Source organism: Arvicola amphibius, chromosome 3 (genome assembly GCF_903992535.2).
Source record: "Arvicola amphibius chromosome 3, mArvAmp1.2, whole genome shotgun sequence".
NCBI lineage: Eukaryota > Metazoa > Chordata > Mammalia > Rodentia > Cricetidae > Arvicola > Arvicola amphibius.
The window spans coordinates 146933424-146994371 of NC_052049.1; the positions used below are offsets into that span (position 1 = coordinate 146933424).

The following is a 60948-nucleotide window of genomic DNA, read 5'->3' on the forward strand; positions in this document are numbered from 1 at the left end:
CCAGCTGTCCACCACAGCAACTCTGCAGACAGGGAGGATGAGTGGCTGGTTGTAGACGTGGTGGTGGGGGGGCAGTGACTGCTGGGGGAGGAAAGACTTCTGCTTGCCGCAGTGACATGTGCTGGGATTAGAAATCTGACAGCTGTGCAGCCTGGGACCATAATAAAAGCCATTGGATTCTGCACCGTGTGCAAAGTTGGGCTTGTACCAGAGCCTTCTACATGTTCGGCAAACATTCCACCATAAGTTACACCCCCAACTATAACTGTACACTCTCGAAAGGTGTCTTGTGTGGTATGTGAATGAGATCTCAGTGGTTGCTCCAAAAAGTAATGATACTTAAATATTATGAATAGTCCTCCAATATTCCCAATAACGATTCTCTCATGCTTATATTTTAATTACCAAAGTAACTCAAATGACCAGTAAAATATTAATGCAGAGGAAAGAAAATTAGAAAGCATCTTCCCCTGTCAACTTTAATACACTGAAAATCCACTTAGTGTATTTTTATAGCTGTGTTTATTTTGGTACTAGGGATCAGACCTATGAGTATGTTAGATGAACATGTGTCTTTGTTATTTTTGCTGTGAAGAGACACCATGACCCTGACAACTTATAGAAGGAAGGGTTTATTGGGACTGGCTTCTAGTTTCAGAGGGTAAGTAATCGACCATCACAGTAGAGAGCATGGTGGTAGCAGGAAAGGCAGGCAGATTGCCTGCACAGTAGCCGAGGGCTTATATCAGTTGGAAGGAGAGAGAGAGAGAGATAGAGAGAGAGAGAGAAAGAGAGAGAGAGAGAGAGAGAGAGAGAGAGAGAGAGAGAGAGAGAGAGAGAGAGAGAGAGAGAGAGAGAGAGACTAGGCATTCTGGACTTTTGAAAGCCCATCCTAGTGACACACTTTCAACAAGGCCATACTTCCTAATCTTTCCTAAACAGAAACAGTTTACGAACTGAGAGCCAAACATTCAAATATTGAGTCTATGGACACCATTCTCATTCAAATCACTACGGTACACAACCACTTAATTATACCCAGTCTCATTATTTATTTTTTTCTCCTGATGCACGGTCTCGCCATGTAGCCCTGGCTAGCCTGGAATCTGCTATGTAGACCAGGCTGACTAGACAATCACAACAATCTCTTGTTTCCCTCCTTCCTTGACAGGGCCCCTTGTAGTGCGGTTTCAGTGGTGTCCTGGCCCCTGGAGGCTCACCCTTAACTTCTGCTCCTCCTCCGGTCTCCCTGTCCTCAGCACTGGAGTTACGGCATGCACTAGCACATCAGGTCTTTTTCCTTGTTCCTTCTTTCTTTTTATATTATGTACAGGTATTTTGTTTGAATATGTCTGTGTACTACGTGCGTGAGTGCGTGCGTGTGTGGTGTGTGTGCGTGTGTGTGTGTGTGTGTGTGTGTGTGTGTATGTGTGGTGCCTCAGGGGCCAGTATAGGGCATTGAATCCTCTGGAACTGAAGTTACAACTGGCTGTGAGCTGCCATGTGGCTTCTCGGAACCAAACCTGGGTCCTTTGGAAGAGCATCAGTGATCTTAGCCACTAAGCCTTCTCTCCAGTGCCATCTGACCCCCATGAGACAGGATCTCTCTATGTAGCCCTGGATGTCCTGGAACTCACTGTATAGACCACACTGGACTCAAACTCACAGAGATCTGTTTGTGCTGCTTCCAAGTGCTGCTGGGGTTAAAAGTGTGGGCCACCATTTCTGGCTGGTCCTTTTTAAAAAATCTTTACTTAGTTATTTATTTTTTTTTTCGAGACAGGGTTCTCTGCAGTTTTAGAGCCTGTCCTGGAGCTAGCTCTTGTAGACCAGGCTGGTCTCGAACTCACAGAGATCCGCCTGCCTCTGCCTCCCGAGTGCTGGGATTAAAGGCGTGCGCCACCACAGCCCAGCTACTTAGTTATTTTTTAGACAGTGCTGAGAATAAAACCAAGGTCTTGCATATTTTGAGCAAGCAACCTGCCACTGCACAAGGGCTTCATGTGTAACTTGGACTGGCCTTAAGTTTGCTATAGTAGTCCAGGTTAGTCTTGAACTCACAATCGTCCTGCCTCTGTCTCCTAGTGCTGGGATCACTGACATGCACTGCTATACTTATTTGTTCAATGCAAGCCTACAGTTGCTTTTATTTCTAATTACTTCCCTCCCTCATCTTACTCCCCTTCCCCTCCTCTAAAATATTTATTACTTACTCTCAGTTACGTGGGTGCCCTTGGAAAATGATCACGTTTTTGTAGCTTTAGAGATGCTCACGTGGGCCTATACACACCTGTGATCCCACCACTTGACAAAGTGGAGGCAGTGGAGTCAGGAACTCAATGTCATTCTTTGTTGCATAGTGAGTTCAAGGCAAACCTGGGCTACATAAAACCCCGTCTCAAACAAAACAAAATAAAACAACAACAACAAAACCCAAAATACAGAGTTAGTGAGATGCCTCTTGTAAGTAAGGTGCTTGCTGCCGACTCTTCTAACTTGAGATTTGCATAGTGGAAGGAAGCCCACCACGGTATGCTCAATCTTGCATAAAAAATGTGACTGAAAAAAAATTTTAAAAACCTGAGAAAATGTTTGGCTGTTATGGCTAGGCTCACAACTAAAGCATAAAAGCAAACAAACAAGCAAATCTAAACAAAAAATTTAACGCCCAGACAAAGAACAAACAAACAAACAAACAAAAAAAACCCACAAAAAACAAAAAACAAAAAAAAAAAGGAAAAAGAAAAAGAAAAAAGAAAAAATACCCCCTAAAAAAGCAACTTTCCCAGCACTGGGAAGCCAGCAACGGGAGGATTACTATAAATTCAAAGCCAGCCTGGTCTATATAGTGATTTTCAGACCAACCAGAGCTATACAGGGAGAGATTATCATAAATTAAAAAATTGCTGGATGTGATGACTCTCGCTGATAACCCGCAGAAGTACGAGATGAATGCTAGGAGTCAGTCAGCGAGAGTGGGTCTAGCCAGGGCTAGCAAGTGCTTGGCCAGCCTCGGCTACATAACGACACCATCTCGAATTTTTTAATTTTTCTGAGACAGAGTTTCTCTGTGTAGTCCTGGCTGTTCTGGAACTTTGTAGTCCAGGCTGGCCTTGAAGTCACAGAGATCCACCTGCTTCTGCCTCCTGAGTGCTGGGATTAAAGGTGTTCACCACCACCACCCAGCTAAAGTTTTTTGAAAGGGATACTGTGTTATAAATTTTTTTACTCAATATTTTTGAGGTTTCTGCGTGTTCTTTTTTTTTAATTATTTAACTTTATTTTTATGGGCATTGGTGTGAAGGTGTCAGATCCCCTGGAACTGGATTTTTCAGACAGTTGTGAGCTGCCATGTGGGTGCTGGGAATTGAACCCGGGTCCTTGGGAAGAGCAGTCAATGATCTTAACCGCTGGGTCATCTCTCCAGCCCCTCTCTGCGTGTTCTTAAATTACATTATTTCTCAGTAAATATGACATTCAACTTACATTGCCATGCTGCTGGACACCTGGGGCGCCTTTATTTCTGTTACAATAAGCAGGAACGTAAGTGAGAATCACACAGGATGTGTAGGTTTGGGACTCACATCTGGGCACAAAGACTTTTTTCTATTTAATTGGAATATAGGCCATATTATAATGCTAGCACCTGGAAGGCAGAGGAAGAAGAGTTAAGATCCAAGGTCAGCCTGGGCTACAGGAGACCACTTACACACTCCAAACTTCCCTTTCTTCCCCACAACTACCCTATCTGTCTGTCTGTCTGTCTGTCTGTCTGTCTGTCTGTCTATCATCTATCTGTCTATCTGTCTGTCTGTCTGTCTGTCTGTCTGTCTGTCTGTCTATCATCTATCTATCTATCTATCTATCTATCTATCTATCTATCTATCTATCTATCTATCTATCATCTATCTATATCTAGGCTTTTGGAGACAGGGTTTCTCTGTGTGGCTTTGGATCCTGTCCTAGAACTTGCTCTGTAGACCAGGCTGGCCTCCATCTCTCAGAGATCCGCCTGCCACTGCCTCCCAAGCGCTGAGATGAAAGGGCTGTGCTACAGCTGTCCCAGCTTCTTTTTTTTTTTTTTTTTTTTTTGGTTTTTCGAGACAGGGTTTCTCTGTCCCAGCTTCTTTATTCCCTTTTTCTGCAGCGCTGGGGGTTGTGCCGGGGTCTCACTCATGTGAGGCAGGACGGTACTGCTGAGTCGGCAGCGCCAAACTTTTCAGTCTTTGCTCCTGAGGACTCTAAGGTGCTGTCTCACTGTGAAGATAGCACTCTTCCCCGACTCTCGTTTCCTCTGGTCCCTAGGGACATCGCCCATCCCCCTCCCATGCTTGTTTGGCACATGCTCTGCTACCTCATTTTCCTTCTGTGGGTTTCCGAGACTGGGTCTCAGGTATTATACCAGGCTGGCCGTGAGCTCGCTGTGTGGCCACAGTGACTCGGAACTTCCGGTTCTCCCATCTCATTTCTCCATTTCGAGACCTGTGGGTGACACTGCCACCCTCAGCTTAGTTTTATTTCTTTTTTCTTGTCGAGCTACCTACCAAACTCTGTAAATGTGTTCAATGTTGACCTCCCTCCCACACGGAGAAGCTGCCAGCTCTCTTCTAGTCTGTTACCCATTAACTCAGTGCCGTCTCCGGGCGACGGGACCTCTCGCTTGGCCTCTCCTTTACCTCCCTGGCCCTTGGGGTCTGTGTTGAGAGAAGTCAGATGTGACACACGGAGCCGAGTGTAGAAAACAGGCAGTGCTGATTCCACACAGGCTAAGAAGCACCGAGAAAGGTGACAGTGGAAAATGGTCGAAAGGATTGGGAACACTGCATTGCGATGTAAGTGACTAGCTGCCAGAGACCAGTACGCTTGGGCAGGGTTCATATTATTGATCAAATTCTCTACAACAGCCAGCTTTCCTATAAAGTAGTTCCCTAAGGAAATCCCCGACCCCCCATTCCTTGAACTCACCAAGTAGCTGAGGATGTTTTGAACTCCTGACCTTTCTGACTTTGTCTGTGGGAGACAGATGCACACCAGCACTCCCTGTTCTCCTGGACTTTTAGAGAAACAAACGATGGTATGTCTTTACCCTTCCCCACAGTCTCTGGCTAGTCACGTTATGAGTTTTGGGGAAGTTTAGAATGTCATGTCTCCATCACAGTTGCCACAAAAAAAAAAAAAAAACCTAAAAAAACCTATCCTGTCTGGATTGCTATTGATCTCAACGAAACTAAAAGTCGCCTTTCAGATTGCTGACTGAAATTATAAAATGCTTTAGACTAAGATTCTTTGCAGTGAGCGGAGTGCAAACGACCAATACACATGTGTGATCCTGACAGGAGCCCACACTTGAAAACGCTAGGATGTTTCAGCATTCAGCCTAAATACGTAATTCTGTGTCTGTATGTGGGTGCTAAGGTCCCCCCATCTCTAGAGCCCAGAGGGCAGTCTCTGGCGGCTCTGGGCTGCTAATGCTGTTGGTTGCGCAACCACAGCTTCTGTTGCACTGGGGCTGGCTGTGTGGTGGAACTTGTTCCTTCCTCAGCCTCCTGATTAACTCAGAGCAAACAGTCACCTGGAAAATCACCAGTGTTCTTCCTTAAGGCGGGAAAGTTGCGGCCTTTCACAACTTTTCAAACCTTGCTCTCTGCTGATGAGAGTCTGGAAATATTGTCTGTGTTTTCCTTTAGAGGAAAACTTAACAGCTAGCGGCAGAGGGGTCTAGATTTACATGTCTGTAAGAGTTTAATTCTTCGGCGGAAGTGACGTATTTGTGCTGCGTATGCAAGGCTGGGATGTGTTTCTGCTGAGAGGGTGCAGGCCACTTCCCAGTGATCTTCCTGCACTGAGATCTACTCTGTTTTTATTTTCCGAAGTGGCCTCACGTAGCCCAGGCTGGCCTTGAACAGGATGGGTAGCCAAGGGTGATCTTGAACGCATCATCTTGCCTTCACCTCCCACCTGCTGGGATTACACGCAGCCACCCTCACACCTGGCTCAAATTTAAACTTGACATCAGATTTTTTTCTCTTTGGGGGAGCTGCATTTCTAATAGCTCTAAGACAACTCAGGGGATCCTCTTTGCAACAGGTGCTAAATTCAACAGCAGATGTCAGCATTTGTCAAAATTTCTTCCGTAAGCCTGGTTTTCGGGGTCAGCTGGAAACTCATCTCCATAGGATTTATTTTTTATTTTTATTTTTTCTGGACAGGGTTTCCTCTGTGTAGGGCACAGAGAAAACTCTGTATTCAGCAAGTGCTACATCGCCAGCGAGAGTAGCAATTTCTGGTGTTGCCTCGCTTCCCACTTAGTGGTAGCAGAGATGCATTTACAGCTGGAAGGATGGTTTCAGGAGGATGTAGAGAGATGTAAAACGAGGTACTGGAGAGATGGCTCAGTGGTTAAGAGCACTGGCTGCTCTGCCAGAGGTCCTGAATTCAATTCCCCTCAACCACATGATGGCCCACAACTTTCATGCCCTCTTCTGGTATAAAGGCACACATGCAGACAGGGCACTCATACATAAACACAGAACACCCGTACCATACACACACGATAAACTCATTTAGAAACACAGAAAGGTAATGCAAAAGGATTTATTTTGATCATTTATAAAAAAAATCACATGGCAACTCAACCTATATTTACAAATTTAAAAATAAATTTATATAAATGTATTTACACCGTGTTACATTAATCAAGTGTTAACTGAAATGTAACAGGTAAGTGTTGAACAGACACAAGAGAACATAAGGCTTTCGATGCTTAGGTACTTCTTACAGTACGTCCAACAACCAGCAGACCCTGGGCAGCAGAAGCTTCCAGGAGCTGGCTTCAGCAAGCGTGGGGAAGGGGATTCACCAGCTTCACGTGCTGTGCCCTTTAGCTCTATTTTGTGGTTGGATGGAACACAGTCCTAGGTACACGCTCTATCACTGAATCAAACCCTTGGTCCTGAAAGTCACTTTAAGTTGTAACCAGGAGCATAAATCAAGACAGACTGAAGAAAGATTTAAGACATTAAAAATCTAATGTAGCCAGAAAAACTGAATGTAAAAATTCACACTCTGATTTGTGTGCAAGTCATTTTAATCAAGGATGCTGTTATCTGCCACTAGTTGAGTGCTACACGTTTGCTTTGTGGGTCAACTGCCAGTAATGAGGCCTGGGTGCTGCCAAGGGCAGGCTGGCAGTGTCAAGACAGTAGCTGTGAATCCTCCTGCTCTGGTCCACTTAAGGCTTTATCTGCACATTAACAGCCACAGGGAAAGGGTGTCAGCTAAACACTTGGCATTGGCCCTGCACTTGGAAGCCACCTCTGATAACTGCTGGGCACTCCAGCCCTGAAGCCAGGGAGGAAATGCTTGGCAGCTGCCTGGGCATGGATCCCTCAGTCCAGCTGCCAGGCCAAGTCTGACAGTGGCTGGTGGCTTTATGGAGATGTTACCGAGACCTATGTATTAGGAAGAGTTGACAACAATTTTTATGAGGGAAGTAGACAAAAGCAGTTATTTAACACGATCTGAGATGATTTATCTAATTTAAGTAAACAAGTGTACTAGTTGGGGAGGGTCCATTTCAGCTTTGCTTCTTTTTTTTTTTTTTTTTTTTTTTTTTTTTTTTTTTGGTTTTTCGAGACAGGGTTTCTCTGCAGCTTTAGAGCCTGTCCTGGAGCTAGCTCTTATAGACCAGGCTGGTCTCGAACTCACAGAGATCCGCCTGCCTCTGCCTCCCGAGTGCTGGGATTAAAGGCGTGCGCCACCACCGCCCGGCTCAGCTTTGCTTCTTAAACCAGTGGTTCTCATCCTTCCTAAAGAGGCTGTGGCTGTGGCTCTTTAATATAGTTCCTTGCCCGGTGATGGTGGCACACACCTTTAATCCCAGCACTCAAGAGGCCGAGGCAGTCAGATCTTTGTGAGTTTGAGGCCAGCCTGGGCTACAGAACGAGTTCCAGGACAGCCTCCAAAGCTACACAGAGAACCCTGTCTTGAAAAAAACAAAGCAAAAACAGACAAAAATTACAGTTCCTCATAATGTGGTGACCCCAACCATAAAACTGATATACTGTGACTTCGTAACTAATTTTGCTACTGTTATGAATCATAATTAAATATTAGTGTTTTTTGATAGCCTTAGGTGACCCCAAAAGGGGTCATGAGCCACAGGTTGAGAACCACTGTCATTTATTTATTCATTTATTCATTCATTCATTCATTCATTCATTTATTTATTTATCTATTGAGACAGGGTTTCTTTGTGGGACAGTCCTGGCTGTCCTGGAACTCACTTATAGACCAAGCTGGTCTCGAACTCACTGAGATCTGCCTGCCTTTGCCTCCTGAGTGCTGGGACTAGAGAGAGGCGTGTGCCACCACCGCCCAGCCGAGAACCACTGTGTTAAGCCCTCCCTTATATCATGCTGCCTAACTTGCAGCTGGGTATGCAAACCCAGTATAAGGTCTGGCAGATATATTATTAATAATTAAAAACAGCTCATTTTAAATAATCTCGCAACTAGTAACATTTCATGATTACCTTAAAAATATGGTACTATTTTTCTCACATAGAATGCTTACACATTAAAATACCAAAGGCACTTTCAGTTTACATGATAAATTAAAATACATTAATTATTATTTGTTATTGTCTTCAGCTTCTGTGTCCGTGGTGGTCACTGAGAGCCCAGTTCTGCACCTCTCCTTTGGCAAACAGTATGAAGAAAATGGCACCAAACACATTAATAGCAGCAGCAATACAGAAAACAATCTGCCATTCCCTAATGGTGTTCTGGACAAGAAAGGAAAATGCAATGGAAGAGTTGGTTATACAAAAAAGGATGATATTGCAAGGCTGAGAACAGAAATATCATTCATAAAAGTCCGAGCTTAGAATAAACCGAATACCCAGCAGCAGCAGGACGGTGGAACGCTTCTTGAGTACAGTACCAAATGAGAATGAACCAGCCATACCGATGAAGACACGAGCAACAAGACAGAGTGCAGACTGATGACGGCTTCTACGAAAAGCTCAGAAAAGCTCACGGCTGTCGCTCTTGGTAGTGAGGGAGAAATGACAGCTAGGAGTCCTGCCTTGCTGAGGGGCGGTTCTGCTAAGTGGGCCACAGCTGCCTGGATACAGCAATGTCGGAATATGTGTTCGGCTCTATCATTAGGGCTTGTGAATTTTCCTAGTGCCTTGCGTAACTTGTGTTTACAGAACTAAGTTCTCTCCCATCTCCTCCCCTCACCCCTTCCTTTCCTCCCTCCCTCCAAGCTTTCGTTACGTAGTCCTGGCTGGTCTCAAACTAGCGGCAATCCTCCTGCCCTTGCTTCCTGAGTGCTGGTTACAGGCAAGTGAAACTGTGCCTGGTATCCATTTATTTATTTGCTACTGGAATGATCATATGTGGTCTAGGCTGGCCCTGCCCTTGCTGTGGAGCTCAATTCCTGATCTTCTTAACAGCATTGTTTCCTTAGCCAGCCAGGCCAACGTACTGAGTTCCAGGCTAATGATCTTCATTCAGTTCTCTTATTCTGCCTAGCCCCCAAAGACTACTCTATGGAAACAGTGTATGTATGTATGTGTGTATGTGTGTATGTATATTTTCTTGTGCTGTGTTCCATTATGCCCAGTTTTATGATGGAGAAGAAACTTAGGGCTTCATGCCTTCCAGGAAAGCATTCAACTGGCTGAGGCACACTCCAGCCTGAACACAGCAGGCAAAAGCACCTGGCCTAAATACAGCCATTTTGACTTCAGACTCCATTTTACCTGTAGGGTGAAACACAGTTCAAGTTCCCAGGCCCTAGGGGAGCTGGGAACCTTCCCATGGCTGGTCAACCTCCTCTTTAGACAATAGAAACAGTCTGTTATGCTCCTTAGTTCTCTAAGATATTATGGCTGTTCCTAACAACAGAAAGAACAAATGGATCTGATTGGCTGGACTAAAAGGCTTATATTTCTGTTGGTTGACAATGACGGACCACACAAGGAAAGTCCCTAATCTTTGACTCCTGGTTGGTGAAAACTGTAATTGTAACTTAGCAACAAACGCTTGTGGTTTATGTGCTGATCAGCCCCGTTCTGCCCCCTGCTCGGGACTGCCAGGAGAAGCAAGGCTCCTGAGTCCCCGTCCTGCAGCCCTGATCCATTAGTGACCTACTTAGGTGTAGCTTATTACAGACCAGTAAGTGTTGTCTACTTCCTTCCTCACGATGCTCAGCGGACAGGTGGAATGCTAGGGCACGTGATCTTTCCAGTCACGGACCCATATCCCTACACATTAAAGTAGCGGCTTTCAACATAAACTTTACTTTATATTGTATTTTTGGTCACAAAGAATTTCATAAGAGGTTAGAGAGTTGGCTCAGTGGTTAAGAATAACACTTGCTGTTCTCGTAGAGGACCTGAGTGGTTTCCAGCACCCACGCGATGGCTAAGGACAGCAATCACTACAGGGCCAGGGCCAGAGAAGCCGATGCCCTCCCTCTTCTGGCTTCCCTGGGGCACTGCACGCACATGCTGCTGAGATACAACATTGAGGCAAAACTCTGACATTCCCAAATCTTTTCAGTTTACAAGCAAAATTTCTACTTACATCAGGGGTCAGGCTTTTAGCAATGATGGGCCCAATCATTCCGGGGATAGTGGCAAATGTGTTTGTGATGCCCAGCAGGATACCGGCATACCTGGGGAGACAGTTTCACAGAGGCCTGGGTTATAGGTCAGCTCCTTTCACGGACAGCTCCTCTCCTGACCCAGGCTGAGACACCCTGTCTCCATGAAATGACTTACTGAACCAGGATTTTATATTTCACCAAAGCCTTACACATAGTCATGCAAAGGTCCAGGGAGTTTCTACTCCTGAGCAAAGAAATCTACCTTAGAGACAGGTGGGTCAGTTCGGCATAGAGCAGATAGGCAGAGCCTTTTGTAAGATTGCCTATATTGGGTTAGCAATGAAAATAAATGACCACAAAGGCCCATAAAACACCACAGAGAGTAACAAGACTGAAGATATGATTCCCTTTTCCAGGGAACTTTTCTACATCTTGTCTCTGGATCTACTGGGAGCTTACAAGCGGAAACATTGTATTGGGGTATGGAGGGGGGGGGGCACACCTTTAACCACAGCATTAGGGAGGTGGAGAAAGGAAGATTGGGGGATCAAGAGTTTAAGACAAAAGCTGGGTGATGTGCACACCTTTAATCCTAGCACTTGGGAGGAAGGGGCAGGTTCGAGGCCAGCCTGGTCTACAGTGTGAGTTCCAGGACAGCCAGGGCTACGCAGAGAAACCCTGTCTCGAAAAAGAAAACAAAACAGAAAAGAGTTTAAGGCAAGGCTTGGCTACATATCAAGTTTGAGGTTAGCCTGGGCTACCTAAGATCCTGTTTTAAAACAAAGAAAAACAAATTACAGGCTGGGGATGTAGCTCAGTATTAGAGCCCTTATCCAGTATGCTTGTGGTCCTGGGTTTCAATGTCTAGCATCTAAAAGTAGCTATTTCCTGGTTATGAAGCTGAATCCATTTTTTATTTATATATTTTTTTTGTGTGTGTGTTTGTGTTGTGTGTGTGCCACAGTATGCTAGCCGAGGTCAGAGGGCACCTATTGGGATTTGGTTCTCTCTTTCCACCACGTGTACTTCAGGGACCAAATGCAGGCTATTGTGCTTAGTGGCAAGTTTATTTACCCACAGAATTATTTCATCAGCTCCCTGAACTAAAAACTTCGAAAATTATATAGACGAGAAAAAAAATTAAGAACATAAAAGTATCTAATTCTTTCATATAGACATAATCATCTAATTAGCACCTTGGTAAATATGCTCATTACTACTTGTGTATGCTTATATTTCCAAGTATGTAATTAGACGTGAGATCATATTAAACATAGTTTCACAATTCACTTGTTTCACGAATTTGCTGACACTTAAGTTAGGTCTGCTCTGTGCGTGTGACGGAAAGATTTTTTTTTTTTTTTTTTTTTTTTTTGGTTTTTCGAGACAGGGTTTCCCTGTAGTTTCTAGAGCCTGTCCTGGAACTAGCTCTTGTAGACCAGGCTGGCCTCGAACTCAGAGATCCGCCTGCCTCTGCCTCCCGAGTGCTGGGATTAAAGGCGTGCGCCACCACCGCCCGGCGACGGAAAGATTTTTTAAAATAAGTTTGGGGAAAGTTTCCCAAACAAAATCTTAGGGAATCAGATATTCTCATCAATGTTTAGATCACCTGATGTGGATACTGTGAATTGAATTTGGGTCACCTACAAGAGTAATACATGTTCTTAGCTGCGGAGCCCTTTCTTTAGCCCTCGCCTTGAAAACTCTGTTTCTTTCTTCCAAGACAGGGTTTCTTTGTGTAGCCTCTGGATGTCCTGGAACTAGCTCTTGTAGACCAGGCTGGCCTCGAACTCACAGAGATCCGCCTGCCTCTGCCTCCGAGTGCTGGGATTAAAGGTCTGGGCTACCTACCACTGCCGGCTGCTTTCTCATTTTTTTTTAATTCTTTTTTTGAGACAGGGTTTCTCTGTCCTGGGACTCGCTCTGTGAACCAGGCTGGATGCTTTCTCATTTTAGATGGAATCCAAAATAAAAATAAAATAATAATAATGATAATAAAAAATAATAATTCTGCAGTGCCTAATCCAGCTATGTACAAACATCCATATATTTATGCTTTAAGCCCATATACAAAGCATATAATAATTTGGCCAAGATCTTTTTTGGCTCATTCCCCTCAGAGAGTACATCTTAAATTAACCCAGCTTGGCAGCACCTCTCCTTCCTCCCCCTGTCTTTAGACCATTAGCACCTTGGCAGGAGGAGGAACCAGCTGCGATGTTGCCAGGCCTCTTCCCTGACAGAGCGTAAGCGCAGATGAATGCTGTGGATATTAAATGTCAGCACCAAGAAGCCCATTCAAGTGTTTATATTACCCTTGCCCAGGAAATGTCAGAGAAGACTGACGCCTGCAGGCGGCGGGAACGCTCGCTCGCTGCGCAGACTCAGTCAGTTTTCTCTGGTCCTGAACCACGAGATGCCTGTTGACAAAACAACCGAACATCTATCCGAAAGTCTAGGGTTAGTTTTCTTGTTCCAGGCAACAAAACTAACCATAGACAAATCATGGCTTCACCCAGAGTATCCCTGTGATTCCAGCAAGCAGGACGTTGAGGGAGGGAACTGGTACAAGTTTGAGGCTAGTCTGTTTCAAAATTAAACAAACAAACAAACAAAAAATCTTAATTTCAATTTATGGAAGGGCTTGGGAAAACACCACGAATACACTCCATGTTAATTGGAATATTGGCTCTCCGTTGGGAAAGCTATGAGAAATGATTTATAAGCACGTCATAGTAAGATCAACCCTGTGAAGGCGACGGAGAGATGGCTCAGGGGAGAAGGGCATTTGCTCTGCATGGTGAGGACGAGAATGTGAGCGTCAGCACCCATGAGACAAGCAAGGCATCTCGAAAATGCCTGTAGGGCAAGCGGAGAAGGCAAGATTGCTGGGGTTGCTAGCCTAGTCAAGGTGTGAGCTAAAGGCTCAGCAGGTCAGGGAAGAGGGGCAGAGGCCCTCACAATTACAGCTGTCCTTATCACCTCTATCTGAGAGGAATGCTGAAGAGCTTGAGAACTGTTTTCTTCTTCCTCCCCTTATGGATAAGGGATACAGTATGTGCAAAGTTCTAGGTTCAATCCCTCGTGTGTGTGTGTGTGTGTGTGTGTGTGTGTATAAAGTTTCCCCGCCTTGCTTTTGTGAACTTATTAACACGCTTGAGGTAGATTTCTTTTATCTTGAAAACAAACCAAAACTTTTTCTTTACCAATGTGTCCCAGAACTAGATGGAATATGAAGTTGAACTGTTGAAGCCTCTTCTGTTAGGACAGACCAAGACACACCCATTTCTTCGCCTCTCCTGTAAGTTCCTCTGTCTCTAGCTCCTTTCCCTGCTGTGATGCTGGGAACCAACCGGAGGGGGGGGACGGACCTCAATCACAGTGAGGAAAGTGTCCCCACCACTGGGCTGTATCAAGTATATAAACAGCACAGATACACCCTTCCTCCCTCCCTTCCTTTCTTCCTTCCATCCTTCCTCTCACTGTTCCCGCCGCCCCCCTTTTGAGACAGGGTCTCTCTGTGTCGCCCTGGCTGGCTGCTTTGGAGCTCTGTAGATCAGGCTGGCCTCAAACTTGGAGGTCCGGCTGCCTCTGCTGGGAATACAGGGATTAAAGGTGTGCACCACCAAGCCTGGCTGATACACTGTTTTTTTTTTTTTTTTTTTGGTTTTTTCGAGACAGAGTTTCTCTGTGGCTTTGGAGCCTGTCCTGGAATTAGCTTTTGTCTTGTAGACCAGGCTGGCCTTGAACTCACAGAGATCCGTCTGCCTCCCGAGTGCTGGGATTAAAGGCGTGCGCCACCGCCGCCCGGCTGATACACTGTTTTTTTTTTTCTTGTCTAACCTCTTTGCACTTTTTCTCCTGGCTTCAGTGTTATTTAAAGTCCCAGCCATAACGTTTTGCTTTTATGAAGCAGGATCTCACTATGTAGGCCATGCTGGCTTCAATTTGTCAGGCTTTTGCATATTAGGATTATGGACATGCTCCATTAAGGACCGGAACAGGAAAAAAGGTTGCTTTATTTGTGGCTCTTTCTTATCTCCTACTACTGACGAGGTCGTGTCTGTTAGGATTTGCACAAATAGGTACTCTGTGTTTGTTAAAAATATAAATTATACTATACTACGACTTAATTTAAATTGTTTCATTCCCGACTTTGCCTAAGCTCATACGCAGGCGCTGAATCTATTCCTAGTGTCACGTGGGGTAAATGTGAGTACATAACTCCATGACCATTTGCTGAGGGGTTGGGAAGACAGAACTCGACGAGTGCCTCAGTTTCCAATGTGCGGGAGGCTCCCCCAAGGATCTCAGCGTGTAGATCCATGTTAGGTCTGTGGTGGAGCCCGGGATTCTACAGGTCATTAGCTCTCAGCTGACGCCCAGGTCTGCAGAGCTCGCCGCCGACAGGATTACTTAAACTTCCAACTTCTTCCTAACTCCCTGCTCCTGGAAGTTACATAACTGAACACGTGCTTCAACTGCAATGTCTTCCAGATTCCCTTTTTGTTTAACGAGCAGCATTAATCACTGTTTTTCCTGTCTTTCCTGTTTGCTGTGCTAGAGGCTGGACCCACGGCTTTGCACAGACTAGGGAAGCTCTCTCCCACTGAGCCAAGAGCCCAGACCCTTGTTAATGAGACTTGGTTCTTACTCTGTAAACACTGAAGTTTCCTCAGCCTTGAAATGGGTCAAGAACACCTGGTACCTGCCTCCTTAGACTGAGTTCAGGACAAACAGGATGATGTTTGTACAAGTGACTAGTAAGCTTTCAAGCACTAGACAACTGTGTTTACACACAGCTCGTGTGATAACCGACAACTGGAAAAATCAACAGTGCTACTCTTTGTCATTTTATTATTGTTATATTGAGACAGGGTCTTATACGACCTATTCTATCCTTGAACTCATTACATATGTAGCTAGGGATGCCCAGTCACTAGGAAGCTCTTTGTTAATAAAATGGACATCTCTCTGTCTCCTTCCCAAAGGGACAGCTTCTAGTGCCTTGACTCTTTGAACGTGAAGTTTTCTTATTTTTACAGTTATGCTTATATCTTTCAAACTGTCATGAAATTCAACCAAGTTTCCTTGCAATTAGGTTTTTTTTTTTTTTTTTTGTTTGGTTTTTTTGAGTCAGGGTTTCTCTGTGTAATAGCTCTGGCTGTTCTAGAACTAGCTTTGTAGACCAGGCTGGCCTTGAACTCACAGAGATCCACCTGCCTCTGCCTCCTGAGCGTTGGAATTAAATGTGTGGGCCACCACCACTGGGTCATATGCATCACTTTTAATAAATGAAGTACCCCAAATCTTCTGGGGGTAGAGTACTCAATCTAGTCATTTCCTTTATCTTTTCAGCTGGGACTAAGAACTCTGTGGTCCTAAGAATGCTTCCAGAGATGTAGATGTAGAAACAATTTTGGGCTTAAAATTAGAATTTTAGGTTTAGATTAGGCGTTTAGCATTTGTTAGCTTGTTAATATAAGCCACTTAATTTCTCTGAATCTGAGTTTCCATAGCATAAGCCAAGAGCATTCACCTACCTCACTGGACAGCTTTTAGGACAAACAAAATCATGTTTGTGTAAGTGATTAGTAAGCAACCAAGTGTTAGACACTTGTGTTTACATGAATATAACACTCTAAACGTCTATGGGCAAGTCAATGGCTCTACTCCTTGTAATTTTTTTGTTTTGTTTCCTGAGACAGGGTCTTGTATTGGGCTTGAACTGCAGCCAAGGCTAAACCTGAAGTCTTCTTCCCTTCACTTCCTCATTCATAACACATACACACACACACACACACACACACACACACACACACACACACACACAATACATGTAGAAGTCAGAGGGCAATTTTGCGAAATTGGTTGTCTTCTACCTGTACATGGCTTCCAGAATTTAGACTCAAGGTTATCAATCTTGTTGGCAAACGTTTTACTCTTTAAGCCTCTAAGCCATCCTGCTGGTCCCATTTATTTATTGAGACATGGCCTCTTGTCTCCTAGACTGGCCCTGAACTTCTGATTTCCTTGTTCATCTTCCAAGCTCTGGGCCTACAGGTCTGTGCCACAGTTTATGTGTTATGGGGACTGAATCCATAGCTCCATGATGCTAGGCAAGCATTCTACCAACTGGGCTAAATTCTCGGCTTTGTCATTCATCTGTCCCATCAAAGCCTCCTACGTGTCAAGCCCCACGGTAGCTCCTGAGGACGGACCCTCACAGAGCGCTTGTTCTAGCTGGCCTGGACCCGAGTTACTCCGGCACTGCAGTGAGCGGGAGAACACCACGCAGGAGGTGGAGGTAGCTCAAGCCAACATTGATTTAGTTTACATCGGTTGTGTAAACTAAAATCTAGCAAAAAACAAAACAAAACAACAACAACAACAAAAAAAAACCTTAAAGTCATTCCTCTAGTAGTCAAATCCACGGAAAGTAGAAATAAGAACAGTGGCTGCTAGGACATGGGAAGAGGGGGAAATGTGGCGCCAGCATTCATTTCCAGACACAGAATTCCGAACGGAGAAGATGTAAAAGCCGAGAGACTGTAGTGGTGATGGCCGCACCGCAGTGGCTAAAATGGCAAGTTTTATGTTGTCTCTGTTTCACTGTGATTGTAAGGAAGGAAAGCAAAGACAACCCAGCCAACCTTTGTATTTGTACTCACGAAGGAGCTATATCCAGATGGTTGATGCTAAATCCTGAAGAGGCAAAGCCTCCTAGTGTCGTGGATATGGTGAGGAACGCAACAGCCAAAGAATAGTCACAGCCTATGAATCCAGCGGCGACCAGGAAAACTGCAGGGCCAACCATTCCTGGAGTTCCAAAGTCAAAGGAGAAAAAGATGCGCCATTATTGTATTCTGTGTTTAAAGCTGCAGAAGCCTGAATTGGATTGTGCTGCCACCTACCGTAGAAACACGGAACTGCCCGGAAGACCAAAGGGCTTTACTCCTTTCCTCAATGGAAAGCCTTCCAGGAAACGTGGACTCATAACTCACACAACAAGAAAAGGAAATCCCCCCCAAGCACCCACTCCGCAGAGCTATTCAATCTGCAACTGATAAAAGCTCAGTTAACCTCTACAGAGCTGAGGGTCAAGGAGAAAAAGACTGAACAATAGATAGACAGCGGGCTCAGCCTTTAATCCCAGCACTCAGGATCTCTGTGAGTTCGAGGCCAGCCTGGTCTACAAGAGCTAGTTCCAGGACAGGCTCCAAAGCTACAGAGAAACCCTGTCTCAAAAAACAAAAACAAAAACAACAACAAAAACAAAAAAATCCAACCAAACAAACCAACAAAAATTGAACAATAGGGCTGAAAGGAGAAGTAAGAGCTGATAAAAAAATGTGATAAAATTCACATTATCACAGTAGATAAATTACACAGTGAACTCTAGAGAGATGGTTCAGTCACTAAGAGTGCTTTCTGCTTACAGAGGATCCGAGTTTGGTTCCTAGCACTCATGTTGGGTGGCTTACAACCATCTGTAACTTCAGCTCCAGGGCGATCCAGTGGCTTCTGCAGTGGCATATACTCATGTGTGCATGTACACACACACACACACACACACACACACACACACACAGAGAGAGAGAGAGAGAGAGAGAGAGCGAGAGAGAGAGAGAGAGAGAGAGAGAGAGAGATAGACACACAACAAGCCTTAGAAAAATAATAAACTTTGTTGGATGAAGTTAGAAACGTGATCTGTCTTGGTTCTAAGAACTGATAACAAAAGCATATGCACTACACAGGGCAGTCTTGGTTGGGGGAGACAGACTGAGTGCAAAGGGAATTGTTTCATTTACAGATGTGCAGTCTAAGTCAGAGCAGTATTGAATGGGAGAGCATCTCCTAGAGTGGGTGCCCAGCAGGTGTTTGCAGAATTTACCTAAAATAAGTCCTTTCACAGTATAATTTTTTGTTTGTTGTTTGTTTGAGACAGAGTTTCTCTGGAGCTTTGGCTGTCCTGGAACTCACTCTGTAGACCAGGCTGGGCTTGAACTCACAAAGATCCACTTGCCTCTGCCTCCTGAGTGCTGGGATTAAAGGCATGTTCCACCATTGCCTGGCTTCACAGTATGTATCATTTTTAAAAAAGATTTATTTTATGTGTATGGGTGTTTTACTTGCATGTATGTCTGTACACTACATGTATGTCTAGTATGAATTGCATGTACATGTGTATGTTTAGTACAGCTTGCATGTATGTCTGTGCACCATGTGTGTCTAGTATGGCTTGCATGTATGCCTGTGCACCATGTGTGTGTGTCTAGTACGGCTTGCATGTATGTCTGTGCACCATGTATGTCTAGTATGGCTTGTATGTATGTCTGTGCACCATGTGTGTGTCTAGTACGGTTTGCTTGTATGTCTGTGCACCATGTGTGTGTCTAGTATGGCTTGCACGTATGTCTGTGCACCATGTGTACGTCTAGTATGGGTGGGGCTAGAAGAAGACACCAGATCCTCTGGAACTGAAGTTACATTTGAGCCACATGTGGGTGCTGAGAACCAAATCAGTGTCCTCTGGAGGAGCAGCTCTCCAGCCCCTAAATTTACATTTATTTATTTAGAAAGGATCTTGCTATGTAGTTCTGGCCTGCAATTTACTATGTACACCAGGCTGGCCTTCAACTCACAGAGAGCTAGCTATCCGCCTGCCTCTGCCTCCCGAGTGTTGGGATTAAAAGTGTGTACTGCCATTCCCAGAGCAAATTTACTTAAAGCATGTTACTTTTATGTATGTTGTGTGTACTCTCTGGTCCCTGCAGAGGCCAGGAGAGGGTGGTAGATGCCTTGCAGCTGGACTTACAGGCAGTTGCGGCTGTGGGAACCAGGTTTCACATGTGAACAAGACAGAGGATTATTCTTTTCTGCTGCCTTGGCTTACTGTGACACGAAGAGACACGCATTCTTGCTCTACATTCCTGCCCTGGGCACAAGCCCTCACACCTCTGGAACTTCAGGAGTGATTGACACTGTCTTTTGTTTGCTAGTAAAATGACTGGTGACGTTGGGACCAGCGGCCCTAGACAGTATGTTTTTCCCAGTATTTGAGACAGGGCCTCAGGTAGCCCAGGCTGGCCTCAGACCAGTCACGTATTAGAGGACGACCTCGAACCTCTGATTCTGCTGGCTCTACTTCCCAAGTCTCGGGATTGTAGAGATGTACCACCAGGCCTGGTTCTCAAGGTCTTTTCCTTTTTGAGATGGAATCTTATTATGTTACCCAGTCTGGCTTTAAACACTTGGCCTCAAATGCTCCTCTGGCCTCAGCCTCCCCAGTAGCTGGGACTTTAGTACGTACTATGTTGACTGGTTACTGAAAAGACCAAGGTACCAGTGTCTCTGCAGAGATGAGGGAGGATCTGAAGGGGCACGATGGCCACTGATTTACTCAATCACACTGGCATAATGAAGCCTCTGCACAAACTCAAAAAAGACGAGGTTTGGGCTGGACGTGGTGGTCCAGGTCTGTAATCCCAGCTCTTGACTGTTGGAATAGGAAGTTGTGAATTTTGAAGCCAGACCCAGGTACTACAGTATTGAGAATTTGCCTTAGAAACAGGCTACTGACCAAGTAAGCACATCTGCAATCCCAGCACTCAGGATGGCGAAGCAGGGGGACTGCTTTGAGTTCCAGGTGGCCTGGAATTAGCCTGATCACATGGTTAGATTCTGTGTCAACAACAGACCAATAACCAACTAACAACAAAACCAAAGGACAAGGATGAGCTTCAGAGGAGCTTCTAGGCAGCAGAAAGCCAGTGGAGGTCCTGGGTGGTGGTGACGGTGGTGGTGGCGGTGGTGGTGGTGGTGACGGTGGTGGTGGTGGTGGCGGCGGTGTAGTGCACCTAGGCAGCCCTTCCCATACACCTTGCCTTGAGGATTTTCCTATCTTGCTATATATCCCTTATAGTACCTTTGATAATGAGTAAGCAAACATCTGTCTGACTCACAAGTTTTGTGAATCAGTCTAGCAAATTAATCAAACCCCGATCTAGTCAGTTGAAAAGTGTAGGTCACAGTCCAGTTCTTGTGACTAACCTCTAAAGTGGAGAAGGACAGTCTTGTGAGACTCAGCCCTTACACCCAGCTTGTGTGTTGAAAAACAGGATGTGTGTGGGTAAACCTCACATCTTAGTGATCGGAGGCAAAGGGTTTTTTGGTGTGTTATGGGTATAACTAGGAGGCAAAATAAAACTTGATTCATCTTACTTACCCACGAGGGTAAAAATTCTCCGAACACTTATTGTTGAAAAATCCCACTTGACCCTTAAATAATCAGCAGCGTGGCCACAGGGAATCATGCAGAGCCAACAGCCAAAATAAGGCAACGCGGATAAGATTCCATTCTGGAAGGGGGAAAGAGATACGGGATTAAATACAGTAGGGCACACGAGTCACAGATAACCCTGGCTATCTGCAAACAGCAGACATCAGTGGTGGAGCAACGTGTTGATAGTGTTCAGATATCGCAGAAAGTACGTCTGGCATTTGCAGGGATCTTGGGACTCAATTTACCCATCACTGCACCAGCCGGTCTCATGGGGAAACAGTACTGTCTGCTCCCGGTCATCGAGGATGCTACTTGGAATTCGGAAAGTCTTCTGACCGGCCTGCATCGCTTCCCACGGAACAAGTTGTTTTTATTTCGTGCATCCACCTCCTGAGTGTGTGCCCACCCCCAACCCCAGCACAGTTTCGGTCTCCAAAAATTTATTTAAAATCTTTTTTATTACAAAATCAAATGCATAGTTTAATAAAGTGGAGATGTGAGTAATTTATGCCAAGTAGAGCATTGCCAGCTACCCAGAAGCCCTGTCTTAACTCTACCTCTTCCTATAAGCCAGCACCACCCAGCCACAGTTACACTCACCTACAGTTACCATCCCAAATATGTGTGCGTCCCTAGACACTTTCATTTGGTACTGGCTAAACTAGAATGCAGCCTTCAGTTATTTAAGAAATGTTCATGTCTTTTTTTAAAATCTATGTTTCTTTTCAGTGACTTTGCATCATCCTAGGCTGCAAATGGAGTTCAAAGCAATCCTGGGCTCAAAAGAAAAAGTTAGAAAGCACTAATACAGGAAAAAACAATAAAAAAAGGGAAAATGAAAACTCAGGATAATCAATGAAACTAAACACATGTAAAAAAAAAAGCTTAAAACAAAGGGGAGAGGCACTTTAGAGTTCTTTTTTTTTCTTTATTCTGTTTTTAAAGACTGTGTAGCCTTGGCTGTCCTAGAACTAGCTCTGTAGACCAGGCTGGCCCCCAACTCATAGAGATCCTCCTGCCTCTGCCTCTCCGGTGCCACGACTGCCACCACTAGGTGCTTTAAAATACAATTTGACATCCAAGTGTCCCAAAACAAGCTTCACTGTAAGCAAAGGGCATCTCACGAGTCTCATGAATGTTTGAACTGGGTTTCTATGTAACTACAGAGTTACTAGGAACCCCATTCCCATCCAATGAGATAGGGTCTCACTTCCTACAGCTAGCCTAGAACTCACTGTCGTCCAGGCCAGGATTGATTTATGGCAATCTTCCTGCCTCAGCCTCCCGAGTGCTGCTAGTCTCATTTCTCATAAAACATGTTTTAAAGATTTAATTTTTCGGAGGGCAATACTGAGGACTGACCCAAGGCCTCATTCGCGCTGCACAGGCAAGCATGCTACTGCTGAATTATACGTCCAGGCAGAGTCTACATCTCTAATGCCTGCAGGGACAAACTGTTGGGCAGTGATAACACCGTTCACTTTTCCATGGCGACTGCCTTATATTCCCCCTGGCAGTGCATGAAGATTCCAATTTTTCCAGATCCTCACCAAGACGTTTGTGGTTCCCATGCAGCTCCATGTGGCTCAAGCTGGCCTGGATCCTTAGGTCCCCTCCTGCTTTAGTTTCCCCAGTGCTCCGGTTACAGGAATGTGCTACCATGCTGGCTATTAATGCTACTTGAGTCTTAGAAAGAAACTTTGAAGAATGATGGGACCTCTGCTCTTTATACTATTCTTTTTTGTTTGTTTGTTTGTTTTGTTTTTGTTTTTCAAGGCAGGGTTTCTCTGTAGCTTTTTGGGCCTGTCCTGGAACTAGCTCTTGTAGACCAGGCTGGCCTCGAACTCACAGAGATCTGAGTGCCTCTGAATCCCGAGTGCTGGGATTAAAGGCGTGCGCCACTACTGCCAGGCCTTTCTTATACTATTCTTTATAAGATTAATTACGTCTCCTTTAGAGTTTCTTCTGCTGAGACTCTCTGTGCTCCTTTGATATCTGCCCTCTTTTTCTCACATTAAAAACTTTAAACCATGTGTGTGTGTGCTCACACGTGAAATGCACATGTGCCACGGTGAGGGAGCAATTAGTGGATGATTTGCAGGGATTGGTTCTCTCCTTCCAGGGAGCAGACTCAGGTTGCCAATAAAGCTATCTTTCTGGCCTTTTAAAAAGTAATATTTTCATAGTCGGGTGGTGGTGGCGCACGCCTTTAATCCCAGCACTTGGGAGGCAGAGGTGGGAGGGTCTCTGTGAAAAGCGAGTTCCAGGACAGCCAAGGCTATTAAAACCACACACCACAAAACAAAACACAACTAACAGTTTGTTTATTTTGTGTGCACATGCATGTGGTATGTGTCACAGTGCACAGGGCAGAGGAAACGTTTTGTGGTCGGTTCTTTTCTACTGCGTGGGTCTGGGGACTGAAGTCGGGTGCTCAGGCCTCCTTCAGAGGTGCCTCTGTCTACTGAGCACGTTCCCTCACTTAAACTCTGTTTGTTGGGACCTTTGTGCTTATACATTAAGGATTCTAGGTTTTCCACCCTCTGAAGGAAAACACCACAAAGCTTCTTTAAAGTTATGCTTCTTACGTTTCTCGGTCTCTCCAAAGACAAGGTTTTCTGTTTCTCCCTAACTGTAGCTCCCACAGAAATGGGCATCTTCAGGAAGGCACATATTTACTCCTGGGGCTGAGAAATGGCTTAGCAGTTTGAGGATGTTGTAGTTTGGTCCCCAACACCCATGTCAGGGTGGATCACAACCTCCTTAACTCTAGCTCCAGGGGGATTAGGTATCTTTGGCCTTCAGGGCATCTGCATGAAAGCACATATGACCCAACCCCCAGACACATAATTGGAAATAAAATAAATATTAAAAATCAAATGAAGGGCTGGCAAGATGGCTCAAAGGTTAAGAGCACTGGCTGCTCTTCCAGAGGTCCTGAGTTCAATTCCCAGCAACTACATGGTGGCTCCCAACCATCTGTAGTGAGATCTGGTGCCCTCCTCTGGCCTAAAGGCACCAGAACACTGTATACATAATAAATAAATAAATCTAAAAAAAAATCAAATGAAGAGCCAGGTGGTGGTGGCGCTTGCCTTTAATCCCAGCACTCGGTAGGCAGAGACAGGCAGGTCTCTATGAGTTTGAGGCCAGCCTGGGCTACAGAGCAAGTTCTAGGACAGGCATCAAAGCTACACAGAGAAACCCTGTCTCACCCCCTCCTCCCCCCCAAAAAAGAGAGCTAATGTCAGGACAGGCTCAAAGCTACAGCAAAATCTTGTCTTGAAAAACCAAAAAGAAAAAAAATACTTCAGACTATACAGACTGTAGCACCTTTGCCCAAGACCCTTGCTCCTCCCCATCTGACCTCACCACTTCCACCACTAGGACGCTGTCAGGTGTCTGGGTTTGCCATCTGCTCTCCTGGCATGTTACTAGGCACTAAAAGGACTTTCATAGGGCAAGGAATACAAGGCAAAAGGTGCCATGAACTATGACCTGGAGGATACCCAGGGGCAGACTGCATGCTTGCCATGCGTTAGGTACTGGTTTAATGTCTAGATGAAAATATTAAAATAAAAAATAAAAGATTTTGGGGCTGGAGAGTTCGCTCAGTGGTTAAGAGCACTGATTGCTCTTCCAGAAGACCTGAGTTCAATTCCTAACAACTGCATGGTGGCTCACAACCACCTATAACGAGATCTGGGACCCTCTTCTAGCATGTAGGCATATATGCCGGCAGCACATTGTATACATAATAAATAAATCTTTAAGAAAAATAAATAAAAGATTTAAACACACTGGAAAAAAAAAGGAGGAAAAACAGCAGAATCAAACAAAACAAAACAAAACCACAAAACCCCAAAGCCAAAAAAATAAATAAAACCAGTGTCAGTGTGATGGCACATTCCTGTAAACTCCATGCTCAGGATGGAGCCAGAACAGGCAGTCTAATGCTACTTTAATGGTTTGAGGCTAGCCTGGGCTATACAGCAAGACCTTGTCTCAAAAATCCAAACAAAACAGTAACTCTCTTTCCAGAAAAGGGCCATTTTACATAGCTGTATAATTACAACTCCTCTAAAATAAAGAATGAAAGTAAGTGAGTAGGCGTGCCTGTGTACTCTCTCTCACACACATACACACACAGAGATAGATAGACAGACAGACAGATAGACGGATGGATAGATATATAGCCGGATAGATGAATGGATAGTAGATAGATAGATGGCTAGATATATGATAGACAGAAGGACGGACAAACAGATAGATGAATGGATGGATGGATGGACAGGTAGATAAATGGATGGGTGGATAGATAGATAGGTAGGTAGATAGATGAAAGGATAGAAAGATGATAGACAGACGGACAGACAGACACATAGATAGACAGATGAATGGATAGACAGGTAGATAGATGGATGGATGGATAGGTAGGTGGATGGATGGATGGTTGGATGGATAGAAAGATGAATGGATGGATATATGGAAGTTTAGTGCAGCAGAATACAAAAGATAGGTGTCTTAGTTAGGGTCACCACTGCTGTGATGAAACACCATGACCAAAAGCAACCTGGGGAGGAGTGGGCTTCCTTGGTTACCTATCACAGTCCCCTGAGAGAGGCCAAGGCAGGAAGTCAAACCGGTGGGAACCTGCAGGCAGGAGCTGATGCAGAGGCCATGGAGGGGTGCTGCTTACTGATTTGCTCCCCATGGCTTGCTCAGCTGGCTTTCTTACAGAACCCAGGACCACCAGCCCAGGGGTAGCACCACCCACAACGACTGGACATACAAACTAGGCAGCAGAGAAAGAGACGACTGAATTTGATTTGGGTGAAAAGGAACTGTGCGTGCGGTTCTGAAAACACGTTCTCTACACAGGAAGTAGGTAATTATTTCCTCTTACCTCTTGAACGTTGAACCTTAGGATTTCTTTCATATACGTAGGCAACAATGTCAGTAAAGTATAGAAGGTCCAGTTGTAAGAAAAATGCGCTACGACAATCGCCCAAAGTGGCAGTGACTTCAAGATGGACGCCCAGGGCACCACCTTCTGGGAAGAAAGCTGAAGGAGACAGGCTGAATTAGGAGACGCTGCAGCTGTGTGGACTCTTAACCACCCACCATGTGAGCTAAAACTCAGCCCAGAACACGGACCACCAACTTCAGGAGTATTCTAGGTTATTAAATCAATTCCTCTGAAATGCTAATAGCAAAATGATTGACGAATTTTAGTTGTTTCATTCAAAACATCAACTAGAGAACCGATGGCTGTGGTTGGAGGAAAACAAGCACGGTGGAGTTGGAACTGTCATGAAAGCTGCACGAACGCTTCCGCGACAGCGAGAACAGCGTCACTGTCACAGGTGACATGGGGAGGCTGGCGCAGGGAAACGTGGTGGGACTGGAAGGTCTGGTTAGAGTCTGTATCTCACTATCCAGTCTTTGTGACGCTGAAAAGATCTGCGAGAATGGTGCAAAGCGGGTGTGGCGCTGCACACCCGGAGCCTCAGCTGTCAGGAGCTTTCCGCGGGAGGGAGGGTGACTTGAGCTTGGAGTCGAGGCGAGCCTGGGCAGTATCACCATCTCAGGGAGGAACACAGGGACAAAGAGTGAAAACCAGGTGAGGGCTTTAGATGCAGCCACGTGGAGACGGGACCTTCAGAGCAGGGGTACTGGAGGTGATGCACCAGGTCAAAGGCAGCCGTATGAGAAGGTTGGAGAAAAGGGTCAGCAGTTAAGACTGGACACTTCTCTTGCAGAGGACCCGAGTCTGGTCTCCAGCAACCACACTGGGCAGCTTACACTCTTCTTTAACTCCAGGGGACCTGACACCTCTTGCTTCCGAGGGCAAAGGCACTCTCATGTACATATTAACACACAGACAAATAAATATAATCTAAAAATAAATCTGAATTTAAAGACATGAGAATTTCTATTTATGCTCATTTTTATTCCAAAACAGATGTTAAGTTAATAATATATTTGTGTGTGTGTTTGTTTTTTTGAGAAGGGTTTCTCTGTGTAACAGTCCTGGCTGTCCTGGAACTCACACTGTAGACCAGGCTGGCCTCGAACTCAAAGAGATCTGCCTGCCTCTGCCTCCTAAGTGCTGGGATTAACGGCATGTGCCACCACCATCCAGCTTTAAATTATTAATATTTAATAAATGAGTTGTCCCCAGAGTATGCTGAATAGTCACATAAGGAAGAATCTCTCAATTTGATGGCATTAATAATGGCGTCCTCTGGGCCTGTCTGTCCTCAGTGTCTATCTGCCTACGCAGAGGGACTCACAGACGCTCCACCACTGAGCCGTGCCCTGATTTCTGAGAAGAAATTAGTTTTAGACATTTTTTTCAGACAGTATTTTAGATATTTATTTCATTTGCTCACCCTAATTTGCTTAAGGCATGTGCAACAAAAAGATCTATTTCAAAGATTATTTTAATTTTTAACATGTGCAAAGTGCATACCTGGTTTTTTAATGATGACACAATGTATTCTTTTTCACAATGGGATATTGTCTTGTGAGTTTCTGGTGTATCACTAACTAACCACATCCACAAAATAAACCATACGATTCCAATTACACCTTAAAATAGAAAGATGACAGTTAAATAACATTTGAATATATCAACAGCATTTTGTTCACATCTTGAGAAGGAGATTATATATTATATATATATGAATGTAATATAAAATTAGACCTAGCTTCAGGTTTCAGATCTTCAATGGAATAGTAACTATTATTCCACTATGCACTTGGAGGAATGATTAAGATAAGAGTTCTGGCTGGCTTGGTATCCACTATAAAGCCCAGCCTAAACTTGAGGCAATCCTCCTGCCTCAACTGCTAGGATGACAGGTATGTGTGACCATGCATAGTCTCAAATACACTCTGATGATATACATCAATCATAAAGCTCAGCCAATCAGGGCCTACAGACTGAGAGACTCTTGTTTGGATTTTTTGCCCTAGTTTCCCAAGTGCCACTACTACCATTCTAGGCTCAGAACAATTTTTAAAAATTTATATATACTTATTATATTGAGATAATATAATTAATTCCAGAATGTTTTCATAATCGAAAAAGAAAAACCTGTGGCAATTAACAGTTAGTCCTAATTCCCATCTCTTCTCATACCCTGATGTTCAAATATTAAATCTACATTTGTCTCTATGGATTGTTCATTCTGGAGAAGAAACACCTTAAAGAATAAATTTCTATAACACACACACACACACACATACACACACACACATCTGTTTCATTCATTTTGAAGGTCTATTTCCCATGATTCTGTCAATCAATCTGAGCAATGAAATGCCTTCACACTAAGGGAAAGGGAAAGGATTAAATCCCCGAGGGGAGAACCACTCTATTTTGCTTGAGAGAAACTATTTTCAAAACACACAAGTTCATGACTCCCAGACAGTAACTTTTCACAGTGTGACACTCAAGTCCAGGATTCAACAGCAGTTTCTACAGAAGCACAGAAGCACACTGCAGAGCTAACAGGTCAAACTGTGCTAGATCCTGTCACTGTAACAACCTGGGAAACAGATTTTCCTTCAGTGAGTTAGAGTGGGGCTTCTCACGCTCCTTCTACTTAAGGTCCCTTTCCTTCTGAGAATTTTCACACAACTCTGTGTATATAGGTGTATAAAACCACAATACAAATCAAATATATGCTGATAACAAAAGAAATTTAAGTTCTTTACTATTTATATAATTTTACTACTTATGAAAGATGAAAGATAATTTGCATACTGAGATAGATGTGCTTATTGTTACACAAGGTGCTAAATACTGGATGAATATTTCACATGTACAGTGTGCAGAGTATTCTCAAGGCTTTTCAGAGTTGTCTTTGATCTTGTAAAGATCAATTCTGAGAACATCACTTTGTGTTCATGGGTAGCACAAAATGCAGAAGCATTTCAAAAATTATTGGGGATGAGTGGGGTGGTGCAGGCCTTTAACCCCAGAACTTGGGAGGCAGAGGCAGCTGGATCTCGAGTTCGAGGCCAGCCTGGTCTATAGAGCTAGTTCCAGGACAGCCAGGACTGTTACATAGAGAAACACTGTCTCAAAACCCGCCCCCTCAAAAAAATTATTAGAAATTCCCATTTAAGACCAAGCCAAAACTCACTGAATGGTTCTTTCTTATGAATCTCGACTCAGAAATTCTTAAAATTACACACTTCAATCTAATCAAAAGATACCGTGATTTGATATATGCTGAAGAATCACAGTAGGAGAATACTGCCTTTTGTTGCTGTGGGACCTGTCACTTGTATTTTAAATAAATGCTGATTGGCCAGTAGCCAGGCAGGAAGTAGATAGAGGCAGGGCAATGAGAATAGGAGAATTTTAGGAAGAGAAACAGTCAGTCTGCAGTTGTTTTCCAGATGCAGAGCAAACCAGATGTGACAGCCTCGCCAAAAAAGTGCCAATCTACGTGGCTAACACAGACAAGAATAATGGGTTAATATAAGTTATAAGAGTTAATAAGAAGCCTGAGCTACTAGGCCAACCAGTTTATCACTAATGTAGACCTCTGTGTGTTTCTTTGGGACAGAAAGACTGTGGGACTTAGTGGGACAGAAACCCCCGTCAACATTTTGTTTTCCTTAATAAACTACCATGCTTCTAGAACAGCAGAAAACTTTGCACTCACAGTGAAAACATTACAGTTCATAATATACAGTGCTCTCGAATCTGAGCTGAGGTGTTTCAGGCAGCCTTCGTCAGTATGTGTGGCCGCAGCATTCATGTCCAAAGTGTGTGTTCCCTCAGAACCTAGGCTGCGGTGGAGTCACGTGACACAACACGGGCTAGCGCTGCCAGAAGGACCTCCGACTCCTTACATGTTTAACTCTGAGTTTGGTCACTGTGTGTTCAGAAACCTTCTACTAAATTTTTACAAACTCCCACGTGCGGTTATGAAATAAACTTTTAAGTTAGGAAGTTGGGAGACAGAGTCACATTTAAATGTAATCAACTACCATTACGTTTTAAATTTACATGATGACTTAGTTAAAAACATATACTTACCAAAAAGGTAGAAGACGTACGTCCAATTCATATAGTAGCAAATTATTCCAGAGAGAGGAAGTGAGATTACTGTCCCGAGCTGTGCTCCTAAGTAAACACAGAAGACTTTATAAGCCTTGGAGGAAGGTGAATGAGCCAAAGGTCTACTGTTCAGGGTGGGGAACAGGACGCGGGACAAAGAACTACTGAATTAGAAGCAGTTACGTGTGAAGACAAATCCAGCACGCTCCTAGAAAACGTGAAGCATATGTACTACTATAGTTACATACATTACAACTCTGCAGGTACTGACGAATAGGAGGCACCAATCGGTGTGAGAGCCGTGCACAGTGGTACATGCATTAATCCCAGCCTAGAGAGGCTGACGACCTAGGCTAGTGGGTATGTGCATGCTTGTTATAATAAGAACGAGGCTTTTCAGAATTGTATATACGATAAACGATTGTTTTATAAAACATTTTTACCAGATAATAAAAGACATTTTAGTTAAATGCAATAGGAGCTAAATGATAGTCTGTATCTTTTTCTCTTTTTAAAATGGGACAGGATTGTACCCTGTAACCCAGGCTGGTCTTGAACTCTCTATGTAGCTTAGGTTTGCCTCAAATTAACAGAAATGTTCTTGCCTTAGTCTCCCAGGTGCTGGTATTACCTTGCTTTGCTATATAGTATTTATTTACTTTTAAAGCAGGGTCTCAGGTAGCTTAGGGTAGCCCTAATCTCTATGTGTAGCAAAGGGTGACCTTGAACTCCTAATCTTCCTGCCTCCACTTCTGAAGAACTGAAATTATTGATACATGCTACCATAATCTTGCTTAGACATTATTCCTGATCCCATATTTTAGTCATTGGTAGGAGACAGATATAAACCAATGATTATTCCATATCAGGAAGTATGAGAGCCACAGGGCAACGCAGAGCTATTTCTGACCTCCCAAAGTGAGGGAAAGATTTATGGAGCAGCAATCAGAGTTTGAAAGCATGACTAAAATTCAGTCCCAGAGCAAGGAAAAAAGACAATTAGGAAGTAGTGACAGCTGGGCACAGTGGTGCACTCCTTTAATCCCAGCACTCGGGTGGCAGAGGCAGGCAGATTTCTGCGTTTGAGGCCAGCTTGGGCTACAGAACGAGTTTTAGGACATCCAGGACTATACAGAGAAACCCTGTTTTGAAAAACCAAACCCAAGGACAACACAGGAACAGGAAGTAGGTAACAGAATGAACAGAGGACTGATAACAGGACAGCAGACGACAGGAGACAGGATCAGGGGCGTTACTTGGATAAAGGAGCAGAGATGAAGCCTGAGCAACAGACTGTACAGCCACTGAGTACCAGTCTGCACTCTCCATGTCTCCTTTAATGTGCTTCTGCCACACAGGGACCCTGGTGGTGTGAGCGCTCACTGTCTGATCTGAGGTAATGTGCTAGCCAGTCCCAGTCGACAGGCTTCCGACATATCAGCGGCTGCTCACGTGCAGTGAACTAGATGCTGTTCGCTCCAGAGTGGCTCAGCTACCGACCCACAGGCATTATTGCTGTCCTGTCAGGGGACGCCTTGGTAACGGACGGTGCACACACTCAGACACACAACATACACACAAAATTAAGAGCACATATTGTTTCTCCTACAGGACCTGAATTCAACTCCTAGTGACCACACCAGGCAGCTCACAACTCCCTGTAGCTCCAGCTCCAGCTCCAGGGGATCTGGTGCCTTTGTGGGCATCTGTACTCATGTGCATACACACACACACACACACACCTGAAATGAAAGAAAATAAATCTCAATGGCAATGGTGGTACATGCCTTTAGTCCCAGGACTTGGGAAGCAGAAGAAGGCAGAACTCTATGAGATCTGGGGTAGCTTGGTCTACATAGCATGTTCTAGGCCAGTCAAGGATGTACAGTGAAACCCTGTCTCCAAACAAACAAACACACAAAAAACAAAAGACCCAAAACCAAGTGACCAAACAACAACAACAAATCACAATTAAAGAAAATCAATAATTTTTTTCCAACTACTGAACTCGTTTATAATTTCCAATATTTGAAAAGACAATGTAGAGGAACTGGTATTAGTCAATCACGGTACATTATTCACTTTCTGAGTCAAAGAGAAAACTTGCTATCAAAGGTCACCCTTAGAAGGCTATTTCCCCCAGGAAGAGGCTTCTATACCAAGGGATTCTGGCATGCAGGCCTGTCTCTCAAGGCTGGTACATACGTATCACATTATGGCAGAAGCTTTATAAGGACAGTTATCTTACCTGCGTAGGAAATAGTCAGCAGCTTGCTTCTTTCAAGAGGGGGTGCCCAGGAAGACCACATGGCATGCATGGCTGGAAACGTTACACCCTGGGGGTGGATATTTCTGATGAAATACAAGGCAGCTTCAAAATCAGACAGAAAAGATCAAGGTTGCTGCTTTATGGATGAGGCGTGGGGCACGTACAGGAAGAATGGTGAAAGATGAGAGAATCTAAGGACAGACACAATTTCAATTCTACTAAAAGCTATGGGGCCACCTGTGAGGGCAGCGGTAGAAACCACAGGCTACAATGTTAAACACCCACAGACAAGGAGCTGCGCCAGGAGAGCAGTTCAGTAAAGAGATACAGTAACGGGACCAGAAGCAACAGACCACAAATAAGTATATTTTCCTTAGGTAAGAAGAGGAAAACAAACCTGGGAACAGAAGAAGCGGATAGTGTTTACACTGTAACCGGAAGCAATTATTTACTAGACGTCCTTGAGGACTGCTATTTGGATATGGACAGGCTAGAACAAGAAAACTACCAACCAAACTTTAAACCGGCTGTGGTGGCGGGAGGCAGAGGCAGGCGGGTCTCTATGAGTTTGAGGCCAGCCTGGTCTATAAGAGTGAGTACCAGGACAGCCAGGGCTACACAATAGAGAAAACCTGTCTCGGGAGAAACAAAACAAAACAAAAACAAAAACACCTTTAAAATTAGAACCTGGGGTCAGGTGTGGAGACACAGTTTCAATCCCAGCTCAGGAGGCAGAGGCACACAGATCTCCGAGTTCGAGGCCAGCCTGGTCTCCATAGTGCATTCCAGACAGAGCTACATAGACAGACCCCATCTCATATAAACCAAAAATAACACGAGAGCCTGGAAATCTCTAGAGCCTTCCAGCAAATCTCACCACATATAAACTGTGTATGTTTCCTGTGACTGAGGATGGGCAGGTACTTAAGTCTCATCTACTAAAATGATGGAACTGAGGATGAGGGATTAGGGTTTACCAGACGCTTTGCTGCAACAATGGGACTGCTGTGCCAAGGCTAGTGTTTTCCCTCCAGCGTCCCCTCAGGGTGCTGCTGTACGAAGGATGCTCCGACCTCCCAGCCTGAGAGCTATGCGGACCTCGGGCTACCCTGTGCTTGAGTCAAGGCTCATAATCATGAGCAGCTCCCAGCCAGGAGATCACTGTCATTCAAGATGGAGATACAAAAAAGCATGGAGAGGAAAAGAAAGACAGGAATGAAGGGATCTTTAAATGGGGCCATGGGGTCAGCTCAGTGGGAGAGAACATTGCAGCATGGGCAAGGCTCTGGGTTTGATTCCCTAGAACTGCAACAAAATCAGGTAAGGAAAAAAACAAAAACAAAAGCAAAAATGATGAAAGGCAAAAAACAAAGAGTAATGTTTTCCATAAACGTTTAGAAGAATCCTACAAGTAAATTGGTATAGTTAGATAAAATAATAAATTATTTGTCTCTAAGCTAGAAGAGCAGAAAAAAAATGAACCAATGATAAAGAGGAAATAACAAATTTAGTAAAATAAGGCAATTTAACAACATGTTTTGTAAAATGCACCAAAACAGGGGCTGGAGAGACGGCTCAGGAGTTAAGAACACTGGCCGTCCTTCCAGAGGACCTGGACTCAATTCCAGCATCTATATGGTGGCTCACAACTGCTGTAACTCCAGTTCGAGGAGTTCACTCAATACTTTCTTCTGATCTCCAAGATCACTGCACTCATGCACACAGAGACAGACACACAATCAAAACTAGTACGTCTTTTTAAAAAGTGCCAAAACGCAGGTATGGATGGCAAGTGTGGGCCACCTTAGCCTCCAGGACAGGGGTTTGTTTCTCTGTCTTCTGAAGCATGAGCTACTGTCTCCCTCAGAAAATGTTCTCTCGGCTGGAGATGGCTCAGTGGTTAAGGGCACTGGCTGCTGCAGCAGAGGACTGGGGTTTTTCAGTTTCAGGAGATCGGACGCCCTCTTCTGGCTTCTGCAGGCATCCGCACCCGCATCATGAACACATGTACATGCAGACACATACATATAAGATAAAAATTAAAAAAAAAAAATCTCTTAAAAGGCTACTTCGTCTAGCAGAGAGGAGAAGACAAAGACTACGGAGTAAAACAAGAACCAAGAATGTTTACCTCTCCTAGCCCTTCGAGAGCTCTCAGCACGATAAGGGTCACCACTCCCAAGTCTGCGGCCATGGGTGTGAACAGGGTGAAGACGGCAGTGCCCAGGATGCCGAAGCCCAGCAGCAGTTTGCCTCCGATTCTGCTGGCCATGTACCCCCCGGGAATCTGTGTGATGATGTAGCCGTAAAAAAAAGAGCCTAGAATCCACCCTTGAGTTTCTGCGTCCCACGGGTACTTTTTACCCTGTAAAAAAGAAGCAGAGAGAAAAAACAATCTGCTCAACTTTGAAATTTTGAACTACTATTTTGGACTATGGAACATACAAACTATGCTGGTGTGGCCTTTTCTTGATTGACAATTGATGCGGGAGGGCCTCGGCTACTGTGGACAGGTCCTGGGCTATAAAGAGCCCAGGTTGAACAGTTAGGAGGGAATTTGACAAGTAGTGCTCCTCCAGTCTCTGCTCTAGAGCCTGCACCGTCTTCCCTGCATGCTGACTGTCAGCTGGAAGATGAACTCGATGCTTCCCTCCCCTAGCTGCTCTGTGTTGAGTTCATCACAGCAGCAGAGACCTAAGACAGGGCTCTCTAAGGCAGGTGAACCACTACAACACGTGGTTTCCAGGAGTGAGCGGGCAAGAACTACGAGCCACGCCCTTCAAGAAGCTTGCCGTTCTAGGGCACCGCACTAGAAGAGCTGCTGTGGCTCACTAACAACCCTGATTGAGAAGGTTCAAAAAAGAGCCACAGGCTTGGGCTTGGCTGTGGTGGCACATGCCTTTAATGCCAGCACTCAGGAGGCAAGGGCAGAGGCATCTCTGTGATGTGTTGGGTCTAGAGAGTGCTACAGTGAGTTCCAGGACAGCTGAGGCTATGTACAGAGACCCTCCCTCAAAACAACAACAACAACAACAACAACAAACCCAAAAACACCAAAAACCAAAAACAAACTAAAAACCCAGACAGTTAGATAGATAGAAAAATTGAAAAAGAAAAAAAAAAAAGCTATCCAATAATGTCCTGGAGAAACTACTTATTTAAACGCCAGGCGGTGGTGGCACACACCTTTAATCCCTGCACTCAGGAAGCAGAGACAGGTGGATCTCTGTGAGTTCGAAGACAGCCTGGTCTACAGAGCGAGTTCCAGGACTGGTTCCATAGCTACTGAGAAATCTTGTCTTGAAAAACCAAAAAAAAAAAAAAAAAAAAAAAACCCAAAAAACCCAACAACAACAAAAACCCCTAACTTTCTGATGTACCAATGAGATTTCTTCAAATTCTTCTCAGGAAACTGAAAAATGACTTTCCAAACAGGTTAATATATGTGTTAGCACAGGCTATAATTGTAACTCAACTAACTCCCAAGAAAACAGAAAGTGCTCTTAACCTGGGGAGAATATACACACACACACACACACAAACACATATTTTGGTTTCTTTCTAATAAAGGCATATTTTTTCATTATTTTTACTTGTTAGTATTTTATTATCACTATTTAAAACAGTTTAAAAATTTTAAACACTTACCGTGCGATTGTGGTGAACTTTTATGGGGGCGGAATGTTCTGCACACTCCTTGGAAGTTCTATTATCGGTCAGGGTTGTATTTGACTCTACCATGTCCACCAATGCAACACTCAGGTTTACACGTAACGAATAAAGAACGAAAAAACCAAAGAAAGCCAAAATCGCTAAGTTGTACCGAGCAGAGCAGCATACTGGAGCTGAAATTAAGAGTGGGAGAAAACTTTAAGTTATAGGATCTCCAAATAGTAAAAGAAAAAAATTAAAAAGATTTATTTATTTGGGTTTTCAAGACAGGTTTTCTCTGTGTAGTTTTGGCTGTCCTGGATCTCTCTCTGCCTCAAACTCAGAGATCTGCCTGCCTCTGTCTCCTGAAAGTCGTGAGCCACCACTCTCCAAAGGTTTATTTATTTTTATATTTTATGTATGAGTATTTTGCCTGTACATGTTTGTGTACTGTATGTGTGCCCGTGCCCACAGAGGTCAACTCCCCTGGAACTGGAGTTATGAACCAGATGTTAGCAGTCATGTAGATGATGGGAACGGTACCCAGGTCCTCTCCAAGAGCAGTAAGGGCTCTTAAACTACAGAGCTAGTGCTCCAGCCTACCCCACCGCCCAAGGCAATTCTTAAAGAAATATCCAAACTACTAATCAATACTTTTTTGAATAGTCTCAGATTAAGCATATCTACACAGATTTGTCCAAAAATAATCTAATCCCTCTTACCCATAGTTTTAGCAAAAATTCAGCTGATAAAGATGCGGCATGAGGGGCTGGAAAGATGACTCAGCAGTTAAGAGCACTGACTGCTCTTCCAGAGAACTAGTGTTCAATTCTCAGCACCCACATGGCAGCTCACAACTGTCTGTAACTACAGTTCCAGTGGATCCTGACACCTCACACAGATATATATGCAGGCAAAACACCAATGCACATAAAATAAAAATAAATAATTATTAAAAACAAGATGTGGCATGAGAAAAATAGATAAGGGTTTAATAGCGCCACTATACCCTTCCCTCTAAAGCTATAAGCAAGCCCCCACTGAATGCTGTCTTTCCTTTCTAAGAGTTGCTGTGGTCATGGTGTCTCTTCACCACGACAGAAGAGTGACTAAGACAGGCCCTCTCCTGTTGAGCCATCTCTCCAGCCACCAAAAACCTTTCACTGGGTATTCCTGAATCCTTTTCGGTGCTATAGTCTTACGGTGCTTCTAGAACAGGCAGCTCCAAATCTGAGAACTGCATTTCTAAGACTCTAGTCATGCGGTCTGTCATTTAAGTTTGAACCATTTGCTGTTTGCTCCAATTAAATGGATACCTCAAGGTGTGTCCTATTGCAGAACACATTCCGTCATCACTTTATCAGGCCATATTACATGGGTGTTTGGGTGGAGAAGTCTAATCTCAAATTTGGACAATTAAAATGTGCTACTTCAGTCATCTGGAGAAGCGGGCAGGTTTGAGCAAATTTAAAGGGGAAATCAGTAGTCCTTAAATGAACGCTAGGTGTGAGAGTAAAGGGGGGGGGGTGAGTAATCAGCAATCCTCTTGCTCTAGGTGATTGTATGCCACGCTTGCTTGTAATATCATTACTCCACCCCATTTCTACATGGCTATTTCCTTTTGTAAGCTATTAGTTCTTCCTTAGGCAATGCTTGATTTGGATTATAATATACTTTTTTTTTTTTTTTTTTTTTTGGTTTTTCGAGACAGGGTTTCTCTGTAGCTTTGGAGCCTATCCTGGAACTAGCTCTTGTAGACCAGGCTGGTCTCGAACTCACAGAGATCCGCCTGCCTCTGCCTCCCGAGTGCTGGGATTAAAGGCGTGCGCCACCACCACCCGGCTATAATATACTTTATATGTACTATAAATACTATAATATACTTTAAGTACTATATGCTATAATGAACTTTATATATACTACATTTTATCACTCTTTCCCATCTCAATTCTTTTTAGCTCCATTCTTTTATCGCACGTTGTCAGCTTCTCCTCAGGCCATGACTGATGTGGCTTATAAGCCGTTGTATCACGTGAGTAAGACGTGGGTCCAGAGGTTGAGATGTGAAAGCAGGTGGAAGGAGAACTGGCAGGATGGCTCAGTGGGTAAGGTGCTTGCTTGTTTGGTCACGAAACAAACATGACGAGGAGAACTGACTTCCACAAGCTGTCCTCGAATTCCCTATCCCCGCCAATCAATCAATCAATCAATCAATCATCAATCAATGTTTTTAAAAGGTGAGCAAAGGGCTGGAGAGATGGCTCAGTGATTAAGAGAACTGACTGATCTTCTAGAAGGACTGGGTTTGATCTGAATTTGCAGCACCCACAAAATGCCTCATAATGGTCTGATAGTCCAGTTCTGGAGAAGCCAGTGCCCTCTTCTGCCCTTCATTATCACTGTATATACACAGTGAACAGACATACATGCCGGCAAAACACTCATACACATACACATAAATACAAATACAAAATTTTTTAAAAGTTTAAAAAGTGAGCAAGATATTTCAAATTATTAGTGATGATGCCTAAAAAAGCTATAGATCAGGTAACTTACACTTCTAAGGTACTATCAATAATCAGAAAATAGAATACGTGACTACAAAGTTTTAAAAGTTATACTAAACTGGGCAGTGGTGGCACACGCCTTTAATCCCAGCAGCACGTCTGTGAGTTCAAGGCCAGCCTGGTCTACAGAGTGAGTTCCAGGACAACCAGGGCGGTTACACACAGAAACTCTGTCTCAAAGAACAAAACAAACCAAACAAAAAAAAGTCATATTAAAAATAAATTGGTGCCAGGTTTATGAAAATAGTTGTGACTGTAAATCTATATTAGTCAGAAATATTTTATAAAGTAAAACGTGCCTATGAATTTGGATACTCTTTGAAGGAAAATCAAGCTTGCATGGCAGAAAGAGCCGGTCCACTGGATACCCACCACACTGAGTTCAAAGCAAGATCAAGCTTGCATAACGAGCAAAGCACTCATCAGAGCAAACACCAGACTCTAAACTGCACTTTAGAAACACAGGAATGGTAGTGGGTGTGCAGAGAACAAAGGCTAACAGGGAAAGGAACCCAGGGGTGACTCTCAGCTCTGGCCATGTGTATTTACAGAGTTACTAAGATGAAATAAAAGGTTCAGTGGTTAAGAGCACTGACTGTTTTTCCTGAGAACCCAGATTCAATTCCCAACACCCACATGGCAGCTCACAACTGTCTGTAACTCCAGTTCCAGGGGATCTGACACCCTCATACCAATGCACAGAAATAAATAAAACACTATCTATGTGGGGGGGGTATCTCTGCTCCATTTATAAAGTACATGTGACATCTCCTACAAGCATGGGTCCCATTGGCTGAGAAACAAATCTCAAGATGAAGGTCCAGGGAGAAAGGGTCTCGGATAAACATAAATGCCTGGGAGTCAGGTGTGGCCTGGCCTTCCAGATAGCACAGGTCACCAGGCTATTGAATGAAATTGAAATTTATGCACTGGCAATGCTGAAGCACGCATGGGCAGCCCACATATGGTGGTTCTGTTGAATGTGCCCATATTGGGTTTCAGGGTCTAAGTTGATGAGGATGATTGACCAGGCACCAGATCTCATTACAGATGGTTGTAAGCCATCATGTGATTGTTGGGAATTGAACTCAGGACCTCTGGGCAGAAAACAGCATATATACCTCTTCTGTTGAAGAGACAACCTGTGTGTTTAATAATCCTGGTTTCCCTAGTGCTTATCTATGGGCACAAAGGCCTTGTGCCCTCTACTTTGCCCCACTTCTAAATTTTTAAAGAGAAAACAACAGTTGTCATAGAGGCCATGGTTAACTGCACTGCCTCTATGGCTAGTTTAATTAATATAAGAGAATTTTAAGAACAGCTAACAGAGGAACAAGGAAAGGGGAACGCCACCTTAACCATGATGTCTACTCAAAGGTCACTCGGGAGAATCTTTGCCTATCTTTTTATGCAAATTGTTGCTTTGACCCTCCATAGTATGAGAAAAAAAATCTGACCTACTAAAGCAACACATACTAGGAAATTGTTGATTAGGAAGATTATGTTTGACAATAATTTAGAGTGGCCATTTTGTAAAAGTGTAGTTCTCAAATCATCCATCTCTTGATTAGTTTCTGTTAGTATTTTGCTGAAATATTAGTAGTTTCACTAATTATGCAGGTCATCTTCGAGCCCTCTCTTTTGTGTAACAGTAACCATTCCCGGAATTAGCAATCAAAAAGCCTAAAAACAATCCTTAGCATGACCAAACAATATCATACTGTCTCTTAATACAGGTCCCCCCCCCCATCCACAAAATAAGGCATTTGGATTCTGCATTAACAAACTGAGAATTAACATGTAATACAGTCGGTACCATAGCAGCATCATTTTGTGGTCCAACAGTATCATATGCTTGCTGTTTCCACAAAGCCTGGGCTTGATGCTGCGTTACGTCTTGATGTCTCCCCAAGTGACCGGCTAATGGATCTGTCACCTATCTTTACATGATTCACTTGTCTGGTGGTCTCCAGGATGCTGTCCTGCCGAATGCATCGACATGAGAGCCACACTGGACCTGACTCATTTTTCTGGAAAGACATAAGCAGAACCTCAACCTGATGCTACAGGAACATTGGACCCTATCACTGAGTCATTTCGAGATCTTGTCTTTTAACATATATTTTAGGCCATGATCCCTTTAGGACAAAATGCTTTGGGGCAGCAGAAAAAGCATTATCCTTTAAAGTGAAAAAAATTGAAGTACTTAAAATAGCGAAACGTAGCATGTGGGGATTTGGGTGGATGTACCCCCTTCTATTTTTTTAATCTGTTTTTTTTACATATTTTTATTGATTCCTTGGTAATACTATACATCCTAATCCACTCATTTCCCAGTCACCCTCTTCTATTTTTAAAATTTGCCAATTATGTATTTGATGATGTCACTCCACAAGAGCTTAACCCTGTGAGGTTTTTAAGGGAATTTAGTAGCATGATTAATATTCTATAAACTGCAAAGTTCTTTAAGATGTTTATTAGTACAAGCAGGGCCATTATCATTTTTTAGCTGTAAGGGTCCCAGAAAGAAAATGTATAAAGAGCTATTTGACAAAGCAAGTCCCACATGTGGCCTAATGGCACTTCCCTGGAGCTTCCGGTGCCTCATGCTTCATCTGGGGCTGTGTTCTACGGCTGACCAGTGTGTGTGTGGGGGGATTCACCAAGCATGCCTGCAGTAGACTGCATGTAGTGCATTCCAGCACAGAAGGCCCCAGACACAGACAGCTGGACTTTTCAGACGTCAGCCTGACGTAAACTCACTACTAATTATGCCCCAGAAACTTGGAATACCAGGTAAGATAATAAATGTTCCCTAGAGAATAGGCCTTCTCTAACCTCCTCACCAAAGTCTGATCGTTTAGCAGACCAAAAGAAGCAGAAAATTAACAAACAAAATCCAATTAAATCATGGCCTTTAACTTTAAAAGATTTAAACCAAAACTTAAGATTTAGAATCTTTTTATTTTTATTTTTATTTGCTGGCCCCTGCGAATTAAGTTTTACTCCCTCAGAAAAGTCAAGTTGAGTGATAGTCCATTGACTTTGTGGGCTCCCCTAAAGCTGCTGGAGACTGGTCCTCACAATTTATTCCTAATTTCTTTCTTAAATCCACCCCAAGCTTGCTTACATTATTATTTTTATTTTTTGTAATATTGTACAAAAATCTAAATAAAAAACAAATGAAATTTTAGTAATCATAAATGCAAAGCGTAGACGGAAGTTTCTGTCCCACTTGAATGTCCCGCAGCCATTCAGTCCCAAAGAAATACACAGAGGCTTATATTAACTATAAACTGTTTGGCCTTTTAGCTCAGGCTTATTATTAACTAGCTCTTACAACTTAAATAAGCCCATAATTCTTGTCTATGTTTAGCCATGTGGCTTGGTACCTTTTCTCAGTGAGGCATTCTCATCTTGCTTCCTCTGCATCTGGCTGGTGACTGTGTCTCTGCCTTTCCTCTTCCCAGAATTTTCCTAGTCTGGTTGCTCCACCTATACTTCCTGTCTGGCTACTGGTCAATCAGTGTTTTATTAAACTAATACAAGTAACAAATCTTTATAGTGTACAAAAGCATTATCCCATAGCAACAAAGGAATCTGGGAGACAAAAAGGTCTGAAATGAGAGAGGCTCATGCTAGATGTGGTGGCATATGTCTTTAGTCCCAGCACTTGTGAGGCAGGAACAGGTGATCTCTGGGAGTTCCAGGACAGCCATGGCTATGTAGAGACCCTGTGTTAAAAAAAACAAACAAACCAACCAACAAACCAACAAACAACAAGAATCGTGCCACAACATGTTGAACATTTTGAATGAGGTGTGGTGGTGCAGGCTTTTACTCCCAGCACTGGGAGGCAGAGGCAGGTGGGGAATCTCTGAGTTCAAGGGCAGCCTGGTTTACAGAGCAGGTTCCAGGACAGCCAGGGTTACAGAGAGAAACCCTGTGTGTGTGTGGTCTCCACTTTTGATGTACAGGATGAGATAAAATTCCTTATTTTGCTAATGATGGGAGTGCAGCAAGGATGGATTCGGATTTGACGGGGCATCAGCAGAGAAAGCATCTGTAGTCTCAGTAACTGACACTCTCCGCACCAACCCTTCCACCAACAGCCATAGCTGTTCCTGGCTTCCTCCAAGCAGGCGGTTCCTGCTTGTGTTCCTGAGAGGCAGAGGTGCCAGCAGGCAGTATGACTGTTATGTTTCAATAGGACTGGATTTATCTATTTTACTTTGAAAGCAAGAAAACTCAGCTGAAGGAGCGCACTAAACCTTTTTTCCCTTTCTGTCTCTAAGTTACTCCGTCCCATGGGGTCCCACTTTCTGTTTACTAGACTCCATCCTTGGAGGACCTCATTCCAAATGCCTCCAATCTTCCATTACACTCTTTCTACACTGACAATCTTTCTAACATTCCTTTCCTCTCAAGTTAGGCCGCTTCCCATTCTCAGTGCACATCTGCTCTTCCTGTGCTGGTTTAACATATGAGGCCGGTTAAAACAGTCAGTGCCTGAGAAACATCTAATAAAAGCGGATTAATGACAGCACGTTCAGACTGTTGAGCTGGACAACCAGGTGGTTATTATCTTTTTTTGTGGAGCATGTGGAATAGAAAACACATGCTCCATGTCCTTTTGAAGAGTCATCTGGAGCCAGGCAGTAGTGACACACAACTTTAATCCCAGCACTCAGGAGGCAGAGGCAGACGGATCTCTGGGAGTTGGATGCTAGCCTGGTCTACAGAGTGAGTTCCAGAACAGAGCTTCATAGTGAGACCTTGACTTAAAAAAGAAAGAAAGAAAGAAAGAAAGAAAGAAAGAAAGAAAGAAAGAAAGAAGAGAAGAAACCAACAAAACCAAACCCTTTGGGGCAGCCTAGACCTAGCTCATGCTGCAGCAGTGTCCCCTTGCCCCAGACATTCCCTGGAACTCAGGTGTTGCACCAAGCTGCTCCAAGCTCGGTCAGACCAGGGTGGTAGGAAGGGCAGCATGGCAGCTGGGCCAGAGGGCTCTGAGTAACGGTCAGATGGCTCCAGAGGGCAAGGCCCAAATGAGCAGCTGAGGGAGTCCATTAGGGTCCACCATGCTAAGACCTGCCAAGATTTGTCCTGGCAGAAGGTTTTCTTCTCTGTTTCTCTCCCTTAAATAATCCTCCTGAGAGGATGCAAGCAATACATTATTAATGTGCTCTAGCTTGCAAAATAATCGACAGAAATTCCACTTCCCTTTAGTTCCCACGTGCTTCCAGTATTAACATCAACAGTTACTTGGTCAGGAAACCAAGAATTAAATTTTACAGTTACCTGTACAAAGTTGTAGAGTTCTTGCTCTTAATAGTTTTCCTCTGGGTCTTTTTATTTATTTAGTTAATGATTCATTTACTTTTATTTTTTTCTGTGCATTATTGTTTTGCTTGCATGTAGGCCTGTGTGTAGGTGTTGAGTCCCCTGGAACCGGAGTTACAGACAGTTGTGAGCTGCCATGTGGGTCCTGGGAATTGAACCCAGGTCCTCTGGAAGGGCAGCCAGTGCTCTTCACTGCTGACCCATCTCTCCAGGTCTCTCCTCCCAGTCTTAACAAATGCTTCAATAATTGTATTAAGTTCTTTGTCTCAGAGGACTGACTAATCTGAACCATGATTATTACCACTGTCTCACTAAAGGACGTGGATTTTTCTGCTTCTATTTAAAGAAAAACTTTCTTACCTTCTCTGATGGTCAAGCCCCTCCCCTCCTACTGGGTACTGATTGTGGGGGTTCAGGGTCCACTGAGTGTTGATGTGAGTGAGGTAAGAAGGAAATCTGGCTCAACACAACTCAGTAGCAGGTGTTGGTTCAAATCCCAGGCAGTTTATTTTAGGCATATTTAAGTACAGTATAATTTTGGAAAGAAGTTTCCTTGTGACAACGAACTCAATCCCACGTGCACGATAAAGCTTAAGGTACCACTACATCCAAACTCTTTGCAAAGTACATTAACCTCTTCCACAAAGATGGGCTCTATGGATTGGGGAAAAAAATGCTCAAGATAAAAGTCTAGGGAGGAGCTGGGTGGTGGTGGCGCATGACTTTAAGCCCAGCACTCGGGAGGCAGAGGCAGGAGGATATCTGTGAGTTTGAGACCAGCCTGGTCTACAAAGCGAAATCTAGGACAACCAGGGATGTTACACAGAGAAACCCTGTCTCGAAAAAAAAAAGTCTAGGGAGGAAGGGTCTCGGATAAATATAATAGTCTAGGGGAATCAGGTGTAGCCTGGCCCTACAGACAGCACAGGACACAAGGCTATAAACTTTATCCAGTTCCAGCCTTCTGGGCAGAAAACAGATTATATACCTCTTCTGTTAAACAGACAAGTTGTGTGTTTAATAATCCTGGTTTCCCTAGTGTCCTCTACAACTATCCATCTCAACTGAGCTGCGGGGATTAAATACCATAGGAAATCATAGGGTGCATGCATTTAAGCCCCATTCCATGCCTGAGAAAGCTTTTCTTCCTTCCTTCCTTCCTTTTCCTCCCTTCCTCTCTTCCTTCTTTTGGTTTTGTTTTTCGAGACAGGGTTTCTCTGTGTTTAACAGTCCTGGTTGTCCTGGAACTCTGTAGATCAGACTGGCCTAGAGTTCACAGAGATCTGCCTGCCTCTGCCTCCCAAGTGCTGGGATTAAAGGCGTGCACTGCTACCACCTCCCAGAGGGGTTAGAAAGCTTTTCTAATAAAATAAAGTGCTACATACATAAGGGAGAAAAGAAGCCCAGTAATCTTGGGAGATAGGCCAGGGATATCCTCTTTTTGGAAGAGGGATATTCAATTGTGGCTTCCTCAATGAGCAGAAGTTGTCAGGCAGCTGTGGGGGTGGGGTGGGCGTGAGTACAGCCATGCCAGCAAAAGCAACAGGATGTGCAGAAGCAAGGAAATGAGAAAGGCACGGGGAGAACTTAAGGCTTTAGCCCGAGTCAAGTCTCAGAACTAATACTATTGAGTGGGAGGGGGCACTGGGTTTACTAATGAAACAGCTAATGTTACCAAGTGCTTACTGTATTGAGCTGGGGAAGACGACCTGCAAACAAATCAAAGCACTGCTTCAGCACATGATAACTTCAGAAACTGAACCGTCACCATTGCCTTCTCTGGATCCAGGAAACCTGGCTCAGATGTTAAGAATCACGGTAATTTTTCATCTGTGGGAAATTAAGTTATGCAGGGCGTGAGGCCTGTAGTGCAATGGGGGGATTGCTGAGAAGGTGGACAGCCACACAAAACCGGCATATCTGCCCTGGGTGTACCTTCAAGGGCTGTGTGTCTGCAGTGGAAGCAGCTGGCACCGAGACAGAGGTGATGACAAAGCCCGGGGAAAGGGACTCTAGGGTGATGGATGGCAAGATGGTGAAGTGCCAGCTTTTGATTCTAACCCAAGAAGAAACTAAGAGGGGCTGCAGGTGTAACTCAGTGGGTGGAGTGCTTGGCGTGTATTCAGGAGGCAGAGGCAGGAGAATCAGGAATAAAAAGTCACCTTCAGCTACAAAGTGTTTAGAGGCCAGATTGGGTTACATGAGACCCTATCTCAAAGAAAACCAACCAACCAATCAAACAAACAAACACAAAATGAAAGACCTAGGCTCACCTTACTGCTGCTTTAAACTTTACAAAATAAAGCATTCTTTCTTAGTTTTTAAAATGTATATGAATATTTTGTATGTATGTATGTCTGTACCACATGCATGTCTGGTGCCTATCTATGGAGGCCTCAGTAGGGTGCTGGATCCCCTGGAGCTGGAATTATAGATGGTTCTAAGCTCCTGTATGGGTGCTGGGAACTGAACCCAGGTCCTCTAGAAGAGCAGCCAGTGCTCTAACTGCTGAGCATCTCTCCAGTCCCCAAACACACTATTCTCAAAAAAAAAAAAAAAAAAAAAAAAAAAAAAAAAAAAAAACCACCAAGAAAACAACAAAAGTGTCTTAGCAAAGCCAGAAAGTCATCATAGTAGGGGAGTTACACACACAAGTAGGAAGGGTGGCTATCTGCTCATGCTTAAAGCAGTTATGAAAGAGTCCTTTGGTAATGTTCACAAAAGACATACCTATGGGCAACTCTCCGTGGTCAGCAAAGGCAACTTTCCAGTTTGAGTCTTTCTCATTCCTGTATCCTTGAATGCGTGCAAGCCCATTTGTCCTTTAGTTTTCAGTAGCTTCAAGAAGCTACTTACAAAAGTGTAGCAAAATCCAGTGAAGACACATACTTGTGTTTGGGGACATAGCGGGTATGGAGACCAGAACCTTGCCAGTCAAAACTCTTATCACTGAGTTACAACTGAGCAGGGAAGATGCTCTTTGAAGTACCACGGCAAGACCTTTGGTACATTATCCTAGCGCGCTACAGATAGCCATCTCGAGAATAACCTGTTTCTTAAACTTTAGTCTAATAGACGGGCAAAAATGGAAATGTCTGCAATATTTTTAGTCTCTTACAGCACAAAGTCGATATTCGCGGGATTATGCAACTGTCCTCCGCACACTCAACAGATGTCAACTATTTTCTCTCTCTCTCTCTGTGTCTTCTCCCTGCCCAAGGAGCTACCTGATCACATGCTTGCAGACCGGCATAAGCGGAAACCTGGCGGTCACTGAGGAACGGCGAGCAGCACTTTGGCCCTTGGCTCATTGACTCGTTGGATAACCCCGACCCCGAATTGCTTCAGTCCCCCACCAGTGCAGGCAGCTCTGGCCGGTCCCACAGGGCTGCACCTGTCCCCCCCAGCCCTCAGCCACTCCCTCGAGGCGCCCCCGGCCAGGAACCACCCGCCACCCGGAACGCTACCCCTAGCAGCCGCTCACCCGCTTCGGTTTGCCGGGCGCTCGGCAGGAGCGGGGTGCTGTCCGAATTCTCCTCCTCCTCGTTCATCGCCGGACCCCGCAGCAGGGGCCTCATGACGCCGAGAGAGCCGATGTGCTGATGTTGTTGTTCAGCCAACAGAGCTCTTGGGAAGACAGTCCTCCAGCCTTGCTGGCTGGGCGGAGCAGGATTTGGCTCCGCCTCTTGCGTCACCCAGGCCCCGCCCACCTCCGGCTGCTCTTCCTCAGGCGCCATCTTAGTTTCGGGCAACTCTGGTGTGGGCGTGGTGCGGCGGTGGTGGGCGTGGCTGAACCGGATGTGTCGTTTGCAGAGTTCGTTGTGGGAGGTGGGCATTCCTGGCCTCTGTTTACTGAGCAAAAGCCGGGGCACACCGGTCCTGGAGGCGGCGATAGGGCTTTCGTCTCTCTGTGATAGGGAGCTAGGGAAATGGACTGGAAGTACTTGACTTCCAGATGTCCGTGTTAGAGCTCCTGATTATTAGCAATCTTTGTCTGTTCTAGGACAGCATGTGGATTTTGAAGTGGAAAAGGAATAAAGAAAGACATGGTCTGTCCGATGAAACTGCCTATATTAGGATTCAGCTATGAAATAGGCTTTTTCTCTCTGGGAAGGTATTGCGGGTTGAACCCAGAGTCTCATACATACTAGACCTACACGGTACCATTGACATCCATCCCCAGCCAGCAGGCCACGTGATGTTCGATCATGGGGCCATTTTTCTCTGTAAATCTAATTTGGACAAGTTTTCCTACTGCTGACTCTAAGAAAGTGGAACTAGGTAACTGCCCTAGTCAGCCCTCTTGAGGCCTTTGAGCATCTGAGTAATAAAGGCCATATCTGCAGACAGATGGAGAAGATAAGATGTGGTAGATGTCCTTGGAGAATTCCAGGCAGACCTAAAAGTAACAAAAGCTTGCAAGCCAGTAATTCCGTAAGCCCGGTGAGGTCCCTAACTAGAAGAAGGGCTGAAGATTTCTGGAGACATTCTTAATTCCTGGGCTAGTAAATACCTTGTAGATTTCAAACTGACAGTTGTAGACACAGGCCCTTTGGGCATGCACCCACCGGCCTGGCACATCCTTTTAAAATGTTGAGACAGTAGTTCTGGTGTGGTTAATTTGATGTGTCAGTTTGCTTGTCCACTACGTGGGTGGATTTCAATCAGTTTGAAGGTTTGATTAGAACAAAGAGACCAGCTTCCATTTTCTCATCCCATTCCCCCAAGAAGAAGGAAAGAAGGGATCCTCCAACCACTGTCTTCAGATTGCTTACCAAGAGCCTCCCTGGCTTCAGCTTTCTGCACTCCTGCTGTCCTGTGTGAGCCAATAGGTTTGTTCTTCACTGTCTCTCCTCTCTCCTATCGGTTCTGCTTCTCTGAGAAAGAATTGCTAATGTAATTCCCTTGGTAAACGCAGGGAATCAGAGGCCAACAGCCTTGAAAACTTGCTAATTACAGCAGCACTGTGTTTCCTTAGCTACACTTTTTACTTGAGAAGGTTCGGGGTCCAGAAAAGTCACAGTTTGAAGGAGGATCGGAAGGCAGAATTTGAGGGAACGTGGGAAAGGAGCCCCTCACTCCCAAGCCTGGGTGAAGTCTCCTGCCAGCTGAGTTAAGAATGCCTGCAGAATTAACAAAATATGCTGTGAATATCGTCTATATTGTTCTTTTAACACAGAGATATTTTATGTTAAAAGAATAATGGATCACGCCTAAGACCTAAGCATGTGTGTCCTTCAAGTACGGCCTTTCTCCCTTCCCAGCTGTAAACCTGGAGCATTTCTAGGACTCTGACAAGAAGGCCAATTTAGGTTACACCCTTGTGCAACCTTATGACCCATGGTTTTGACATATCAGACTGCATTCCTATCCAAGGCCCTCGACAACCTGTGATCTCATTTACTGTCTCTCAGACTTTCTTCCTGTTTGCTGACCTGACCAGTTTTATAGAATACTGATGGAGATTCTGTCTCAAAAACCAACCAAGCCCCAAGTGGTAGGAAAAGAAAATCTAATAAGGTGTTGACACTTTCCCCCGGGATCATCTCATGTACGCTCTTTGCTGAGTGACTCCAGCTGGAGACCCTCTGGGTAGCAATGAAATCCAGTCTGGTGTAGAGCACAGAGCCCTTACAATACCAGTTATGCTTCCAGTTCCCCTTCCTCCGTTCCCGCCGTAGCCTATGTGCTTTATACATCGTTCTGTGCGTTGAGCCTTATGTATGATGTCACTCCTGCGTTATGTGATTCCTCCACTTGCTGCTTTTGTGTACAGTGGGTTGCTATTTGCTCTTTGAAGCTAAAATGTCACCGTTGACACAACATTTGTTTTTATCTTATGTATGAAGTATGTTGCCTGCATGTGTGTAAGTGTATCACATACACATCTGATGCCTGCAGAAGTCAGAAGCGGAGTCAGATCCCCTGGAACTGGAGTTACAGATGGTTGTCAGTTGCCATGTGGGTCCTGGGAACCAGACCTGGTTCCTCTGTAAGAATGCGCAGTGCTCTTAACTGCTTAGCCATCTCTCCAGCCCTGAAATGTCACTTTTTTTTTTTGAGACGGCTTCTCTGTGTAGTTATGGATGTCCTGGAACTTGCTCCACACACCAGGCTGACCTCAAACTCACAGCGATCCACCTGCTTCTGCTTCCTGAAGGACAGGATTAAAGGTGTGTGCCACCACCAACTGGCTGAAATGTCACCTTTTATTTAGCTCCACAATATCTCCTTTATCCTATGCTCTTACGTACGTTGTACAGACTTCCATCACAACGCATTGATTGAGAGTTACTGAAGACAATTTAGTAGAATTTGGGGTAGGTCTTAAATAGCAAAGCCTTGTTTCCACTTCTAGCTCTAACCAGAGAACAAATATTTATGAAGCCCCATATTATGTATTGTAGGAGCCAGCCGTGATAAGATAAATATGAATAGATTGCCCAAAGGAAGTTCTTTACTTCCAACTATTATCACCTGCCAGAGTAGGACTCAGCCAGGGATAGAGTCTCAGTAGTTTACCCTGAAGCAATATATGGTTGCAGGAAGGACCATAAACTAAGATTACCTGAGCACCACCCAAGAACAGACCATCCAAAGGAAATTCCTAACATTCCAACTGCTGTAGATAGGATCATCTGCCAGCACACACTCACCAAGACACCCCTAGACAAATGTCAGCCAATCAGGGGTCCTGAACCTCAGAAACCCCTCATCCCCACCTTTACTACTATAAAAACCCAACTCTAACTGAGCTCGGGGCTCTCCGTTTATTTTACTACGTTGGACATGCAGAGAGACCGAGTTTGCAAACATGCATAAAATAAAGGCTCTTTGCTTCTATATGCGGGACTCAGTCTCCTTATTGGCTTTTGGGGGAACTTCGTGGATTTGGGCATAACAATATCAGGCACTGTCCTGTTTGCTGTGGGCCAGTGTATGCAGGGCAGACCAACAAGCTTTCTGCCTCCAGGAGGTTTCTATGGGAAATGTTCCATGAAGGAAATAGTCCTTCATATTGTCTAAAGGAAATATAAAGTATTTCCCCAATGGTTATGAAAGTTAGGGGACATATTTTCATTCCCACATTTGGGAGCACAAGTGACATGTGAGTAAGGCATTCCAGAGGAGGCATGACAGGGTTTTCAGGAAGGAGTTTTCGAATCTGGACATGCTTCCCCACATGTGACGGGTAGACTTGACTGTCAACTTGGACTGCATCGGAAACTAAGTCTGAGCACACCTGTGAAGGATTTCCTTATTAAGTTAACAGCTGTGGAAATAACCACACTACCCACACTAATTCTGGGCAGCACCTTCGAGTGGTGGGCCGGTTATAATAAGGTCCAAGGGACAAGCTTTTGCTTTTTGCTTTCTTACTGATGTCTTATCCGAGTTTCCCTTCCCTGTGTGTGGGTTCATTTACTTTGTTGCCACTGCCACCATTTCTCACTGATGTCAGAGCCCAGATGCTTTTGCTTTCTATGTGCACTGAAGACAAGACGCTCTCCAGGGAGTTTTCCAGGCTTTCAGCATCAATTGGGATTGCCGAGCTATTCGCCAGACTTTCAGCTTTAATTGGGATTGCCGAGCCATCCACCAGGCTTTCAGCTTTGATTGGGATTGCCGAGCCATCTACCAGGCTTTCAGCATCGACAGACCGTTTGGGATTGCCAAGCCATCCAGCCTCGTGAACAGAGTAGCTACCAGTTCTTAGCTTCCCCAGTGTAAAGGCAGTTACTGTGGGGACAGCTCAGACCGACCACACGTAAACCCTTTTGTGTACTCACTGTACCGGTTCTGTTCCTCTAGAGGACCCTGACACCTCACACCACGTTCTGCTTCTTTCAGGAAGCTGTACTGTCTGTCAGGTGTCCTTCGACAGGGATTAAAACAAAAACAAACCCAGGTTGGTAAATGCACAGTTTCCGGCTATGTATATGACAGCATGTGTTCATTAGCAGAGGGTTAATCCCTTCCCTTAGTGCTATCCAACTTAATTGGGAAATTTGTATATTGTATTGGTGGTGTTTTCTCTCTCTCTCTCTCTCTCTCTCTCTCTCTCTCTCTCTCTCTCTCTCTCTCTCTCTCTCTCTCTCTCTCACCAGGGGATTGAACTTCAAGCCTTGATAGTATTAGGAAAGCCCCCACCTCTGTGCTACATCCCTAGCCCATGAATATTACAAATAACTATCTTATTACATTTTTATTTATTTTGTGTGTGTATGTGTGCATGCGTATGTGTTTGTGTGCGCATGAGTGTATGCAAGTGTGTATATGAGTGCTATGGCTTGTGGATGAAGGTCAGAAAATCGACTTCCAGGGGTTACTAGTCTGTCTTACCATGTGGGTCCTGGGGATTGAACTCAGTCAGGGTCAGGGTCATCAGACTTGGTGGCAGGCACCTTTACCCACTGAACCATCTTGCCAGCCCATAAGCAACTGAGTATATGGCAATTGAATGAGGTGAGCTAAAATTGCATACCTAACAACTCAAAATGGGCGACTCAGGCAGACAAAAAAAATTAAGGGTAAAGTCTGTCCTGAGAAGGTATCAAACCAGAGTGCTGTTGCGTTAGCTCTTCCCTTTTGGTCATTTCCAGACAGGGTTGCCCTGTGTAGCTTTGGCTGTCCTGGAACTCACTCTGTACTCCAGGCTGGGCTCTAACTCAAGGAGATCCACCTGCCTCTGCCTCTTGAGTGCTGGGATTAAAGGCACACTATCACCTTTTGGTGGTCAGAATTCTTTCTGCATATACGTTTGTATTTTTCCTATTAATGAAAGTGTAATGGAGGGAGGCAGAGGTAGGGGGATCTCTGTGAGTTCGAGGTCAGCCTGTTCTACAGAGTGAGTTCCAGGGTAGCCAGAGATACACAGAGAAACCCTGTCTCCAAACAACAACAACAAAAAAGTGTAATGACTTATAATTAATTGTTATTACTTATATAACAGAAAGAAAAAAACACTACAATCTGGAAACCGGTGCTGTGAGGCACAACCCCCCCCCACACATAAAAATCCACACATAAAAATGCTCCCTCCCTCTGTCCACACATAAAAATGCTCCCTCTAGCCCTCCCTTTGTCCACACATAAAAATGCTCCCTCTAGCCCTCCTTCTGTCTCCCACTCCCTCCAGCCCTCCCTGTCTCCCCCTCCCTCTAGCCCTCCCCCTGTTCTCCCTCCCTCTAGCCCTCCCTCTAGCCCTCCCTCAGTCTCCCCTCCCTCTAGCCCTCCCTCTGTCTCCCCCTCCCTTTAGCCCTCCCTCTGTCTCCCCCTCCCTTCCTCCATTTTTTCTTGTACTTGGGATGGAAGCCGTGACCTTTGGCATGCTAGGCAAGCAGTCCATCACTCTACCACTGAGCTGTACCCTAACTACACACGTTTAGTGAACGCAGTTTGATGGGGTTGGATAGCCTGCACTCATGAAACTGTCCACAGTCAAAGTAACACCCGAAAGTTTGTACCTCCAGTTGTGGTTGGAACACTTATTTAACATAGGATCTACATTTCTTTTTTCCTTTTTGGTCTTTCAAGACAGGTTTTCTCTGTGTAACAGCCCTGACTGTCCTGGAACTAGCTCTTGTAGACCAGGCTGGCCTCCAAGTCACAGAGATCCACCTTCCTCTGCCTCCTGAGGGCTGGGATTAAAGGTATTCACCACCAGTGCCTGACTACCTTTTTTTTTTTTTTTTTTTGTGGATAGTTCACTATTCCTAACCGGACATTAACTTATTTCTTTTGTTTAGCTGAAAATTTATACCTACAGGAATGTTTTAAATTGCATTTCTTGGGAATAAAAATTACAATCTTATAAATCTAATGCTAATTGATAATGTTATACTGCTACTAAATCAAAATATTAAAATTCACTTCTTTCTATCGTAAAAAATCTGTCAGACTCAAATCTATATCAATATAAATAATAAAATAAATAAATGTAAAAAGAACAAAACCCAAAATGTAGTTTAGAGAATGTTCTAGGAGGAAAATAGTTTCAAAATAGGAAGGATAGAGTAACCAAAGTTACTTAATCTGTTAGAATTTGTACTTTCTTCTACATGGATTTGTGCTTGCCACAACAGTTCTATTGATTTATTGTGGCACTATTTTTCCCCATCTTAGCCATATTGATGTCAGTAGCGATACACCCTGCATGTTTTTGTGAAGAGCCTCAGTAAGATGATAGGGAACAATAGCTCCTTTTTGTTCACTGCAGGTTTTTCCCTAGCAAAGGCACTATGGATGGGCCGTAGAAAGGATTTCTGCCTGATGGAGAAGAGATGATCATAGTAAGGCTAAGAACTGATGTTATTAATTTCTTTTCTTTTCCTCTTTTTTTTTTGGCTTTTCAAGACAGGGTTTCTCTGAGTATCTTTGGAGCTTGTCCTGGCATTAGCTCTGTAGGCCAGGCTGACCTCAAACTCACAAAAATCTGCTTGTCCCTGCCTCCCAAGTGCTGGGATTAAAGGTGTGTGCCACCACTGCCTGGCTGTTATTAATTTCTTTTTTCTTTTCTTTTCTTTTTTATTGATTGATATTTATTGAGCTCTACATTTTTCTCTGTTCCCCTCCCTGCCTCTTTCCTCCCCATTCAACCCTTCCCCAAGGTCCCCATGCTCCCAATTTACTCAGGAGATCTTGTCCTTTTATACTTTCTACTTCCCATGTAGATTATTTCTATGTAAATCTCTCTTAGTGTCTGCATTGTTGTGTAAATTCTCTGGGATTGTGGTTTGTAGGCTGGTTTTCTTTTTCTTTTTTTAAATTTATTTTTATTATGTATACAATATTCTGTCTGTGTGTATGCCTGCTGGCCAGAAGAGGGCACCATACCCCATTACAGATGGTTGTGAGCCACCATGTGGTTGCTGGGAATTGAACTCAGGACCTTTGGAAGAGCAGGCAATGCTCTTAACCTCTGAGCCATCTCTCCAGCCCCAGGCTGGTTTTCTTTGCTTTGTTTAAAAACCACCTATGAGTGAGTACATGTGATAATTGTCTTTCTGTGTCTGGGTTACCTCACTCAAAATAATGTTTTCTAGCTCCATCCATTTTCCTGCACAATTCAAGCTGTTGTTATTTTTTTCTGCTGTGTAGTACTCCCTTGTGTAAGTACCACATTTTCCTTATCCATTCTTCAGTCGAGGGGCATTTAGGTTGTTTCCAGGTTCTGGTTATGACAAACAAAGCTGCTGTGAACATAACTGAACACATGTTCTTGTGGCACGATTGAGCACCCTTTGGATATATACCCAAAAGTGGGTCTTGAAGAAGGTTGTTTCCTAATTTTCTGAGAAATCGCCACACTGACATCCAAAGGGGCTGTACCAGCTTGCATTCCCACCAGCAATGCAGATGTGTTCCCTTTTCCCCACAACCTCTCCAGCATAAGTTGTCATCAGTGTTTTTGGTCTTGGCCATTCTTACAGGTGTAGGGTGGAATCTCAGAGTTGTTTTGATTTGCATTTCTCTGATGGCTAAGGATGTCGAACATTTCCTTAAGTGTCTTTCAGCCTTTTTTTAGATTCCTCTGTTGAGAGTTCTCTGTTTAGGTCTGTACTCCATTTTTTTTTATCGGATTATGTGATCTTTTGGTGTCCAATTTCTTGAGTTCTTTGTATATTTTGGAGATCAGACCTCTGTCTGATGTGGGGTTAGTGAAGATCGTTTCCCATTCTGTAGTCAGTCATTTTGTCTTGTTGACTAGGTCTCCTTTGCTTTATGGAAGCTTTTCAGTTTCAGGAGGTCCCATTTATTAATTGTTTCTCTCAGTGTCTGTGCTACTGGGGTTATATTTAGGAATTGGTTCCTTGTGCCAATGCATTCAAGTGTACTTCCCACTTTCTCTTGTATAAGGTTCAGTGTGGCTGGCTTTATGTTGAGGTCTTTGATCCATTTGGACTTGAGTTTTGTGCATGGTAATAGCTATGGGTCTATTTGCAGTTTTCTACATGTTGATATCCAGTTATGCCGACACCATTTGTTAAATATGCTTTCTTTTTTCCATTTGATAAATTTTGCTTCCTCCTCCTCCTCCTCCTCCTCCTCCTCCTCCTCCTCCTCCTCCTCCTTCTCCTCCTTCTTTTTGGGTTTTTTCCGAGACAGGGTTTCTCTGTAGCTTTAGAGCCTGTCCTGGAACTAGCTCTTGTAGACTAGGCTGGTCTCAAACTCACAGAGATCCGCCTGCCTCTGCCTCCCGAGTGTTGGGATTAAAGGCGTGCACCATCACCGCCTGGCATATTTTTTGCTTCTTTATCAAAGATCAGGTGTTCAAAGATGCGTGGATTGATATCCAGGTCTTCTATTTGGTTCCATTGGTCCTCCTGTCTTTTCTTATGCTAATACCAGGCTGTTTTCAGTACTGTAGATCTGTAGTAAAGTTTGAAGTCAGGGATTGTGATGCTTCCAGAAGTTCTTTTATTGTACAGGATTGTTTTGGCTATCCTGGTTTTTTTTTTTTTTTGCTTTTCCAAATGAAGTTGAGTACCGTTCTTTTGAAGTCTTTGAGGAATTTTGCTGGGATTTTGATGGGCATTTATTAATTTCTTAAAGCAACTGAGCCATCAGTTTGCAAGCTATAACTCAAGGAAACTCATGATTGTCCCATGTAATATATGTATATTATATAAATGTGTATATTATATATGTATATATAATCTATGTAATATGTCAGACATAGTGATGCACATACTATTTACTTTTCAAAATATTCATAGGCATAGATATCATTTTTATTATTATTTTTAATTTTTTCAAGATAGGGTTTTGCTGCGTAGCCTTGGCTGTCTTGGAACTTGCTCTGAAAACCAGCATGACCTTGAACTCAGAGATTCACTTGCCTCTGTTTCCCAAGTACTAGGATTAGAGGCATGTGCCATCACTGCCCAGGATTTTATTATTATTTTTTAAATGTGTATGTGTGTGCATATGTATGTGAGTGCAGTATGTGTGGAGGCCAGAAGAGGGCGTTGTGCCCCCTGAAGCTGGAGTTACAGGCAGTTGTGAGCCATCTGACCTGGCTGTGGGAACTGAATCTGTCCTCTGCAAGAGCAGTATGTACTCAACTTCTGAGCCATCTCTTTAGCCCCCCCATTCTCATTTTATAGCTGGGAAAACCTAAAGTCACTGAGGGTAAATTGCTTAAGTTCAGGATCCAAATGCGTGTCTCTCTGACTTCTAATCCCAGCTTCTTTCCACGTTGTGTTCCAGTCGATGAGTCCGCATGCACAGAGTGCTAAGGAGTCGATGAGTTTGTTGGGCCATCACCTGACGTCATCATCAGTGGGAGGAGTTTCAGGATGAGGGCTTGTGAGGTGCTAGGGAGTGCATCAGGCTGGAACTGAGGAGTGCAGTGTTAAGTCTAATGGGCTGGCGCCGACTCAATGCGAACCCCAAGAAAGTTAGAAGCCTGAAGCACATGAGATACTAGAACAGAAGGATGAACGCTCTTTGGGGCTGGAGAGATAGCTCAGCAGTTATAAGAGCTTGCTGTGTGGTCATGAGGACCGGTGTTTGGATCCCAGCTCTCATGTAACAATTCTGGTGCCCTGCAAAGGCCTCTAACTCTAGCGCCGAGGACTCTCACGCCCTCTTTTGGCCTCTGTGACCACACTAGCACACACACGCGCGCGCACACACACCCACCCACACATCCACACAAAACAAAACAAAACAAAAAGATCTTTTGGTAACATTATGTTTTAATTTAAAAGTACCAAATGCTCAGGAAGTATGTTTTGGGAACTGAAATACAGTCTCAGCCCGCACTTAGAGGGATAGTTTTAGTTAGTTCCATTACTCTAACAAATTTCATTTCTGAAATAATCAACTTACAAAGAGAAAAGTTTTTTTTTCCTCCTTCTGAGGGTGGAACCCAGGACCTCACACATACATCCAGACCTGTGAGAAATAAATTTCCAGGTTTATATGTCACACAGTCTTTTACAACATCTGGAATGGCTTAAGACACATTGTAATAGAATGTCTATTCTTCCTCTTCCTTGACTTTGCCCAGAAGCACGGACTCAGGTGTAGTAAAGGATGGGGCGGCAGGGCACTTTGTAGCTGACTTTGGTAATACTGTGCGTTAACTCCTGTGAGCACTAGGTGGCGGGCTAGTGAAGAATAATCACTGTGAGAGAAAATTGGCCTTGGGCTTTCGGGGCACTGGCTGGCTGGAAACCATTTGCACTGCTTTCACAGGATTTGGAATGTAAGGTTTGGGTGAATTTAAGTGTTTGTTGCTTCATGAGTCTATATTCCAAATTTCTTCTAATTTATGGTTTTAGACATTCAGATATAGAGTACGGGTCTGACTGTAGATAAAAGAATTATTTCGTCCTTAACATTATTGCATAAGCCCCTAGACTGACATTTGGACCTTAGAGGGGCCACAATATAAAGATTCGGATACTCTCTGAAATCTAACTTTGATCATCTTATTGACAAAGTTGTTTTTTTGGTTGTTCCTCATCTCAAGGTCCCTGATCTAGTCTTGTGTTTTTCTGAAGGAAATCTTCACAGCCCGCTACTTCAGTCTTTATTGCATACAATAAAGACTTTGTAGCATCCAATAATCCAAGAGCTCCAGGTGTGTCAGGAGTCTTGTGACCAGTGTACATAAACGTGCTTCAGAAAGACAGCTCTACAAATCACAGAAAACAATCACTGATTTCTACCAAGATTTCTTTAAGGTCAAGGTACTTCTAGAGAACCACCACTCATTCACTTAGACACAGGGAAAAACACCTATTTTGTTCTAATGTTTACCCTTAATACAGTAACTGCTGGATTCCTATAACAAGACACAGAAAAAACAAAAACAAGATTCCGAAAAAGACATTTATAACATATATTAATAACATTTAAAAATCTAGAATATACAAACTTTCTAAAAATTCATAAGACAAAGACTTGTATGAGAGATTTCCCAGTTCATTTGTGGGAGATGAAGTCAGAATGGGGGGTGGGGCTGGGCCAAGCTCTCTTGGTAGTTGCTCGCCTATCTTGTACAGAGTCCAGGACTGTCAGCCAAGCATGTCAGTGCATGTCAGTAATCCTGTAACTCCAACACTCCAGATACAGCAGGATCAGAAGTTCAAGACCATCTTCAGCTGCACAACAAGTTTGAGACCAACCTTAGAGATATAAACTGGTGTTAACAGTGAGGTGAAAGATGATCTAGAAATCCAAGGTGCATATCTTGTGTCTGTGGGCATGATCTAAGAACAGCAGCTAGTGTATTTTATGGGCAGAGGGGGACAGCAGGGAGAGCAGCAGTCAGAAGGGGCTAAATGTTTGCAATCAGGCTTTGGTTCTGGCTGAGTCTGGAAATGAAGGCTCCATCACAAAACAAATAAACCAGGATGGATGAGAAACTTCAGACAGAATCAGTCTAATAAAATATATTTTATCAGCAGATATCACGTCACATTTAATTTTAAAGATAAAATTTAGGGAAAATGATTATATTCCAAGTTTTCCAAGTTTACTTCTAAGTTTCTGCTTCTCACAGAGACAATATCCCCAGTCTCATATTCTTGAATAATAAAAGAAAAATGTGAACCTCTGTCAAAGTGTGACAGTTAATACTGGCTGTCAATTTGACAGAGCTTAGAATCTTCTGGGAGACAACCTCTGGGTACTGCTGTGGAATAATCCCTTCTGTACCTTATGAAGATATGTTGTTCTCATTGTTAATAAAGAACTGACTAGCCAATAACTAGGCAGGGTATTTTTTGACAGAGAGAATGCTGGGAGGAAGAAGGGCGGAGTCATGGGAGTCTGAGGCATTGCCAGAGAGAGGCAGGGGAGGAGGAGATGGACGTGCAGTGTTGGAAGAAGGTGCCATTATGTGGCAGAGGGTAGATAAGAAATATGGGTTAATTTAAGATGTAAGAACTAGCTAGTAACAAGCATAAGCTCTCAGCTGAGCATTTATAATTAAGAATAAGTCTCTGTGGTTATTTGGGAGTAGCTGACAGAACAGAGCTGGTCAAGTCCTGATAAAAAACTCCACCTACAGGGTATACCTGCAAGAGGGGTATCTTAGGGTTTTTATTGCTATAATAAAGACCATGACCAAAAGAAACTTGAGGAGGGAAGGGTTTATTTGGTACAATATTGGGTGTTTTAGTTACTTTCTATTGGCTGTGGTAAAACACCATGATGAAGGCAACTTACAAAAGGAAGCATGTGATTGGGCTTGTGGTTCCAGAGGGTTAGAGTTCATAATGGCTGAGTCATGGCATGGCAGCAGGAACAGCTGGAGCTCACACCTTGAAGCCACAACCCTGAGGCAGGGGGAACATTGGTGGTGGCTGCAGTCTCTTGAAACCTCAAAGCCTGCTCCCAGTAACGCATCTCTTCCAACAAGGACATTCTTCCTAATCCTTCCCAAACAGTTCCACCAACCGGGGACCAAGAATTCAAACTTACAAACCTATAGGGGCCATTCTCATTCAAAATGCCGCTCCTGCTCACAGTCCATTGAGGGAAGCCAAGGAAAGAACCTGAAGGCAGGAACAGGAGCAGAGGCTGTGGAATAACACTGTTGCCCAGTTTGTTTTCTTATACAAGTCATGTGATACCTTCCCAGAGCTATCGATATATACACACAATGACCTGGGCTTTCTTACATCAATCATTAAACCAGAAAAATGACCCATAGTCTTGCCTACAAGTCAATTTTATGGAGGCATCTTCTCAATTGAGGTTCCTTCCTCTCAGTCGAGTCTAGATTGTGTCTGCTCAACAAAAAAACTGTCCATCACAGAGGTTTTTAGATGGTGTTCATCAAAGTGGGAAGACACATCCTAAACATGGAGAGACACCATTCCATGGGCAAAGGTTCCAGATTGAACAGGGGAGAGCATGGGGCTAGGGAGATGGCTCAGCAGCTAAGAGAACCTTCATTCAAAGCTGAATACAGGCATCATGGACTAATTTGATTGGCAGAGGAACTTGCAAGACAACGTAGAATTCAGGCTGTGTCATGGGGCCAAAAGTGAAGCAGGAAGACTTGAAAAAATGTGCAGTTTGGAAAGGAAACATGTGTGAAGGAGTTTAACCTTACAGACCAGGTAGGGTTGAAAGCCTCCGTAGTTATTAAAGAGATTATCATTATTAAAGA

General features: G+C 44.0%; 1 protein-coding gene across 1 annotated transcript; it reads right to left on the reverse strand.

The window, feature by feature from the left end:
- Positions 1–7995: 7995 nt before the first annotated feature.
- Slc17a5 (solute carrier family 17 member 5) lies at positions 7996–47468 on the reverse strand. Its single transcript, XM_038322486.1, has 11 exons — positions 47299–47468; positions 35902–36098; positions 34385–34618; positions 32233–32320; positions 29964–30050; positions 27378–27496; positions 25809–25967; positions 20846–20978; positions 17289–17436; positions 10596–10686; positions 7996–8785 (listed from the first exon to the last, which is right to left on the reverse strand). Exons 1-11 carry the CDS (start codon positions 47390–47392, stop codon positions 8648–8650), a joined length of 1488 nt encoding a protein of 495 aa, XP_038178414.1. The 5' UTR covers positions 47393–47468; the 3' UTR covers positions 7996–8647.
- Positions 47469–60948: the final 13480 nt, after the last annotated feature.

What these genes read in the sequence shown, in the direction of transcription:
- Slc17a5 (XM_038322486.1), bottom strand. Translation starts at nt 47,392, where the DNA reads ATGAGGCCCCTGCTGCGGGGTCCGGCGATGAACGAGGAGGAGGAGAAT. An exon ending in CTCTCGAAGGGCTAGGAGAG is followed by an intron (nt 32,321 to 34,384) that starts GTAAACATTCTT and finishes ATCCACCCCCAG; the next exon opens with GGTGTAACGTTTCCAGCCAT. An exon ending in GTACGTCTTCTACCTTTTTG is followed by an intron (nt 27,497 to 29,963) that starts GTAAGTATATGT and finishes TTCTATTTTAAG; the next exon opens with GTGTAATTGGAATCGTATGG.